At 32.9% G+C, this 71,923-nt stretch overlaps 6 protein-coding genes across 10 annotated transcripts; 1 reads left to right on the top strand and 5 right to left on the bottom strand.

Annotated features, from left to right (window-relative positions):
* Positions 1-15,948: 15,948 nt before the first annotated feature.
* LOC114757055 (serpin-ZX-like) lies at positions 15,949-19,826 on the bottom strand. The gene is made up of 2 exons (XM_028946050.1): positions 19,323-19,826; positions 15,949-16,596 (listed from the first exon to the last, which is right to left on the bottom strand). Exons 1-2 carry the CDS (start codon positions 19,824-19,826, stop codon positions 15,949-15,951), a joined length of 1,152 nt encoding a protein of 383 aa, XP_028801883.1.
* Positions 19,827-24,905: 5,079 nt separating this feature from the next.
* Positions 24,906-26,555, bottom strand: LOC114757053 (serpin-ZXA-like). Its single transcript, XM_028946049.1, has 3 exons — positions 26,383-26,555; positions 25,273-25,571; positions 24,906-25,162 (listed from the first exon to the last, which is right to left on the bottom strand). The coding sequence occupies exons 1-3, from the start codon at positions 26,553-26,555 to the stop codon at positions 24,906-24,908; spliced, it is 729 nt and encodes a 242-aa protein (XP_028801882.1).
* An 8,055-nt stretch (positions 26,556-34,610) lies between these two features.
* LOC114757041 (NLR family CARD domain-containing protein 3) lies at positions 34,611-41,303 on the bottom strand. 3 transcript variants are annotated; one of them, XM_028946035.1, is made up of 18 exons: positions 41,142-41,303; positions 40,794-41,061; positions 39,472-39,684; positions 39,015-39,073; positions 38,621-38,758; positions 37,974-38,048; positions 37,817-37,900; positions 37,654-37,715; positions 37,395-37,464; positions 36,998-37,073; positions 36,761-36,891; positions 35,994-36,053; positions 35,824-35,898; positions 35,632-35,736; positions 35,459-35,554; positions 35,270-35,350; positions 35,087-35,188; positions 34,611-35,003 (listed from the first exon to the last, which is right to left on the bottom strand). In XM_028946035.1, exons 1-18 carry the CDS (start codon positions 41,181-41,183, stop codon positions 34,935-34,937), a joined length of 1,806 nt encoding a protein of 601 aa, XP_028801868.1. In that variant the 5' UTR covers positions 41,184-41,303; the 3' UTR covers positions 34,611-34,934. The 3 variants fall into 3 exon arrangements, with proteins under 3 accessions (XP_028801868.1, XP_028801869.1, XP_028801870.1); XM_028946036.1 differs by having other exon boundaries at positions 39,472-39,582; XM_028946037.1 differs by lacking the exon at positions 41,142-41,303 and having other exon boundaries at positions 39,472-39,691; positions 40,794-40,873.
* Positions 41,304-45,703: 4,400 nt separating this feature from the next.
* LOC114757047 (IAA-amino acid hydrolase ILR1-like 4) lies at positions 45,704-48,931 on the bottom strand. Of its 2 annotated transcripts, XM_028946044.1 has the most exons (6): positions 48,533-48,931; positions 47,241-47,366; positions 46,850-47,164; positions 46,602-46,730; positions 45,939-46,321; positions 45,704-45,828 (listed from the first exon to the last, which is right to left on the bottom strand). In XM_028946044.1, coding segments are annotated over exons 1-6 (1,338 nt in total). In that variant the 5' UTR covers positions 48,917-48,931; the 3' UTR covers positions 45,704-45,827. The 2 variants fall into 2 exon arrangements, with proteins under 2 accessions (XP_028801877.1, XP_028801876.1); XM_028946043.1 differs by lacking the exon at positions 45,704-45,828 and having other exon boundaries at positions 45,910-46,321.
* Positions 48,932-55,156: 6,225 nt separating this feature from the next.
* On the top strand, positions 55,157-56,594 carry LOC114757133 (peroxidase 31-like). Its single transcript, XM_028946125.1, has one exon. The coding sequence runs from the start codon at positions 55,277-55,279 to the stop codon at positions 56,261-56,263; it is 987 nt and encodes a 328-aa protein (XP_028801958.1). The 5' UTR covers positions 55,157-55,276; the 3' UTR covers positions 56,264-56,594.
* A 1,166-nt stretch (positions 56,595-57,760) lies between these two features.
* LOC114757129 (chaperone protein dnaJ 16) lies at positions 57,761-61,952 on the bottom strand. Of its 2 annotated transcripts, XM_028946120.1 has the most exons (13): positions 61,558-61,642; positions 61,286-61,368; positions 60,634-60,757; positions 60,338-60,420; positions 60,072-60,183; positions 59,859-59,963; positions 59,491-59,541; positions 59,216-59,305; positions 59,015-59,123; positions 58,778-58,926; positions 58,649-58,702; positions 58,315-58,525; positions 57,761-58,179 (listed from the first exon to the last, which is right to left on the bottom strand). In XM_028946120.1, exons 3-12 carry the CDS (start codon positions 60,712-60,714, stop codon positions 58,316-58,318), a joined length of 1,044 nt encoding a protein of 347 aa, XP_028801953.1. In that variant the 5' UTR covers positions 60,715-60,757; positions 61,286-61,368; positions 61,558-61,642; the 3' UTR covers positions 57,761-58,179; position 58,315. The 2 variants fall into 2 exon arrangements, with proteins under 2 accessions (XP_028801953.1, XP_028801952.1); XM_028946119.1 differs by lacking the exon at positions 61,286-61,368 and having other exon boundaries at positions 61,558-61,952.
* Positions 61,953-71,923: the final 9,971 nt, after the last annotated feature.

The raw sequence follows: 71,923 nt of genomic DNA, 5'->3' as shown, positions 1-71,923 counted from the left end.
CACACCCGTAGTGGAGCCGAGGCAATTACGCAGCCCAATGACATATTTTGTCCTCTTCAACCGAGCAACATACTGTTCTTGTTTTATTTTTAGAATAGAGAAAATTTTTTTTTAATATTTATAAGGTACTGAGAATTTTTTTAAATATGGATATACAATTTCACTATTTATTTATCATTATGTCAACTTTATTTACATGAGGTACAATATATATTAAATAAAGATAAAATTATTAAATTATTAAATTTTAAATAAAAATTAATAAAATTTAAGATTTTCTTAGATTGTATAAAATACGTTGAAAATAATTTATTCAACATCTTATAAATTGAACCAAATAAAAATCCTTATGAACAGTGATGACTCTAGAGTCACTTTGGAGCGACTTTTTTGATGCAACTTGGGGCGAGGGCCCCCTTATTTTATACACATACATGTGTGTTCGTGTGTATTTTTTTGGCGAAAAAAACTCGATATATATTGATATAATGTTATTTCCTTGGTAACTGCGTATTATGTTCAGACTTCAGAGAGCCATTGCGGATTTATTTTTAATATATATAATCTGCGTGCAATTATTTTTGTTAAATCTTTTTAAATTATTATGCCACTGGTCTAACCAGTTAGACTATAAGAATTATATAACAGTTAGCTGTTTTGGTTCGACATTCGATATAAGTTGTTATAATATAAATTTTTAATATTACCTCTAATATTTAATAATTTAATTTGGTCCTAAATATAAAAACTCAACCAATTTTATACGAGAGTGATTCTAATATACATGATTTCCAAACTTGAATTAGTAGTTGAGTTGAGCCAAACCATCCAATCTGATTCTTTAATCACTTATATTTAACTTATTTACTGAAAATCACCCCAGGCTGACCCAATACACGCACATATAGATAAGAAATATAATCAACCTTGTTATTCAGAAACTATAGATAGAGAAGAAAGAAGATATTACAAAGCATGCATGGAAGCGCAGAGAGAGAGAGAAGAAGAAGAAGAATGATATATATATATATATATATATATATATAAAATATTAAGGGCACTTGGGCTTGTTGCCGTGAGTGAGCATATCAGTGTAACATCTGCCGCACATCTCTCTGTGGCCATAAGTGCCCGGAGGAACACACTTGCATCTGGCACAACACGTCCCACACGCTCTCAGACATACCTTTGGCCTCGAATGCATCTTACATCTCTCCCCGCACCGTACTCCACAATCTGCATCAATACCATTGTTCTTCATCATCATCAACCATATACCTATACATATATAGAAGAAGAAGAAGAAGAAGAAGCCATACTTATATATGGAAGAAGCCTTCTGTTGGGTCCTTTCACCACCTGCACCATTCAAGGCCATTAATTAATAAGGAAACATGTATACACATATATAGACACAGACAGATCTAGAGAGAGAGAGAGAGAGAGAGAGAAGCATCATCAAAACCAGAGAGTTATGATGAGAGGGTTGGTGGTGTTCTTCGTTATTGATCTTGACGACATCATCATCAGATGAAACCTGCACATCGATTAAACCAGAAGAAGAAGTGAAGAATACTTCAAAGGTTGATTTAGCAGTAGTATTTGGCTAAGGGGATAATGCATTCTCTATTACCTCAACTGCAAAACAAAAGAGCAATAGGAAAGTCATCAGAAGAACAAATCTTGAATAAGCCATCTCTCCTACTTCTACAACACTGTGTGCCACACTGCCACGGTTTTGTCTGTGTATATATAGCTGGTTGTCTTACTGTGCAATCTTATAGCTTTGAATTCATCCTTCAAAGATTTACATTTTTATTAAAATATAAGAACTAGCATTTTAAACGGAAAGAAACTAATCAAAATATATAATTTCAAAATTATAGAGAAAAAAATTGTTCAAACTATAATAGCAAATCATTATATTGTTAATTAAATTCTTATTACATATTACTCCCGGTTTTAATTATAAAATTTTATTTGTAGACTATAAATGAGGTCTTATAATTAAAAGCAGTAGTGTTATGATTAGAGGTAGTATCAAGAATATTTAATCATTAATTTTGACAATATAAGTTGTCTAGAGTGGAATAATGCAAATGTACACCAATTATTAATAATTAAATCCTTTTTTCCGACGATTAATAATTAACCTATCTAATCACTAGGGCCTGATCTTTATTAATTACCCCTGCTTCTCGTAGCTGTCTCGCACAAACATCACAGGTGGCCTTCTCAAAGCATGCATGAAATCCAGAGCCAACAAGTGCCCCTAACATGTCAAAACAAATTAATACACTTTCATTTCGTCTCCAAATTTTTTCATTCTATTCTACTCATCCGCATAAAGTCACACACACAACTAATCCATCAACAAAATTAGAAAACAATGATATATATATATATATATGTATAGGTTATTCGTATTTATGTTTTCTTAACTCTTACAAATGATTTTGCCAAAAAAAAAACTCTTGCACATGATTTTTGAATTTCTTAATTGTTTATTTGCATCCGGAGAAATTAGATTTTTTTTTTGTTAAACATAAGTATTTATTATTTATTAAAAACAATTTAATTAAATTTTAAATCTTAATTCATCATCAATTAATCTGCCAAATATTAGATGGTAATATATAGAATTAATGTGAGAAGACTGAGTAACAATGCATTGAAATGGTAAAGCATATATTCGTCACAGCAAAACTGACCCAAATAGTAATTGTCAGTGCTCAAGCTGCGGTCCATTTACATATTGCGATGTGGACATAACCGCAACCATCCATGTATTAATTAATTTGCGCGCGTGCATGTGACTATGCGAGTGTTTAATACTCATTGCGGATTAATCGGTTGTCAAGACTCCCTCCTCCGGATTAAATCATTAATTTTGTCTAAAATTATTGTTTTGATACTCAAGAGATAGATAACTAATTTATAAATATTAAAAAAATTAGTTAAATTAGTTATTTGTAATAAATTGAGGTTGTTTTAACTAAAATACTCTTATTAATCATATACATTGAAATAACCTCTTGATAGATAATCTTTAATATATGCAATTATCATAAAAATTACTTGGAGGCAAAATAGATAAATATGATAAATAAAATTAATTAGTATCTTATATTTAAGATATAATTAAATCTTTGATTAGTTTTTATATTAAGAACTAGAAGTAGTTCATAAAAAAAAAACTTTTAAATTTATCTTTAATGGAGTACTATGAATTATTTCCATCGTTCATGGTAAAAAACAGAGTTATTTCCTCTAATCCCAAGTCATTTCTAAAAGAATTTTTTTGTTTCATAGTATAAGTAACTTGAAGGGTAATTAATACTCTTTTTTTGGGGGTAAAATAAGGGACAACACGCCCAATCACTATTCCTTTATTATTCTAGGGAACAAATTCCCTTTAAAGTCATTATACAAATACAGTTCAATCTCAGGAGGTGGCTTGTCAAAAACATTCATCACCTGTGTCAATCCTAGACTATGATTTGCAAGAAAATCCGCACACATATTCCTTTTTCTGTAAACATGTACAAATCTAATATCAACAAAATTCCTCATCAACCTATTAATTGAGTTAAGCAGTGAAGAGATCGATACCTCTCCATTCCTAATGCCTTCAAGCTTTCTAATTGCGGTGCAAGAGTCACTTTCCACGACAAGTCTTCTGGTGTTCATGTCCTTTGCAACCTGTAATCCAGTAAGAATCCCCCACAGTTCCGCTTTTATGGCAGAACAAATTCCCAGTGTTCTTGCAAAGCCCTTAATCCATCTCCCATTCCAATCCCTTAACAGCCCTCCACATCCAATTATTTTTCATAAATATCTATTAATACTTTAACGATACTTAATATAAGGCCTAATTATTAAGTTAATTTTAATTATAAATGTAAGACTTATTTTTCATATTTATCAATTTTTTTTAAATTATTCATATTGATACTCTCTCAACCATAATTAAGTAGGAGATGAAGGGACTATGTTAAGAAAGATGATAAAAATGTTTTAGAAGAAATATGTTATATTTATCATAATTTTTTAACTTATCTAACTTTTTTAATATAATCAAATTAGTTAAATAAATCTTATATCAAGAATCAGAGAAATATTTATCTATTAATTTTGTGCTTGCAATCAATACTTGAGTACTTCCTCCTTGTTTTTTTTTGTCGTGGCCTTATAATCTATAACTGACATCCAAACGCCTCTCTTATGATTTTTTTTTTAAATGTGAAATTGTGAGTTGAATTCTTTCCATAAAAAACACACAGACGAAAAAAAACTAAAATTTATGTGCTTTTCTAATCTTATTTATAAATCACTTTTAACATATTTTTTATAGATAAGGAAAAATCTTAAACTTTATTAACTCTCATTTAAAATTCAATAACTTTTTAACTTTATCCCTATTTAATATATATTATACCTCACGTAAATAATGTTAATACAATAATAAATGAAGGATAAAATTATATAGTCATGCAAAAAAATTTTCTTAATACCTTATAAATAAAACAAAAAATATCTTCTTTCTCTGTCCTATAAATAAAACTAGGGAATTACTACGTAAGAATTATTTTTTTTGTTTAATTTCAAGTTTTGCTCACCATTTAATGGTACATTCTTTTAAATCTTAGCTATCTTCGTCTAATGCCCCCCATTAAATAGACATATTATTAAAAATAAATACTTTTCTGGTTTTAAATGTAAAACTCATTTGTTAGTTTAATTTATAATAAAAAAATGTGTTTTTATATTTAGGACAGTAAAGTAAAGAGTATTAATTATACTTGGAAATTTAAAACATTTTCTCTCTAAGTCAGGACAGATAAATAAATAACAACAGACAAAATGCCATTAATTAAAAAAAAAAGTGTATTCTTCTAAAAAATATATAAAAATTTGAAATGAAGGAGAACATTGAAGTTGGGATAGGGAAGGGCGCCCGATGGCTTATAAATAGGAACACGTTTCCCTACTCAGTGGGAGATGAGCACTGATATGGCTCGTCTCCCAGTGCACACCGTTTCATTAAGCAAAAAACATAACCTGTATATTCCAAAACCAAGTCGAATCTACTGTGCTCTTAGGCACACTTTTTTTTTTAATGACCATCAACAAAAAGCACTAAGCTACATCAAATATATAACAAGATTAACAACAAAATTAGGAGGAGAGTAAAGAAAGCTTATTCCCTCAGCAACATTCAGCGAGTTCTTGGCTAGCATGTCGGCCACCGTATTTGCATCCTGACCACACCAAGCTAAGTTTGCATCCCAATCCTTTCCAAGCCATCCTTGAATCTCAGCAAGAAGGTCCTTTTCCAAGTGTTCATCATGCCAACTAGTGTCAAGAATTTCCACAAGCTCTTGGCAATCAGTTTCAATGACGACCCATTTCCAATTCATATCCCAAGCTCTTTTGAGGCCCCAAAGCACAGCCCAAGCTTCCGCATGAAAACTATTACCCTTGTTGATATGAAACATAAAACCATGAAGCCAATGCCCTTCATGATCCCTAGCCACACCACCACATGCTGCCACCAAGTCCTCAAGGCCAACTACTCCATCCACATTGTATTTGACACATCCCACCCAAGGTGGTTGCCAACTACAAATCAATCGTGCTTGAGTACTAAGACTATTGACGCCCACATACAAACATCCAATAATGGCCTTTGACTAGGCAATAACAGAGAGACTTCCCTTTGATTTCCGATTAAAAACACCATCATTCCTATTCAACCAAATCTGCCAAGCTAAGACAACAAACCAAATGCACCAAGGAACTTCTAAGACTCTACGTTTTAGACCAATATTCCAGTTGATCCACTCTATGAAATCCACACTATCAAAAAACTTGACCTTAAGCTGATTAGGTACAAGTGCTTCCCAGCAAGCGTGTGCTATCGGACAATCACGCAACGCATGAAGTGCATATTCACATGTAGCCCCACAAACATTCCTAAATTGCACTGACAACTTAGGAACCTCCTAAATAATACTACGTTGCTACCTTAGGAATTTTACTTTGGATGTATTCTTTGCTTCTATTCTTTAATCTTGTTGAACATTATTTCAGTTGATAAAGGCTTACGGCTATGGTGCATAATTTTTTGTATCGATGTGGCGCCAAACTAGACTTCATGTCAACTCTGCTATAGTTAATTGCAAGAATTAGTTATTTTAGAAAATGAAGCATGCAAATTTAGTATAAAAACTAAAAATTTCTCCCCTGTGCGATGTGTTAGAATCAATCTCACCCAAGAGGGGGGGTGAATTATGTGAGTTAAAAAAAATTGCGAAATTAAAACGAGACAGTATGAAAACAGAGAGTTAGAGTTAGGAGAGATTTCACCGCAAAGGGAAGACACAAGATTTATACTGGTTCGGTCTTAACCACTTGACCTACGTCCAGTCCTCAGAACACCTCTGAGTATTTCACTATCTTCCAAGATCGATAGGGCTCTTGGTGCCTCGGTACAGTAATTGAATCGCTCAATCACTCCCCCTTACTCCCGTAAGGATACAAGCCCACTCAAGAGTCCATACTCTTGAGTATCACTCAATAGTAATTAATAAAGAATAGTTATCAACTCTCTTACAGAGTGAAATTAATGATGAACACTGACGTTCAGTAATATTGAAGAAAACAGAGTATTGAATGCTAGACTTAATAATCACAGATGGTAGTTCCGGTATTCAATCCTCTTCATTAATGCTTCTTCGCGCCTTTTATGGTTGAGATCGTTAAGTAGCCGTTAGACGGAAGAGCTTCTAGCCGTTGTGACCCCATTTGCGTGTTTCGCCAGTTTCAACGGTTCCGCCATTAATGCGTCTGAGCTTCTGACACTGTAGGTTGTAGTCTACGTAATCCCATTGAAGAGCCGTTGTATTCTTTCTTAGTAATCTGTATATTTTAAACTTTAAACAAGTAAGAGTCTTGCGGTGTAGGCTTTAATTATGACCAAGAAGAAAAACGAATTTATCATTCAATGATTCTGGACGAAATGATTTATCTGTAAAAAGAGCAGAAAGACATCCTGGACATGCTTTATCGAAGTGGTGATCGATTACTTGTTGATCGATCAGGTTATCGATAAATAGAGTGAAAGCTTTCTGAATCAGTTCAACAATATTATCGATCAAGTGTTGGATCATTGATTTTAAGAATCATCATAGTTGACGGAAATCGTTCCATGATCGAACAAGTGATCGAACACTTGTTGATCGAACAGATTATCGATAATTCAAGTGTTACATAAATGAAACTTCAGTCATTGATGATCGAACAAATTATCAATAAATAGATAAAGGATAAGGTTATCGATAAACAATGAGTAAGAATATATTCAGTGAAAAACACAGACTATCTGGAATTATCGAACAGGTGATCGATCAAAGAATATTCGATCAAGTGATCGATAAAATGAAAGACAGAGATTTAAACCTGTAAGGTGAAGAAACTGATTATCGATCATGTCATGTGAAAACATGAGTTTCAGGAAATCGGATGATCGATCATATTATAGATAAATCAATGATTGATTAGAAGATCGAAAAAGTGATTCAACATAAATTAATACTAATCCTGGTGCTCTTTATCGATCATGTTATATGAAAAGATACTATGCAGACAGGCTAAATTATCGATAATGTTATCGATAATTTGGTTGTAGAAAAACTAAGAAAGAGCAGATAGAACATTGATTATCGATCATCTGATCGATAACTTAGTGATCGATAAGTTTATCGATTCAGCAGCTATGATGAGTACCTGCATTCAGAGAGTTAGAACATAATGTTCGATCATGTGATCGATAAACAAGTGATCGAAAATATGATGGATAAATGATGACAGAATTAATGTGCAGAACGAGTAGAGTGTGTTACCTCTTATCGAAGTCGTTATTGATAACTGATTTATCAATCATGTAATCGATAAATGCATTTCAGATTTGGTTTTCTTTATCTGTTACTTGTTCGTTTATCTGATGTTATCGATCAAGTGATCGATAATTAACTGTAACCTTATGTAACTTCCATGTTAGCAATAATCGATCATTTTATCGATCAACAACTTATCGAATGGCTCTTCGATTAAAATACTCCCTCCGTTCCTTATTATAAGAGACATTTGATGCTCATGGCATGTTCCTATATATAAGAGACACTTAAAAGTTGTCTCTACTTTTTTGTGTTGATTTCCTATTTTACCCATATTTATTTTATCTCCAATTCACACTCTCTCTCCCTCCTACTTCTCTTTCTTTTAATAATTTAATTGTTCTCTCTCATGCTCTCTCTCCTTATTAATGAGGGCATTTTTGGGAAAAAAATTATACTTTTTACACATTGATTGTTCTTAACTAATTTTAACTGATTTTTTGATCAACGTAATTTAGTTATTTGTCTCTTATAATAAGGAACGGAAGGAGTAATTAATATAAAGCTGATTTATACTGAACAGTTATCTTATAGCTTATCGATAATCATTTGATCGATCAGATGATCGATCAACATACTTCACCCAATTAATCTAACTTTGTTATCATCAAAACCATAATCCTAACACGATGCACGAACTAGAATATTTAATTAATTTTTAAATTCTAATAAATTGTATTATGTAAGGTAGCTCAAAATTCACTTCTTTAGAAGTGTGATTTTTTTTTTATTCGTTCGAATGAGATTTGAATTAGAGATTCAGAAATTAGGATGAACATATAAAAATTTAAAATTATCTATTTATTTCTCCATTTAAGCTTGCAATTGACATATTATTTAATTATTATGCTTCTCATTTAATTCAATATATTCAAATCCCAATTAAGATATTATTCAAATTTAAAATTAATAATTAACTTCTTTATTTAAACCTTCAATTAAAATCTCATTTAATAATGATGCTCCTCATTTAATTCAATATATCCAAATCTCAATCAAAATATATATTATTCAAATCTCATCAATTGAATATATCCGGATGTCATAATATCATACCCGACCTGTTGTTAAACGAATTGGGTATTACAAGTTTTCAAAAATATAGTTGATTGATATGAAAAGTTTACATGAGTTACTTGCAAATTCTTTTTGGTTCATTGTTGCAAATTCTTTTTGGTGATACCATATTGCTATAAATTGAAAATACTATAGAACATAATAACTACTACCTCCAGTTCTTAATATAAGAATTGTCTAATTTGAGTAGATTAAGAAAGTTTGTTAAGTTAGTTGTTTTGTAATAAATAGGTATTATCATTTCTAAAATACCCTTACAATCAAGTGTATTAGTTTTAACATTTGATAAAATTTTTGACATGTACAATTACTACAAAAACTACTTAAAAAAAGAATAAATACTTGCTACATATTACAAGGAATGATATATATTCCATGTGAATTTTACATTCCACATCTTTACAAGACATTGTGATTTACCATAAATTGCTGCAGATTGACAAAAAAGATTGTATAATGAAGGATGGAAATTGATTTGCACATATATTTCAAATAGAGGATTGAAGCAAAGAAAACACCATCCTACAAAAGTTTGTTCTTTAAGCTTTGCAAAAAGCCAAAAAGAGCTCATTGAAGCAAAGTAGCCAAAACAAGCAAACAAGCAAACAAGCTATCTCCAAAATTTAGAACTCGTTATGATAAGCAATGTTAAGCTGTAAAGTAGCGAGAAAAAAGCTATAAAACAATCTCTAGAAGCCATAAAAAGTCCTGAGTGTGTTTTACTCTCCTGTATGAAAAAGAAAACATGTAACATGTCAAGTCAGTAAAGAAACTAAAATGTACAAAAATTGGTTATTTATCAAAAGCATGTAACATGTAACTGGTTATTCATATATAATTAAATATATGAATAAAAATTATAAATTATTTTGCTAATATATAAAAATTAAATTCAAATAAATAATAATATATTAAATTATATAATATATATTAAATTATGTATATAATATTTATATATATTTGTATTTGTTATTAGAAATATTATATATATTTATTTTTGTATAAAAATTTCACAGGTGCTTCTCAGCTCAATTGGCAAAGGCTTCAGCATGCGTGTAGGAGGTCCCAAGATCAAACCAACTCCTTCGCAAAATTGAGCCAATTTGTGATGTGGCGATGATGTGGACAAGGCAATAATGTGGCGGTTCACAGTGATGGACACGTGGCGATGGCATAGATGAAAAGATGACGTGGCAACATGGGAGAGAGAGACGGTTGATGAGGTGGTATCCGATGATGATGTGGAAGCTCACAGTGATGGACACGTGGTGGTGACGTGGCAACATGGGAGAGAGGGGATTGATGAGGTGGCGGCTGGTGATGACATAGAAGCTCACAGTGATGGACATGTGGCGATGACGTGGCAACATGGGAGAGAAAGGATTGATGAGGTGGTAGCCGGTGATGAGGTGGCGGTCACAAATATGACATGTGGCACAATTAATTATTGCCATGTGGTATTTTAAATTTACAAAATAAAAAAAAATTAGCGACGAAGTAGTGATGAAAATTTCCGTCACCAATCTGTGACGGAATTTTCCATCACAAATCTGTTGCTATTTTATGACAGAATTTTTGTGGGATCTCTGTCATTAATTAGTGACGGAAAATTTTCATCGCTAATCTGTCAGTAATCCGTCACTAATTAGTAATGGAATTTTGAATTCTGTTACTAATTATTTAGTGACAGTGGAATTTGTGAAGAAAAAATTCCGTCGTTAATTTTAATTAGTAATTGAAATTCTATCACTAAATTCCATCACTAATTTGATTTTTTTTTTAATAGTGGAACCATCTTTTTGACTCTTTGTTCCATTATACTTTCTAACTCCAAACCAAATTTTACTCCCATATTCATTCCAAAAGTTCTAGGCTTCATCTAGACTTTCAAACTCTTTCCCTATTTCGAGTTTAAATTCATCTTCCATTATATGGTTCCGATATACAATAAATATATCACAATTTAAAAAATTCCATCAATAGGAATTTGGAATTTTCTATGAACCCAAAATATACCAAAAAAAATGATCATTTTTCAAATACTATTCTTCGAACAAAAATAAAAATACGAGTTATAGCTTACTCACATAATAACATTAACAAGCTAAATCAGAAAACAAAACCATCTAAACCCACTTCAAATTTTCAGTTATATATAACAACAACAACAACAACAACAATAACAACAACAACAACAATAACTACCCGCATATGACCCCATTTTAATATATATGAAAATATATATTAATAAGATTGCTAGAGAACGCAAAAAAGATGAAAGATATGAAACCTTTGATGCCTTCTTCTTGCAAAGGTTTGAAATTCGATGCCTTCTTCAATCTGAAACTTTTTCTAAACTGAAATTCAGCTTTTTTCCAATTTTTCGGGGCGCCAAGTGTGTTAATTCTCTTTCTCTTGTGACGACTAGCACGACAAAATTGTTTTCCTACGAGCACAGCAGAAGTGACTTGGTTTTGGAGTGTAGAGGTCATACTTTTGCTTAATGAAACAGTGTGTATTGGGAGATGAGCCATCGGTGTCCATCTCCCGTTTTTAAATATTGGGTTGTGAAGCGCAATGAGAATCAAAGCATTAGTTTTTCTAATCCGAAAACAAATTTGATATACTCCATCCCTCTCGTCCAAAGTACTACAAGTTACTACTTAGAAATAATTCTTTATACTATAGAGTATATAATATTTATATGTCAATTTTTACCCTACAATTAATGTTCCAATGTAATTTTTTTAATATTTTTCTTTCTCTTTTAAAAACTTATTTAGTATGGGTAAAGTTAACAATTTCTTTCCATTTACAAAAACAGATTTAATGAATTAATCGCTTTTTTTTAATTCCGGTGAGGTGGTTGAAACTTGAAAGTGACCTATATTTTAGAGAGAGTAGTAAGTTGCTTTCAAAGTTTCAATCACTTGGATTTAAGAAAGAACAACTATAACTCCTGCCTGAAATTAAAATTTTTCAACTTTATCTTTATTCAAATTTGTCTCACTTCTTTTCTCTTTCTTAATATCCAATGTAAGTATATCATCAATAAGTAAGAGTAAAATTTAAAAATGATAATCAATAACTCTATGAATTACTTATATTATATTGTAGATCCAAGATTTCTTCTAAAAGGTACCTATATTTTGGCCACGAGGGAGTTCATCGCTAAAAGAAATTTATTTTCCTTTTTCTTTTTTCTTTTTTTCCCTTCTTCTCCATGAGTAGAACAAAACAGTGACACCTTCATCGAGAATGTGCACTGAAAAATTGGACTTGAATTAAATAATCTTTTATTATTTTACAATAAGCACAGAATTAAAGCTCATCGCTTCTCATTATCTGGATCTAAAGAACCAGTCAAGATATAAGTAAAGATATAATATATTGCCGATATCATTATACCAACTGAAATATTGCATAAAAAACAAGAAAAAAGAATCCGAATTCTTTAATTCGGAATGAAAGGGTTAACTTTGACCGTTAAGAGTGGGTAACCCGTTCCCTGTGTCTTTGTTTCTATTGAAGAGTTCTTGAAGAGCGAACAACTAGAGCTATTACTCACTACATCAAAAAATTTCTATTAATGAAAGATGTAAATCCATTGGAAAATCAAAAATACGTATGCCAGATGAAATGGTTGTTGCTAAGGTAGTTTGGAATTTTGGGATTTGTTTGAAATATTCAATAACTTGATTTCTAATAATGAGGTTAATCTTTTATTTGTTACTTTGTGCGCCTTCCTGTTATTTGGTGGTTCAGTTGCTAAGTCTGCCCAATTCCCCCTTCATGTATGGTTACTGGATGCTATGGAAGGGCCTACCCCTATTTCCGCTCTTTTCCACGCTGCTACTATAATAAACATTAACAAATGAACGTAGGTATGAGATGATGAGAAATTCTTCTAAAACACGCTCTATATTCTGGATCGAATGGAGTATAGTACAAATAAGAAGCGAATGGAAGTTGATAAGAATGGTGTGAATCGTTGGGAGCAGGACAGCTTTAGTACGTAATGGATACAAATAAGACCAAGCCATGCAAGTAAGAAGAAAGACGGTGCGTGTCTATTTATATTTATATATATATATATATATATTATCTCCTATCTATAATACAAGAGCTAATTTGACATTTAATTTAATTTTAAATATAAGATTTTAATTTATTTTGTTTATCATATTTATCTATTTTTTTTCAAAGTAATCTCTACAATAGTTGCACATATTAAATGTTTCATTAAATAGTAATTTTAGTTAATACACATAATTAGTAAATATATTTTAAAGAAAACAAAACATATTTATTACAAATAATTAACTTTATTAATTTTCTCAAATTAGTGCAACTAAATCTCATAATAAGAACCAAAGGTACATAGTATACATTACCTCCAATTCTTAATATAAAAAGCTAAATAATTAATTTGAAAAAATTAAGAAAATTAATTAACTTAGTTATTTGTCATAAATAAGTGTTGGTCTTCCTAAAATATCCTCTTTCATCATATGCATTGGACGATTGAAAGTATGTCTTTCCTTAAACCCTTATAATTATAATAGGCATATTTTGAGAAAAGATGGGAAACAAATTGAATTGAGGTTTTAATGTTTTATATTTAAAAGTAAATCTAACCCCAACTAATTTTTATATTAAAGATAAGAGGTAGTATGCATATATATTTATGTTTTGGGAGTAGTTGTCGTCGTGGAAGGCTAGACACGAAAGCATTTGAATTGCAGGATGAGCAAACACGTCGTCGTTTACGTGTGTGAAAGGATGAGCTTTCAACTGATGGATATTAGTGCTCATATGGCGTCAGAGATCCTCTGGACATTGTTGCTCTCCGTTACATCACCATCTTCGTCTTCTTTCCTCTCCATTTGTTCAGCTTCAAATGCAATGCCGCTTTACTATTTTCAATCCTCCAAAATGAAAATGGTTTTACTTTATAATGTGAGCACCAGAGAGAGATCAATATATATGATGGTGGCGTTTTCATTTTTCAAGCCTTGAGCTTTCAATTCCTTTTCTATCTTTTTTCCTAAGCTATTCTTGTAGTTAGATTCTTATTGTATAATGTACCGTATATGCCGATAATACTCCAATGTGTGAATAATTAAAGGGGATGCATTTTAGAAAAATTAATTAGCACATATTTTTTTTATGAGTAACAAACTTATGTTGTTTTCTTTTCTTTTTTTAACCAAAGACAAAATAATATTAAAATAAAGCAACGTTTACAGAGTATATACTGAAAGCAAACCAACAAAAAAACGCATTAAATTTAAAAAAACAGTTTTTAGAAATAACATTAAACGCATTAAAATTAAAAAAACAGTTTTTAGAAATAACATTAAACTTATAATGAGAATAGTCATAAAGAAAAGCAAGAATTTTCTGCCATCTTGTTTTCTTAATTATGTATATAGAAGTTCTTAGAAGTTCAAAATTTTAGAGGAAATAGTGCCCAAGTTGTTAGTATTTAAATTTGTAACCCCAATCCCCCGAGGGGGGTCCCACATAGATGGTTCCTTGAGGAGGCTCATGAGCCATGAGGGGATATTTTTCTGAACCATTAGGCTCTGTTTGCTAGAAGGTATGGGGGGATCATAAAGAGTGTTTGGTACAATGAGTTGGTTGACTTAGGATTGGTACAACCAAAGGTGCATAATAGATAGATCGGACTAGACCAAAGTTCAACTCAAAGTCTGGTCTATATTTGATCAGGTTAAGATTTAACAATCCGTAGTTTGGTCTAATCCAGAGATGGTGCGAGATCGGGCTAAATTGGACTTGGTTCACTGGATTACCAGGACTGCTCTAGGTAGTCTAGGACTTTAATTTTCTTTTTTTTTTTTTTTTCTTTTTAGGAATCAAGATTTAATACAAATAAATACAATTAGGGCAAAAAAGCCTATAATCATATAAAAATCATCCCAAAACATAAAGGTTTAATCATAAATCCGTAACAATTTCTAACAATATTAAATAACAATTAAAAAAAATTTTAAATTACAAATTACAAAATTTTTTTGTTTAAAAAAATCACCTAGATTAGATTGGACTAATGTAGGTGGTCTGATTACTTAGTTTCGAATCCAATCCAACCCGACTAGCTAGTTTAGTTTAGTCAAGTCCATTTTCATTATATTGTTTATTTGGACTGGACCAGACCAGACTATTTTGGATTGGATTGGATGGGATTACTGACGTTATAGGGAGACAATATTAAATATTTAATTCTGAGTTTAAAACTTCTTAGACCAAAATGCCCTCCCTCCTTAACAAGAGTCATTCTTCCTCTCCAGCTCCTGCCATGTCCTCCATCTCTTGTCGCCTTCTCCCCTGTGTCGCCCGTCATCCCTTTCCTCGGTGTCTGTGATGCATGACTGGGGCTACGACAGTACGTGATTTTCTTTCTTTTCGTTTTTCGTTTTTTGTTTTTTCAATTAAGAAGTGTAGGAGATTAGAGTCTTTACAAATTATAATTAGATATATTAAATAAAACCCTGATTTAGGAGGCAGTAGAATCGGGGTCAACCTAATAACGATTCAGGACACCGATATAATGATGACTATATAAATAATGTGTTCAAAAACGAAATGTTGATTGGAAAACAACATTCAAAGAACCATACATAATATTTGAACAAACAAGACCAATAAAAGTATACTACCTCCAGTTTTTAATATAAGAATTATTTGACTGATTTGAAAAAAATTAAAAAAATTACTAAATTACTTGATTATAGTCTATGTTACATGATCTCTCTAAAATACTTATATATCACTAGGATATATATCAATTTAAGAGTAAGACAAATTAATTTAAAGTAAAATAATTAATCAACTGGGTCTTATATTTAAAGATTGATGGGGTAAGTTGGTAACTCTATAAACAAATTAATTAGCTTGCAAGAGGATTGAGAACCTGCCCAACAAACAACACTGCTCCACTTTTATCTTCCCTGATTAGAAATAGAAAAGGACGGTCAGCTACAAAGTCTATTTCAGGTGGAGGACCCGCCATGACGCCATCGTTATAGGTTGCTACAGCGGCTTTTGTACCTTCTTCGTCGACTTCAATGAATGCCTTTTGAAATATGTTTGAAATATATAACATCTCATTACCACCAAGGAAATCTGCCATTTCTGTCAATTCTCCTCCTCCAGAGAATGGCAATGTTAGCCCTAGTTCCTTCAACAGATTGGAAGCCATCAGCTCGTAAGAAACCTTAAATTTTGGGATCCTCAAGTCACCTACTCCTGCGTTAGTCTTAGGAAGGTGTTGTTTCAAGAAGTTAGACTGAGAACCAACCTTCTCGACCAATGAAGGAAATCCATCATTTGAGTCTGGAAGAAAGATATACATTGTGAAATGACGCTTATAAGGGAGACCAAGGACTTTGAAACCATCACACACCCTAATAAGGTATTCCTCTTTCTTCGTGTTGGTCATGAAAGGGGCTTTCACTGAGTTCCCACATAAAAGATGAAATTCATAGTCTCTAGTTTCTGATGAATCAAACTTCTCCAACCATACCCCTTTGAAGCACTACAAAAAAACAGACTTTAGGCGACGACTTTCGGCGGCGACAAAAAAAGTCGCCGCTGAAGGTCCACTTTCAGCGGCGACACCAAAAAGTCGCCGCTGAAACTAAGACTTTCAGCGGCGACAAAAGTGTCGCCGCTGAAAGTGGACCTTCAGCGGCGACTTTTTTGTCGCCGCCGAAAGTGGACTTTCAGCGGCGACATTTTTAGTCGCCGCTGAAAGTTCGCCATTGAAACCAAGACTTTCAGCGGCGACAAAAGTGTCGCCGCCGAAAGTGGACCTTCAGCGGCGACTTTTTTTGTCGCCGCCGAAAGTGCACCTTCAGCGGCGACTTTTTTAGTCGCCGCTGAAAGTTCGCCATTGAAACCAAGACTTTTAGCGGCGACTTTTTTTGTCGCCGCCGAAAGGGGACCTTCAGCGGCGACTTTTTTGTCGCCGCCGAAAGTGGACCTTCAGCGACGACTTTTTTTGTCGCCGCCGAAAGTGCACCTTCAGCGGCGACTTTTTTAGTCGCCGCTGAAAGTTCGCCATTGAAACCAAGACTTTCAGCGGCGACTTTTTTTGTCGCCGCCGAAAGTGGACTTTCAGCGGCGACTTTTTAGTCGCCGCTGAAAGTTCGCCATTGAAACCAAGACTTTCAGCGGCGACTTTTTTTGTCGCCGCCGAAAGTGGACTTTCAGCGGCGACTTTTTAGTCGCCGCTGAAAGTGGACCTTCAGCGGCGACTTTTTTTGTCGCCGCTGAAAGTATAATATAATAGTATATATTTTATTTTACAATATTAATAAACAAATTCAATCTGGCTCAGCGGCAAGAAGGTTGGACACGAAAAGAGGCGGTCACGAGTTCGAACCTGGAAGAAGACACATTTAAGGTGAAAATATTTGGACGATGACGTGGCGAGGAGGAGTGATGTGGCAATGACGTGGAGGTGGCTAGTGATGATGTGGCGGTCGGCGGTGATGATGTGGCCGCCGATGGCGATGACGTGGAGGTCGACGGTGATGACGTGGCGGTCGGAGATGATGACGTGGCACCGACGGCGATGACGTGGCATTGGTAAAGCTAATTCTTTTTAGGCATTACTTTCGGCGGCGACAAAAAAGTCGCCGCAGAAAACACTTTCGGCGGCGACATTTGTCGCCGCCAAAAAGTCTTTCAGCGGCGACAAGAGTGTCGCCGCCGAAAGTGTTTTCTGCGGCGACTTTTTTGTCGCCGCTGAAAGACTTTTTGGCGGCGACAAATGTCGCCGCTGAAAGTGTTTTCGGCGGCGACATTAGTCGCCGCCGAAACTTCTAAAAGTCGCCGCTGAAAGTATCTTTTAGCGGCGACCTTTTTAGTCGCCACTGAAAGTTTTCAGCCACAGCTGCTACGGCAACGACTTTTCAGCGGCGACTTGTCGCCGCAAAAAACTTTTGGCGGCGACTTTTGTACTTTCAGCGGCGACAAAAGTCGCCGCTGAAAGTCAATTTTTTGTAGTGAAGTATAGTGCATTTACAAAGACAATTCTATCTAAGTTGCCAAGAGACGTCTCATGAACAAGATCTTTAATAAGGCCACCTGTGTTCTTTTCCACCCATGAATTAATTTGTTGGCTCACTTGAGCAGCCTGCGTAAATTTAAACGTAATCTCATTAGTTCATTGTTCCTTAATCACTTCAAGATAATACTTCATCCCTCTCAATATGGAAAGAAAAAAAAAAAAACACACACACACACACACAAATCAATTGGAGATATCATAATTCATGTATTTTGTTAAAATTATTTTCCTTTTCATTTTTTTACGTGGCCCCGATTCAATGTCACAATATTTTAAACCTCAACTAACTTTGATTTTTATTGGGGATATTTTTGAAAATAAGTATCAATCATACCTAGAAATTATATATTATCAAGAGTTATATTTAGGGATGACGAAAATAAAAAAAGGACTCATAGGAAACAAGTTCAACTCTTAATTTCGTTCCTTATGTTAGATGGTTAATAATTCTTCAATCATCTAGGGAATTTAACCAAGCGGATGCACATATGAAATCAATTATTTTGCCATGCTTCAAAAGCATTAGGGGCTTGCCAAGGGATAAGAGGAGTCGCCTTCTCTCAGATTATAAGAAAAATTGACACTCTAGCTAATAGCTTCTTAAGAAAGAACGAATCATACAGGTTGAAGCATATAAGTAAAATAGGTCACATACATGATGTATCAGTTACAAGAAATCTATATTAATTCTTTACTCCCTTTCTGTAAGAACCACAGAAATTATTTTTTTCAGGGGAAAAACCATGGAGAGAAAGGAGAGTGGATAGCTTGAAAATCTCGACTAGTCAATAGAACCTGACAATGTTACAAGTATGGTAGCAATTAATAATTATGCCGAAACAAGGCACAAGGTTGAGATGAACTTCTCTCAGGTACTATGAGTCATGATTTATCTCATGATTCAAAAGCTACAAAGTGTTTTAAAAGTAATGCAAATAATCTTAATTTTAAATTTATTTTCCCCAAAAAAAAGCAATACCATATATTTTTGGTTTGTCATATATATTGAAATGTATGGTTACCCTACATTTTTCATGAAATCACATGATGAGCAAACTAATTTTTTTTGTAGGACAAATTTTCACTCATCGTAAATGAGCTTAATTAGAATCAGACAAGTCATCGAAAAGATTTGAAATTGTATCTTATTGATTAATAGTGAAAATAATGAACCGTGAGACTCTAACCTTGTTTTGAAAGTCCACTTGAGACAGATTAGCCCTATAATGAGATTCAACACTCTGTTTAAACGAAGGCTTCAGAATTAGAGATTGATCGAACCAGAGGCCATTGGCACAACTCAAGCAAACGCCACCGCCGGAACCACCGTCGGCGAAGACAACATCGGAGAGCTGAGAGGCGAAGGAAGTGAGATCACCGACGGAGGTGGCCTTGAGGAAGGAGAGAAGCTGACGGAGGGTGGCGCCCTTGGATCCGGCAGCGACGACACCGAGCAACACCTGGATGCACAATGGTGAAACGACAACGTTTTTGTTCGCTTCTTTCAAGAATAGATGCTTTGCGAAGCTTAACGAAACCTCAGTTTGCTTCACCATTGCTTTCTGAAATTGCGGATTTGCTACGCAGTGAATAGCCGAAACTGGGGAGAAGGAGAAGAAAAGAACAGTACTTCTTTTCAGGCATTTCGCTGTTTGGTTGATGGAAACCCGAGAAACAAGATTCCGCCACATAATGGAGAGGATGATCGAAGAGCAAAACGAGAGAGAAGAGAGAATGGCAAATTGGATATATACATATACACACACATATATATAGTTGGTTATGATATAAGCTAACGTTTTATGAATTAGATATGATATGTTGTAGGGTTAAAATCATAATCTTTCCGTTGATTTTAAAATCAAAATGAGTACGTAGTAATATTTATAATCAATCAAATATTAAATGAATCAATCAGAATCATATGGTCACCTATTTTTTGTGTGTGTGGGTGGGTGGATTAATGTTTTACGCAATAGCTTCATTTTACTAATAGTACAACATGTAGATATCAGTCAATTCTCATTATTTAAATCTAAATTTCAATACTCTTTGTGCTATCTAGTTTTTGTTTTTAATTGGGTTAGTACAGATGATCTTGTGATTTAAAATTATCGACAAAATCTAGAAAGATATTCACATTAATTATTGAATTCGTAATCGCGTCGTCCTTGCCAATTCATTCATTCATTCATCGCATTGCATTGCATTTATTGATATTTTAAACTTACAAAATGATTTTGTTATATTTAAATTGTTAAAAAATTTTAATTAAAGTCAATCACAATAAATTTGATAATCTTAGTATTATTCAATATTCGTTAGAAAATATTACAGCAATCAATTTCTTTAAAATTAATTTCCAAAATAAATTTGCTTCTTAACTGTCATTATAGCCAGCCGTGTTAAGCAAATTGGATAGGCAATTACCCCATCGGAGCAACAATTCAGAGTTCATATAGATCAGAGCGGGATTAAACTGTAGTTAAGTTGGTCATGGATAAATTAATAGTAGCATATATGATCGAAAAAATAATTATTAATAAAAAATTATTAATTAAATCCAAAATATTATATATATATATATTTAAAAAAATGTAATATACTAAAGTGTATAATATGCGCATAATGGGATGCACTCAAACGGTAAAATTGATTAAAACCTTTTAAAAAAATTTTAAAAAGTATGTGGCTGATTCTATCGGTTTTGAACCATCTAAAGCCGATTTAACCAGTTTTTAACCAACTCTGCGAACCTCCAATTTCTTGTGATGTTTGGATCGGACGCTAAACTAGTTCTCGATATAATCGGTCAAATTAGCCAGTCTAATCCAATTCTCTGAACATTGAACATTGGTCTTTTTTTTCTTTTTCTTTTTTTTTTTCAGGTGACCCATCCAGTATCCTAAGAATCTTTCAGGTATATCAACAGCTCAGACTAATTTGGATTCACTAATTGTAGATATCTCAAAGGTTGGAATAGTTGGTTAGGAGATTTAGTGCTTTCTATACCTAAGCGGGAATCGAACCCCCAACCTTAATTAAGGAAAAATGAGCCCTTACTACTTAACCACACGTCCTTAGTTTGAATATTGTTATTAGTATTACATAAACATTGATTACAGTGGTATAATTCATGCTACAAAAGCATTGGTTATTAGTCATGTTATTAGAGTAGTATAATTCCCTAGCAAAGTCTTTCCCCCGCAAGACGAAAATTAATGATGAAATTTTTTGTTACCACCGAGAATACATGGGCAGGTGGTGGTTGCCACCGATGGTGAGGCGGATGTGACCAGCAGGGGCGTGTGGTGAGTGGTGGCTATTGCTAGGGGTCAACAAGGCACATGGGTGGTCGTCGTTGGCGAGGGCACGTGGCAGCGATGGTTGTCGCTGGCTCGCCTATGGCCGGTGGTGGTTGTGAACGATAGAGATGCCTGGCAGTTAGTGGGCGAGTGGATGGAAGAGAAAATATTTCCCAATTTTCAAAAAAAAACAAAATAAAAAGAAGAAAACATTTAAAATTATTTTGGTTTTTTAATTTTTAAAACACATGTTATCATTCTTTTATTTTTTTATAACTAAAAATAAATTACTAAAAAAAGTTCTTTTTATTTTTTTAAATAAAAAAACGGTTTTCAAAACAAGAAAATAAACTGGCCCTACAATTTCACCTACTAAATTTGGATACTCATTTATAGTGATGTAATCTTCCACCTAATATCTATAGGATACTGAAAAAGAAAATAATTTCTTCCACTAAAAAAAAAAAAGAAACCTTATTATCATTTATTTTTATTGTAATTTGTTATAGACTTTATTTCTTATATTGAAATTTTTATTGGCAATATTTTTAACTACACGCGAGCATTCTTTAAGTAAGTTGTTTTTCTCTATGATAGCACCTATGATTGGGTTATCTTCTGTTTTATCACGGATAGCATTATCATCAAGTAAGTTAGCATTGAGCTCTTTTTTTTTTTTTTTAACCATAGTTAAGTTTTGAAAAATTATTTCTTAAAACTGCTTTTAAAATGGTTAAATTATTGGTAGTGCTGGGAGGGTGATTTCATTTAGGAGGGTAATTGTTATTATTAATTATATAAAAAAGATCTTCACTCATGTCATTTCCAAATTTATGAAGCTTATTCTTTTTGTCTATTGTAAAAGAAATAGAACATAAAAATATGTTTTTTTAATATACTTTTTAACTGAAAACACAAAAATCATCAAATACTTACTGAGTGGACTAAATATTCTCATAATTAAAATAATTCATATCCGTTCAAGAGTAAAATCTTATAGCTCAATAAGGTCTTGAATCATAAGTGCAAAATAATGTTTTCCAAATTTTGATATGTTTTTATATACTTTTTGTTATCAAATTTTATTTTTAATATCATAATAAGGCTCTATTTTGGTGAAAAATATATAATTTCTCAATTAATTAAGTTTATATTTTTTCCATTTTTATTGAAAATTTTATATGGTTTACTTTAACAGATACGTACATGGATTATTCTTGATTTCCATTTTATTCTTCATGCAATGTCCCCCACGTACAATAATATATACGGTTTCCTTCAATTACATAAGTTTTTGAGAAGTTAACTTTTCAAGAAATTAATATATACGGTGTTAGGTTGATTTTGTATTACGTTATTATTTTTATCTAAAAGACAAAAATGTTAAAAAAGAAGAACTTAGGTTCTACGTACTAAAAACAAAAATTTACTAATGCAGTTGTTGTAACATTCAAAAATTAATTTATCATTGTTTAATATGGATTTATTATTTGTCTTATTGAAGGCATAGGGGTACTTCAAAATGGAAAAAATAATAAATTCTTGTATTTTTGCCAATTAGAGGGTGTTCAGACAAATCTGAAAACAGAAGGAGAAGGAGGTGGTAATTCTCTTAGAGTTTGAGCTTCTAAACATCTTGGTAAGCAAGGTTCCCTAACTTGAAAAATTTAATCTTGGGATTGAAATGAGGAAGGTAGGACATTTCTTATGAACCAAACAGTACTTGCCTTCATGAAATATTGAAGAAAAATGTTTGCACTATACTTAAAGATAAATGCATTGACATTTAGAAATGATCATAATAATGTCTATATCAGAGGACCAATTAATTCTAGGTTTAAATTAAATCAGTACCTTGAGGTCCATAATCTCAAAAAAGATGAGAAAATCCTGATATGAAAAAATGAACAATGTATTTGGTTATAAACATAGGAGTTGGTTATATGTCTTGGTATTAAATACTCCTCCTATACTCCTCCTATCCTTAATGCAGAATATAATTAACTAATTTGAGTAAATTAAAAATATTAGTTAAATTAGTTAATATGATATATGTTCTTTCTAAAATATCCTAAACATTTTTTTAATTCCCTCCTTCTCTCTCATACTTGATTATTACCGGAAGAATATCAATAGAGTTAATTTGAAAAAAAATTCACAAACATGTGAAATAGGTCTTATATATAGGACCAACATCAACTCTCCAATTAAATCCTACATTAAGGGCCAAAAGAGTATAATATTTTTAAGGACAATACTTATATCAAGTTGTTTATACCCATTTTATTAAGTTCTCCATTCAGGACATGACCATTTGTTTTATTTTTGAAATATTAACATCTGATAGTATTTAATTATAAATACACATAAAACAAAAAAGGACACATGGTCCCATGTGATTGGAAAACTTGACATGATGGATATAAGAAATTTGACTTAAGTTTTTTCTTCTTCTATTTTTAATCCACTTTATCTCTCATATTTATAATTTTTCTCCAAATTATTCATAGCACATGCAAAGAGAGATTCTACTTATGTGAGTATTTTCTTTTTTTTTCTTTTTTTGATAAGAACGTGTGTATTTTCTAATACATAATATTAGAAGGAGTATTTGAGAAAACCAACGCATATTTTTTTTTAAAAAAATCTAATTTAACTAATTTTTTAATATATATAATTAAATTAATCATCTAAATCCTACGCTTAAGATTGAAGGGAGTATCAAATGAGGAAAAAAAAAGCACGCTAAAAGATATACACATAGGCAGCATGAACACCCATATAATGATGACTAGATAAATGATGTATGATTAGAATGAATAGTTTAGAAAACCAGCACACATTTTTTAAATAAATAACTAATTTAATGAATTTTTTTAAATGTCTGTAAATTAATCATCGGAGTATTAAGTAAGGAAAAACACGTTAAAAAATATACACACAGATAGCATGAACAACCATACAATGATTGACTAGATATAAATGATGTGTTCAAAAAATCCATATGTTAAATGTTGATTGAAAATCAATGTCAAGAAGAACAATATACAAGTTTTTGTCCTTCCTATGAGCAAGAAGTAGAGTTAGACGAATATGTAGAGTTTGCAATAACACACATGAGCCATATATAGTACTCCTCCGGTCCTTATTATAAGACCCAATTTGACTTTTTATTTGGTCCTAATTATAAGACCCAATCCTTTTCTCTATTATATTTATGTATTTTTTTCCAGATAATCCTTCTAATAATGATAGTTTTAGCCAATATACTTAATTAGCAAGGATATTTTAGGAATAACAACACTTGTTTATTATAAATAACCAACTTAACTTACTTCCTTAATCTCTTCAAATAAGTCAATTGGGTCTTATAATTAGGACCGGAGGAGTAATATATAACTCTTAAATTCGAGATTAGCCTGCAAGAGGATTTAGCTGCTGCCCAGCAAACAACACTACTCCACTTCAATATTCCCTAATTAGAAACAGAAAAGGATGGTCAGCTACAAAGTCTATTTCAGGTGGAGGCTTGAAATTTGGTGGACAAGCGGCCAATAATGTCATGGCAATGGCTGCTGCAGATTCTGTTCCTTCTTCATTTAGTTCAATGACTTGCTTTTGAATTATGTTTGAAACAAATAGCGGTTCACCATCAATAGAATTTGTCATTTCTGTCAATTCTCCTTTGATTTGTCTGAGAATGGCAGTGTTAGCCCTAGTTCCTTCAACAGATTAGAAGCCATGATCACATAAGAAATCGTAAATTTTGGGATCCTGAAGTTGCCCACTCGAGTTTTAGGACGGTGTTGTTCCAAAAAATTAGATTGAGAACCAACCTTCTCAACCAGCGAGGGAAGCCCATCCTTTGAATCTGGAAGAAAGATATACATTGTGAAACAATGCTCTTCCGGTAGGTCATAAGGGACACCAAGGACTTTGAAACCATCACAAACCCTAATAAGATGTTTCTTCTTGCTGCTCGTGAAAGGTGCTTTCACTGAGTTTCTACCACTTCGAAGATAAAATTCATAGTCTTTGGTTTCTGATGAATCAAACTTCTCTAACCATGCTCCTTTGAAGTGTAGTGCATTTACAAAGACGACAAGTCTATCTAAGTTACCAAGAGACCCTCTAGCGAAATAAGGTTTTTAGCAAGGCCACGTGTATTCTTTTCCACCCATGAATTAATTTGTTCGGGCACTTCATCAGCCTGTATAAATTATAACCATCACTTCATTAGTTAATTGTTTATTTCATCATAATACTTTAATTTGCTTCCTCCGTGCAAATATTGGCAAAAAATACGTATAAACTAAGAACTAAGAAGGTATTAAAATCAATGTGTTGTGTAAAAATTATTTTTTTCCTTTTTACTAATGTCACAATATTTTAAACCCCAACTACATATATATCTGTAATATTTTAATTGGTTTTTTTTAAATACGCATCAATCAATTATATACTTAGAAAATTATATCAAGACTCATTTAGTGAATAAAATACTCATATTTTGAAAGAAAATTACACTAGCTAGCTCATATATAAGCTTCTCAGGAAAGAGAAAATGAAGCATCGTCCGACTTTACATTTAGAATTCACATAGATTGATCACACATTTAAGACAGTATAATTAAATAGGTCACATACAAGATGATGCATCAATTATGAGAAAACTATATCATTTTAACCAAGAGAAGATATTCAGATTCAAGAGGGCCTACAATACAAATATATACTTGAAGGAGACAAGTTTAGGGGTAATAATTTTCACCTCACATCATCATCAAAATTAAAGTTTCGCTTCTAGTAAATTAAATAAGCCTAGAATCCAATCAAATTGCTACGCAAGTTATCGACGATATTCGAAATTGAAATCACATCCACACATGTATGATTATTGATTAATAGTGCAATTAAATAAAGAATCATGAGATTATTCTACCTTTTTTCTGAAATCCACTTGAGCCAGAGTGGCCTTATAAAGTCCACATTACGTTCAAACGAAGGCTTAAGAATTAGGGATTGATCGAGCCACAAGGCATTGGCAAAACTCAGGCAATGGCCACCGCCGGCGAAGGAAACGTCGAACAGCCAAGTGGCGACGAGGCCGAGCATCACCTGGATTGATAATAGTGAAACGACAACGTCTTTTTTTTGGCTTCCTTCAAGAATATATGCTTTGCAAAGCTCAATGAGACGTCGGATTGTTTGGCCGCCATTGCTTTCCGAGAGGCCATGGGGTTGGAAAGCTCTTCAAATTGCGGATTTGCCAAGCAGGAAGGAGTAGTTTGGTTTAGAGAAACTGAGGAGAATGAGAAGGAAAGAACAGTACTCGCTTTCCGGCATTGAGCTGTTTGGTTGATGGAGAGCTAGTTCCGACGAGAAACGAGATTCCGCCACATGACGGAGAGCAAAGTTCAGGCGACGACGGAAAAGGTGGGAGAAAGTGGAGAAAACGAGGGAAGAGCAAGAGAGAGGACAATAATTCCAAAATGAAGAGAGCTATACAGCGAATCCATTATATAGTTATTAGGATATAATATATTATTATAATAATAATGATCTTTTATATATTAATTTCAAAATCAAATCAATACGGTAGTATTTTTTTAGTATTTACAATCAATTGCAATCTTCTAATTATTTATAGTCATCAATCCAATATTAAGTGGATCACTTAGAATCAAATATATGGTTATGGGGTAGCGTGGGTAGGGGTTAATGTTTTGAGTTTTGACAATTAGCTCGATTTTATTAATACGACATTGCATGTCAAGTATCACCCTCTGCGATCTCATTATTGAAATCTAAATTTCAACACTCTTCGCTAGTTTTTCATTTGGTCAGTAAAAAGCGATGTTAAAATTTTAAATTATTGAAAAATTCGAGAAAGATATTCACATTAATTATTGAAATTTGTAATTGCTTCTATGCCAATTCCATTCGTTGTATATATTGGTTTTTAAAATTACAAAATGGTTTAATTAGATTTAGATTGCTAACGAATTTTAATTAAAAGTCAACTGCAATGAATTTGATAATCCTAACAAGAGTTAGTAGTATCTCCTCTCTTTAATATAAGAGTTCATTTGATTTTTATTTTGGTCATAAATATAAGACCCAATCTATTTTGTCTCTTATATTTATCCATATTTTTCAATATAGTCCTTGTAATAATAGTAGTTCTAGTCAATACACTTAATTAGTAAGTATATTTTAGGAATGACATCACCTATTTATTACAAATAACTAACTTAACTAGTTTTCTTAATCTACTCAAATTAGTCAACTAGCTCTTATATTAAAAACTGAAGGTAGTATTGGACTACTTCCATTGTCAGTATGCTAGTTTTATCAAATCTAAAGACGTTGCTGGTAGGTGATTTGTAAATACTTCTATAAGTATTTTGTGAGCTTGAAAGCATGTTATGGTCGTAGTAAATCCTTGGAGCTTAACTCACCGAACTTTTATGTTACCGAACACAAAAAGGGACTGGCCTGGGTGGTTTGACTGGTCAAACTCCAGTCCCAAACGGGTCAAAGCAGCTAAGACTAGTGAAATATATTCAATCGTTGAGTATAAATTTGGAAATTCTTTTATTCACCCAATCATTAAATATATACAATACTAAAGAAAAAAACCAATCAGAAGACAAATAACTTTGCTGTGTATTTTTATATATTACTTTAACTATTTATACTTTTCGAAATTCTTTTATTCACCCAATTCATCCCTCTTAAAAAAAACTATTACTGTATTATTCAATCGTTGAGTATAAATTTGGTACGTATGCCAAGGATATGGATAAATATTATCTGAGCTATTTTATTTTTCATATATATTTCTTTAATTATATTAATTTAATTCAAACCAAACCTTACAGGCTTACACTGATGATTAAGCCGGTTCAATGCCGAATGTGACACTAAGAACATTGGCTTATGCAATAATAGAGAAAAGAGGGGGGAGGGCTACTTTGAGGCATGAGTTTCGACAGATTTACAATTTTTCTCTAAATTAAAGTATTCTTATGAATTGCATAGGTAAAGGGAGTTTCTATGGCCATGTGATTGGTTTCCAATGCAAATAATTAGAAAAAGTATTTTAGACTATGACAAAACTTATGTCAAGTTTATACATAGGTTAATTTGCAAGTATATGTACATATTTTAACAATTACCAATGGTAAAATAACAGACATCCATATTTCATAAGTGAATTTATAAGTACATATACACAATTTAACAACTGATAATAGTAAAATAATGTGTCCACATAAAAATGTACAAATTTTAAATTACATTAGAATAGTTTGTACAAAAATTTATAATTGTTTATATGTAAAATTACAATTACACATACACATTTTAATGACTAACAATAGTCAAATAATAACTACAATTAGAGAACTTGAACAATTGGATGTCAAAAACTTGGCCTAAGGTTTATTCTTTAGGTAAAACGAATGCACATTTTTTTTATAAACTAATTTAACTAATTTTTTTTAAAATGTTTGTAAACTACTAATCTAATTTTATTATAATAAAGTATTACCTAGGAAAAGCCAATGTGGTTGTGAAAGGTAGTGCAGATAATATTATTAATGATTAAAGAGTAGGAACTTCTAGAAGGTGTTAGAGACTAGGGTCCTATTTGCCAGGTGTAGTTGACAGTAGAAGGATTCGGAATGCTAAAAACAGGCATTGATATATTAATCCTCCACACCTGTGCTTATGACATTTTCCTTTTAGGTACTTTTTTGATTAGTTGAATCTAGGGAATATTTTCATTTATAGGATTAGTCTTTCCTAATCCTTCTACTTAGCATATGGGGCATTTCTTTTGCTCCAATTGCCTTTCAATAAATTGTTTTGTATAATATGTAACTATGAATGGTTGACTCTTTGATAATTTTGTGTTGTACATTTTGGTTAAGGTATGATTTTAAATTGATTAGTATGATAAATAATTAGTTTTGAGATGACAAAATGCTACGGTGCAAGAATTAGTATTGAATGGTTGAAGTTCAACTAAGTTGTGCTAAAACTATGACCTGTGACATTTTGAGCAAATGGATGAGTTGGAATCTCAAACTTAATAGTCAAATAGACCTCATTTTTATCTTTAAAATGAGTAGTAATTCATTCAAATTAAAGTTTTGTGTAATATGCTATGCCTTTCCAAAATTAGGCATAAATTCTAGAAAATTAAAAAAATAACCAAATGAACAGTACATCTTTGCGTTGAATCTGGGCACTCATGAGGGGTATCACAACATGGAAATATTTTTTTCCCTTAAAGATCTCTTTGAAAGCTTCAAATAGAACTTGGAATCACTTCATTTTGATTTTTTTTAGAATTAATTATAATTTTTCAAGGTTGGTGAGCATCAAATAAGAAAGGAAAATGTGTGATATGTGTGTATCCCCTCTTTAACTACTTGTCATGCCACTGAAGTAGTTACTTCCACTTACTACTAACTAACCGCTTATCAACCAATAACTAATAGGCATGGGCAGCATGAACACCCATATAATGATGATTGCATATAAATGATGGTGTTCAAAAGTCCATCTGATAAATGTTGATTTACTATAAGTAGGAAGCCGAGTTAGAATATAGGCTCCATTTGGCACAAAGCACTAAGAGGATTATATTGGGATATTGGCATTGACATTGGTATGAATCATTTTAACATGTTTGGTATGAGGCACTAAATAATACTTGGGATTGTGCAATATCAGATGAGATTAAACAATATCGCCCCACTGTGGTATTTGGGAATTCATGGTATTTAACATTATTTTGACCAAATTATTCCTATAATATTTCACAAGCCCCTATTTTTATTGCTATAACGGTATATGAAACTTTGTATAGTTTATGACTAATTATAAAATAAAATTAATATAAACATTCCTCCCATATATTATCTTGTGCCAAATGTAATTTCAAAGCTCCATTCCCACCCTCTTTCTCAATCCCAATCCATTAAAATCCAGTGCTGCAAGGTCTATTTCAGGGGGAGAACACGCCATCTCACTAATGGCACAGGCTACTGCGGCAACTTTTGCGCCTTCTTCATCTACTTCAATGAATGCCTTTCTGAAAAGTTTTTGAAACACGTCACTAGAATTCCATTTCTGTCAATTCTCCTACGAATGGCAATGTTAGCCCTAGTTCCTCCAACAGATTAGAAACCATGACCTCGTTAGATTAAATTGTTCATAAATTTTAATTAAAGTCAACAACAACAGTAAGCCTTAACTCATCAAGTGGGGGCGGCTTCATGAATTGCACTACGACATTATGCTCTATTAACAACCAAGTCTTTAGATATCTTATTGACCAGGAGATCTTGTTCAATGACCTCATTAAGCGTTCTCCTCGATTTGCCTGTGTTCTTTTTCATAGGACTCCAAACTATCTGATCTACCCTTCTCACCAGCGTCTCCAATGGCCTTCTCTACACATGCCCAAGCCACCTCAAGTAATGTTCAACCATTTTCTCTTCGATAGGGGGTCACACCTACTCGTGTTCTGATATTTTCATTTTGAACCTTATCTTTTTCTACATGACTATATATCCATCTCAACATTCTCATTTCTACTACTCTAACTTTATGCTCTTGTTTTTCCTTTATTGCCCAATATTCACTACCATACAATACAACTAGTCTTATAGCAGTCCAATAGAATTTTCGCTTAAGTTTCTCAGGTACCTTCTTATCGCAAATAACTCCAATAGCGTTCATCTACTTTAACCAACCATCTTGTATTTTATGAGAAATGTCTCTGTCAATTTCACAATCCTCATGTATAATGGATCCTAGATATTTGAAATTTGACATTTGAGGAATGATTTGATCTCCCATCTTCACTTCCAAATTACCATTGCCTTGCCTCTCTCCAAAATTACAATGCATATATTCTATTTTGCTCTTACTCAAGCAAAAACCTTTCGATTCTAAAGTCCTTTTCCATAACTCCAATCTAGAGTTAATCTCTTCTCTAGATTCGGCCATGAGGATGATATCATCTGTGAAAAACATGTACTTAGGGATTTTTTCTTAAATAAGCTCAGTAAGAACATCTAGAACAATATTAAATAAGTAAGAACTCAAAAAAGATCCTTGATGTAGGCCAATCTTAATGGGAAAGTCTTTTGTCTTACCTCCAAGCGTTCTTACACTGGTAGTTCCCCCCATACTTATCTTATATAGCTTTGATATATGCAACCCGTACATCTTTCTTTTCCAAAACCTTCCAAAGTACTTCTCTTGGCATACAATCATAAGTTTTTTTCAAATCAATAAAAATCATATATAAATCCCTTCTTTTACTCCTATATCTTTCCATTAACCCCCTTAGTAAATAAATCACTTCTGTTATAGATCTTCCCGATATAAGTCCAAATTGGTTCTTAGAAATAGAAGTCTCCAACCTCAGCCTATGTTCAATCACTTTTTTCCCACAATCATAAGCTTTTTCCAAGTCAATAAAAATCATATGCAAATCCCTTCTTTTACTCCTATATCTTTCCATTAACCCCCTTAGTTAAACAGCTTGCATAATTTTAAATATCTCTTTTATTCTTATAAACAGAAACTAAAGTGCTTTTCCTCCATTCATCCGCCATATTCTTAGATTGTAAAATTTCATTAAAAAGCTTAGTTAGCCACAATTCACCCTCCTCGCCTAAACATTTTCAAATTTCAATAGGAATACAATCAGATCCAACGACTTTACTATTGTCCATTTTCTTAAGAGCTAACTTAACCTCTCTTATCCAGATCCTACAGTAAAAAGCCAAATTCTGATCTTCATTAATTGGCAAGTCCTTCAAGTTCTGAGTTGCACATTTGCTTCCCTTATTAAACAGCTTGTAAAAGTAAGTCTCCCATCTATCCTTAATATTTCCGTTAGTAACTAGAACTTTACCTTCTTCGTCCTTTATGCACCTCACTTGGTCCAAATTAAATCTCCTTTTTTCCTCTCCTTTTACTTTGCAATCTTGTAAATATTTCTCTCCTCCTGCCTTTGTTCCTAACTCTTTATAAAACTTTTCATATGCTTTAGAACATACTTCACTCACTACTTTCTTCGTCTTATTTTTAGCCAAGCAATACTTTTCCCATTTTTTTGTATTATTGCATAAATGTATGGCCTTAAAACAATATCTTTTTTGTCTAACTTTCTCTTATACATTCTTATCCCACCACCAAGTCTCCTCATGTCTCTGACCATGACCTTTGGATTCTCCCAAAGTTGCTTCAGCAACTATACAAACCCTTGTAGCCATCTCCTCCCACATAATGTTAGCATGTCCCTGCAACTCCCAAATTCTTTTCTCTGAAAGGGTTGTCTTGAAAAACTCCTGCTTCTTACCCTTTAATAACCACTACCTGACCTTGGGTTTAACCACTTGATGATACTTTTATCTGATACTCTTAAAACGTATACCAAGGATAAGTACCTTATATTAGGTAGTCACCCCATCCCCAAGAATGACTTTACAATTAGTATAGAGTCTTTTGTTTAGATTCTTAACCAGAAAGAAATTAATCTGTGATCTTGAGCTCCACTCTTGTACTTAATTAAATGCTCCTCTCACTTCTTAAAATAATTATTGACAATCTTGAGATTGTGTGCAAGAGGAAAGTCAAGAATAGATTGTTCTCCATTATTAAACTCCCCAAAACCAAAATCACCATGAGTCCCAGCAAATTATCCTCCTTCCTTACCAACATGTTCATTAAGGTCCCTACCAGTAAAAATCTTTTCTTCAAGTGGTATGCTTTAAACCAATCCTTCTATATCTTCCCCAAACTTAGCTTTAAGATGTGCCTCTGTCCCAACCTAAGGTGTATAGGCACTAATGATATTGATATTATCCTTTCTAACAATTAATCTTAAAGATATTATTCTATCCTCAAATCTTTTAACCTCCACCACATTCTTCTTCCATGATCCATCAATGATGATACCAATACCATTCTTTGTACTCACTTTCCCTATGTATCAAAGTTCATACCCTCCAAATTCTTTGGAAACTCCTCTAACCCACATAGTTTCTTAGAGGCATAAGATGTTAATTCTTCTGTCTCTCATAACTCCTACTACATCTATAGATTTCTCATTCAAAATCCCAGTATTCCAAGTGCCAAATCTAACCTTGCTCTCATGAACTAACTTTTTTAGCCGCCTTCGACCAAAAGAGTACAGTAGCCGTTGCTCATTTAACATTACATCCAGCAACGATGCAATGACTCTAACTTACTTCTCACTATACTCGAGCCATATAGCATGTTATTTCGGGATCCATGTTCATAGAATTTGATAAAGTTTTACATTGGTTGTCCAGAGCCTTACACAACCCTCCTTTATTTGGGCTTTGGACCGACTATACTACATAGGCAAAGTTATAAATTTTAATTAAAGTGAATCACAATAAATTTGATAATCCTAATAATATTTAGTATTGATTTTAAAACATTGCAGATACTAATTCCTTTAAAATTAATTATCAAAATAAATTTGTTGCTTCTTGATGGTCACCATGCTAGTGTTATCAAAATTAGATCGGACCAACTCGTTTGTTTGGTCAGATTAGAAACCCACCATTTGTCCAATCCAAAAACGGGTCAAAATTGGTAGAAAAACAGTGAAAACTAGCTAGAATCAATAAAACTGACAAAACAGAAGAAGCCAGAATCAATTAAAAAAACAAGAAGCTTGTTAGGGCATAATACATTTAAGAGGGATGAATTGGGTGAATAAAAGAACTTCCATAAGTATAAACAGTTAAAGTAATATATGAAAATATACAGCAAAGTTATTTGTCTTCTGATTGGTTTTTTTCTTTAGTATCGTATATATTTAATGATTTATTGGTGGCTCTAGTTAATTATGGACGTGCTACTTTGGTTGGACAATTAATTTAATAAATTTGATGATTCTGGCGATTTGTTATAGTCAACAGATACTATTATGTTAATATTCAACAACTGAGTATTATTTGAATTATATTAATTTAATTGAAACCGGTATGACTATTAAGCCTTGAACTAGTACCTTTAGCCAATTCAATGCCCAGTCTGATTATGAAAACATTGGATTATGCAATAATAGAGAGAAGAGATAAAACTATCTTTGAGAAGAGAAGGGCAGGTTCATGAATAAAATAACCACTTTATTGCATTATATTTTTGGGTCCACTGTCAACGTCTTCAATGACATACATAGCACAGAATATGCAATGCTCGTATCTTGTTCTAACTTCCAAGCTTTAAATTCTACACAAAATCTAATCTTCAAAAAGAACTCTCTGAAACGCTAATTCAAATGTTTTCCCCTCAATCTATGGTCAGAATTCAAAATTGATGAAAAGGAGTCCTTGCCAGAAGGCCCCACAAAACCAAAATTTTTGCTCGTGTACCAACAGTACTTCCTCAAATGGAAACACAAAATATATTAACAGCAAACTATGAATTCTATAGAAAAATGTTGATTTCCTTTTCAGTCATCTCATAAACATGGTCTCTCGCATCAGCTAGCGCACTCTGCATGATGCAAAGTCTATATTCAGATCCATTTAACTGAACAAAAGAGAAACTGGGGAGAAATGAGAGGCACCAGGGATTACCTGCCCAAATTTTGTAAGGAAGTTACTGGCAATGTTTAGGGATGTGACGGCTATATCATCATTAGCCTTTAGTGCCTGGGCAATTGCAAAAGCTCCATCATCCTGTGGATCAAATAAAGAAGACGTTATGGGATAACTTAGGTTTAAGAACGAATAATAAAATGCATATATAGACAGTTATACCCTTATTTCGTTGAATCCTAAATCTATTGAGGTCAAAGCTTCATTGACCACTTTCAAGCTGCGAGCCAAACAGGCAGCACCCTACAATAGTTGGGTTGTAATGCAGAGAGGCAAGAAAACATAAGATTGAGCAATAAAATCTTTAATTCCAACCAAAAAAGGGGGGGGGGTCAGGGTACTGAGACAAGCCTCATCTCTCAGTCCATTAGCCCGCAAGTCCAGAACAGATATTGTAGTATTATATTTCAATGCATCCGCAACGAACTCTGCTCCCTTTGCTCCTATCTGTGAAGAAGTTCCATATAAAAAGGTAAATAGATTGACAAAGGAATATACAATAATTTTCAAGTTAAATAGGTTACCTGGCACCAACCAAGCTTAAGGGTTTTGATACTTCCGTGAAACTTTAGAACTTCAGCTAAGGCCTGGGCCCCATCTGGACCAATGGGATTATAACTAAGTTCTAGCTGAGAAAAGGAGATAAACTTTGCGTTAGATGTAAAATAATGAAGACAAACTACTAAGACAAAAGACAAGGAAATCTGCGGGCTTACAGTGGTAATGACTGAATTATCTTTCAAAACTTGAGCTATGGCATTAACTCCTGCAGCATGAATGTTATTTCCTCCCTGTAATTATAGTAAGGCTAAAGTCACGTTAGTGACGCTTTTCTCATTTCCCTTGAGTTGGGAGGGGCAAATAAACGCAACTTAGCTTCTCTCACCAGATCTAATGTTGTTATGGACCGATTCTCCTTTAAAGCGTCTGCAATTTTTTCAGCTCCCTGACAATTTCTCATCCGTTGATTCGAAGTTCAGAGCATGTAACTCAACTCAAACATAAATTATCAAATCCAAAATTGCTCTTTATAAAATAGAAACACGACTTTGTACTTTCCCGTTCCTTATAGCATTATCTGTCCAAAAATGCTCTACAGGTTTTTCCCCTTTAAAGAGCTAGAGATGGTTAGAAGGTAAGTGTTAAGAAGAAAATTGCATTTTCATCAGAGCACTTTTGATGAAAACAAGTATTGTCGTCTAAGAAATTTAGATTCAGCAGATTTATGTCCCTATTATCAGAGGTATAACATGGCAAACAGATATTTAGGAAGCAGAAAGAAGGAACTGAAGTTTATTTGCCTCTGTAGTGTGTGCCCGCTTCTTATCACAATATAGATACCAGCATCAACTACCCATCCATCAAAACTTCAGTTTATACAAACTGGTTTAAATATTATGGTATGACACTATCAAATCAATTCAAATTGGTAAAAAGACAATCTTACATGTCTACAATGAATCTCCATTTCCCATAACATAATATCATTTGCTAAGCATCTTAATGCAGCTTGTTTCTGGCAGGAACCCACTATATTTAACACTATTTTATAAAATTAATGACTCATCACATTCAATACAACTATAAAAGGCTCTTGCTCTTTCTAATATATTCAGCAACATGAATTACAAGACAACTGAGAGATGTGAATACCTCATCACCAATGTCATTCATGTAAAGATTCAACCATAAAAGGCTCTTGCTCTTTCTAATATACTCAGCAACATGGAACGCGCCTTTAGCACTTAATGAGTTGTTGCCAATGTCTAGAACCGCAAGTTTCCCTAGACAACAAATGTCATTGACAGATTATTTGCAAGATAATAAAGTGAACTAATTGAAGCATGAAGGATACACAACCTACATCAATAGCTAGTACAACACAACTACCTTTATGCAAAGACAATCCTGACATCAAGGCACGGGTTCCTTCATCTAGAATAGAATTTCCATGCAAATGAAGTTCCTGGCAACATTTGCCTCAGAGTCAATCATGCATGTCTTAAATAAACTACATGGCAAACATGTGGCGTAAGTAGATGCCACAATAATCAGTGATAAGAATGTAGGAATATCCTTTTGGGAAGATGGAAACTCATATTTCTTTAGTACCCATTAAAAATTTGGATGCTATGCTGTGATAATTGTTTGAATTTGGAAAATAAATAGGGTAACCGAATATAGTCGCCTATATGATTATTCCAAAATTCACACTTATCATTTTGCAAGGGGAAAAAGTCAATAAGGTTGAGTATTTCATCAAAAAGAAAACAGATGAGGAAAGTACCCTTAAAGACTTGTTGCTTTCAAGTGCTTTAGCCAATGCATTAGCCCCCAGTGCACCACCATAATTCCCACTAGAGCAGCAATAATGGCAGAAGGATTCACAAAAGGGGAAAAGAATATATGAAAGACAACAAGATATCCCTTAATGAAACAACTCAAGGTAAAAGGATAAAGCAATATGATAATTGAATAAACATAATTCTATCATTTGTCATATTCAACAAGCTATAGGGAAGTCTAACAGGATAATTTTCACTCACTTGAGATGTATGTTCCTTATGCTGTTATTCTCGAGAAGTGCGCCAGCTATACTTGTAAATCCCTACCTCCATTTCCAATAACAAATTATATAAGAATTTGCCACCTTGATTTGGCTAAGGTCATACCTACAGCCCAAAAAAACAGATAAAGTAAATTGCATACAGAATATTCAATCATATTGTTGTTAAGTTCAAGAACCCGTAAAGTTGAATTCTTCTTCAACATTTCTGCGAGAGCTTTTGCACCCTGCGAACATAGGAGGATTAATTAAGGCAACAAGAATGGTCATCTCCTACAAATTATTTATCATGAAACTTACCTCATCACCTAAGTCAGTACTGTTCAACTGAAGCTTTTCAATACTGGAGTTGTCCACCAATATGTCACATAAGCACTGTAAACATGGATGTCCATGCTAAATTAAACCAGACTGTGTCGCAAAAGTCATTACAAGATTTTTATCATTTTTCTTTCAGGCTTGGAAGGAAGGACATTAATGAAAGTTATTAAACACATTTCCATTCCTTTTCTTATTCACATTTCTTTTCCTAATCCATTTCCCTTAAGAGGTATTTCATCATACCAAACAGGATATTACAGCGATTGAGTCTGTAATATTTATTCGTCCATTTTGAGAGAACTTCTTGTCCATAGGTCTGTTCCGTTTTGTTCTTTTCTTCTCTTCAGTAAATTCGTTTCACTTAGGCCTAATGATTTAGTTACGTCAAAATGAATACAACAGAAAACAAATAACATAATTTCTACTAAATGAGCCATAAGCAACAGTGAACACACATTTTAAAAGGATTAACTCTGAAATAACATACATTAAAGTGCTCACTTCATAGCAGTACAATAATTATCTCAGCGGTCAGACTAGCAAAAGAATTAAAATTAGATCCATAATGTATTTATAGCTAACTGATGATTATTGATTTAGTACACACTGAAATGCTTAGGCCTAACCTTAGCTCCTTCATCTCCAACAGGATTTCCAGAAAGATCAAGAGTCTTTAATGTGAAATTTGATTGAAGAACACCATCAAAAGCTTTCATTCCAGCTGCAGTTATACCATTTGCAGCAAAACTCACCTCCTCCACAATCTATGTACAAAAGAAAACTAAAATCAACACTTAGCACATGGCCCAAAGCACACTGATATATAGGAATTCAACACAATTTTCGGTGCATTAATAGCTTATTGAAGACCAAGAACAGAGTTGACTTCTTAAATTACTACACACAAAAGATCAAAAAGAAATTTTAGAAAACTAAAATATTTGCTTTTTTTTCTTTTGGCTTTTCATGTATACAGGGTAGAAAAAAGAAAGCAATGACAAATAACAAAATTTTTCTCACCCGGTTAAATGCCAAACTCTCAGCAAGAAAGAATATTCCTTCATCCCCGAAGTTGCGTCCTGCCAAAATTCATTAATGATGAATAACTTTTTTGTTTTTATTTATGAGTCTCTTTCAAATTACCCAAGATCATATGCTAGTATTGTCACATAGAATCAAGTATGAACCAGAATAAAGCATGAAATCAATGAATGGCAACAGTAGGGAAAGTAACTATAAAGAGAGCAAAATCAGGTGAAAGATTACATGAAAACATGTTCATTATCAAGGAAATCCAAAGCCAATTAGAATAGCATGTGAACAGAATGTATTCCTAAAAGCAAATCCTTAGGCCAAAAAAAGTGCTGACAAAAATGTTATCCAAAACATTCTCTATATAGAATGAAAAAACTTCATTTACTATGAGGTACATCATATAGCCATTACACTGCTTTCTATGACATTCTAGCATGCATACCTGACATATCAATGCTAGGAAATGACTTCAGTTCTCGAGCAAACTCATTGAGCTTCTGTTTAGATTCCCTTTCAATCTTTGCCCCAAGTTTAGACAACAAATTTGTCCCAGCTGCAACAGACCATTTCATGCCTTGTGAAGAAGATTGGCTTTCTGCAGATAAAGGCTTTCGTTGCTTTGGAACAAGAAGCTTTTCTACTATTTTCCATACAACTGTAGGCTGAAGATATATTAGTACGGTCATTATGTAATATAGCAAAATATTTATACTTGATTACTTGCAATTACAATAAAAGAGAACCTACAAAATGTAAATATGGAATTAGGAATAAAATAGCAGATTCTAGTTTGATTATATGGCAGCAACCCCCAAAAAAGTTGCTAGCAAAAGCAACCACAGGGGTATTAAGATAACCTAGATGGTCGGGTCCATTCATTGCCTGGAACCTAATCTAGCAAGTAGCTCTACTCATGGCTTGTAAACAGTATCTTTCTATTAGATTCATTAGATATATGGATCAGTTCCAGCTTTCTAGCATGTAACTATACAGAAGCATGCTTGATGTTTTTGTAAGAATCCATTTTGTGTTTTTGATCATGAATAGTTTTGCAATTCGAGATATCGTGCTTATGTTGGGCGTCATGTTTTATACTTCTGTTCCATTATTTTTTATGTCTTTTTTAATTTAATATTTGTAGGGCTTACAGGTATGTTCAAATCAGCTAATGACTTGTGCAACGTTTAAACTTTGCTTATTTATTTTCACATATCACCATGACCATTCGTGCATGGGATAGAATTTTAGTTTGGCATGAATAACTTCACCCTTGAGCAACAAATTGCTACCTCATCAAAATAGAATCTTTTCATCAAAAGCTCTTAGGTGTAGTTTTAATTACGACGTAATAGATAACACCTAACACCAGGTGTCAGCACTTCATCCCACAAGCAACACATATGACTGTCTGGCACAAGCTAGTGACACCAAAATTACCAGAAGTCACCGTTTAAGTGATCAAAGTTGGTCCTCATGCAAATCGTATTAAAACAGTAAGGAGGGAGGGAGGGACATAAAAAGGCAGCCAGCTCCATCCAAAACTAAACACACATAAATGTTAAGACGACATTGTGCATTGTGAAGCTCAGGTTTTTCTTACGCAATAAGAAACTGTATTAATTCTTAAAACATCATAGTAGCCAATGGCAATCCGAACTTAAACAATTATAAATATAATTGGGTGATAAAGCATCATACATGTCAATTCAGCTCAAAGTTCAAAGGCAGAAACTTCAAAACACGTAAATAAAAAAGCGCCCATACCGAAAGTGGCGGCAACGAAAACTCCAGCAGGCACAACAACGGAGGCAATCTGCTTCACCGGGCCACTGGATAAAGGTCCTTCAGCCTGAGACTGTCGGTAAACTCTCCGAGCGCCAGTAGACCGACTCTGAGTACCACGGACGCCGGAAGCAGCCCTAACCACCAAAATTCTGAACCCGCCACGCTTTCTTGCCGAGTAAAGACTTGGAAGACGCACAAATTGCCCACAAACTCCCAAGCATTGCCGCCTCTGGATATGCAAGGGCGCCTGCAGATGAATATGGAGATAGTTAGGATTTTCTAGGACAAGCAGAAGCAGAAAAAGAAGAAGAAGCGGGAAAAGATTACCTGTGGATGAGAGCAGAGAGAAAGGGTGGACGCCAAGCCCATAGGTTCTAGAGGCGCATATATATAAGAGAGTTGACTTAATGATTTTTCTTTGTTGTGCTAGACCGAAGAGGAGGCGAAGGAGTAGGAAATTGGAGTGGATGGTACAGAGCTGGGGGGTTTATAGGTGTACCCGGAGCTTCAAAGTCCCCTGAAACGCTGAAACTGATGAGTTTGAGGAAGAAGACAGTACCGTCAAGGATAGCTGTGTTGCGAGCGTCGATGGGCCTTATTTGGGCCAATTTAAGGGCCCCGAGCTTTATTCTCTTTGGGCTCATTTTAGGCCCAAAAGAATTCACATCATGTCATTGGATATCCGTTGGGCAGATGATCTCTCCGTTTTTGGGAGTCAATATTTAATTACACCAACGAGGTTGTATCCGGTGGAAAAAAAGACTAGTTTTTCATAAAGTGGTGAATCAAGATTTAATTTTTGCTGATATAAGTATTCATATTTAATGTCCATTTGTATCTCAAATAAAATTGCTTTCAATAGAAGGATACCTATACGTAGCAAAGAAATCATGCCTGTAAAACCGTTCAAAATTACAAGCAACGAGGAACTTGGAAAGATTATGGACCAAAATTTGGGAATGGCGTAAAATCAAGTGTTTCATTTATAAGGCTTCCTTAAATTGTCTCCAAAAGTAGGGGTCGACGTAACACAGTGAATCATAGTTCAAATTCCAAGAGATATCTACATTTAATATTCGACAATATCTTAAAAAATTATTTCAAATAGAATAATACATGTATCTAACCAAAAAAAAAATATTACAGTTGAGAATATGGATTAGAACCAAAATAAATTCATCTATTAAAGTGGTATGGGTATATATAGAGAAGGCCATTGGAGGCACTAGTGAAAAGGATAAATCAAATAATTTGGAGTCATTTAAAAAAGGGCAGAGAAAGACAGAGGAGAATATTCAACGAGGTCATTAAATAAGACCTTTTGGTTAACAAACTCTCTAAAAATTTGGTTGTTGATAGAGCATAATAACATTGTGTTATCCATGTTGTTAACCCCACCTAGTAAGATAAGATTTGTTGTTGTTGTTATATTAGCTGATATATTTAGGATAAGAAGCTAAAAGAATCATCCATCTTCTACCAGTCATTCACCCTAGGCCCTTCTTAACATTTTTCTACATTTCCTAGCTTTACTCTATTATTCAACAATACCCATTCTCCCTAGATTAGATTGAGTGCTTTGTTGACATTGTCATCTCCTTTGGACAATGTGTGTAAATTGTATCATTAGGTGTATCCCCCTTTTGGATCTGCTCATCATTGCCACCCTTCAAAAGCAATTGAGGCATTAGTGGTTACATTTACATCAATAGTATTCTCCACTTCATTTAAAGATTGGTGTAATAACTTCCTCTTCATGGGTTGAATCATCGCCATCACCTTCCTTTTTCTTTTTTCCCTCATCAACTGGGTTTTTGACTTCCCAAACTCGATGAGTTCTATTGATTATTTTAGATGGGCAATAATAGAGAGATATAAATAATTAAAACATTTTTAATATATTAAAGTTTATGAATCCATAAGAATTATTTAATAATAATAAGTTTATTTTATTAGTTTTTGTAAATTACATATATAAATCCCTTTCAAATGTTTAAGAAAAATCAACATCACCATCAATCATCAATTATAAAGTTTATAAGCAGCCACACTATTCATAAATTATAGACAATCCAACTATGTAATTTCAATTTTTTTTCTTGTTATATAAATATTTCAGATGAATGGGGTCTTGAGGACTCATCATATTAAACCTCACAACTTTAAAAAGACAATTTAAAGATAATTATAGATTACCCACTAACAAGATACTTATATCATATCAATAACATTTTAAGCATTTTTCTTTAATGTGTTACTTTTTCAACAACTCATCTTCTTGTGATATGTGTGTTTGAGTCTTTCTTAACATGTTTTGTTGAGCTCCATGCAACATTTTTTGTTTTTTTTACATATTTCAATATTGAAAAAATGCGTAGAATTCAAAACTTTCTAGTTATTCAATATATAATCAATTGCATAGTTATACTAATTCACACACTTCCGAAGCAATCTTTTGTCCAGACAAGTGACATTTAAAACTAGGAAGCACCGAAGCACATCATAGAGATGACAGCAAATGAACAAAGCATTTATTCTTCGTTCAAACCATAATCATATTGTTGCTACACAAAACTACATTCTTATTCTTTGTCATATAAAACAACAAAAGTACAAAACAATCATAGGAGTTATGTCCAAAGCCTTCATATGCTCACCCCAGAAGCTGCCATCTGGACCTGCATTTCTTTCTAAGCCCTGCTTGAGGAAAATACAACATCATCCTCCATTCTATATAAACCCCCACACAAAACACACTGATTCAGATCAAAACCGAACCTTGAAACGTCATCGTCTATAGAGATATGGCTGCAAGAATGAGGTTCACCATTTTAGCTGCTTGCTTTGTTGTTACGATTGTAGCTGTGGCTGCTCAATATGGTGGTGATTCAGGCCATGGTAATGCATCCCCACCTTCTGGCTCTCCCAGAAGCTTAATCTACCCTGCAATGATCATAGGGTTTCTTCCTTTCATGCTTGATTTTCTTGCATTGAAACAGAGGATCTAGCCGATGTTTCTCCCTTCCTTGATGAGTTTACATGAGCTGAGAATGTGATGTTTTCTGTATGTTTTGTGATCCTTCCTCTATTGCTATATTTTGTGTATGCTGGTCGTACAAATTTATCTCAAATAAATTCCATGTGGACTTCAGGGTTGTTTATGTAATATAAATTCCATCATGCTACTTATTACTGGTTATCAAATCAAATACGAATTGTGATTCAAAAACCTATTTTTCATATCTTAAATCGAAACGTATCGTGAATCGTAAGATTTATGAATAATTATTAAAGATGACGTATAAGTAATTTTATATAAGAGAACATCAAAAGTTTGTAGATAGTAGATTCTATACATCTCTCAGAAAATTAAAAAAAAAAAGAAGCTAATACATATCAAATTTTAATGATAAATAGTCCCAAAAATCAATTAGAGAATAAAAAATTAAGGTTTTGATTGGTACTTAACAAGCCAAAAATGATAAGTGCATTAGGGAGTATTTATACGGCATATTACCTCCTAAAAATAACAAGAAAAAAAATCAGAAAAATAAAAATAAAAAAAGGTTTTTTAACGTGTCAGGTCATATAGTCAAATCCAACACGACTTAATACTGTCTAAATCGCATGATTCTAATATGAACCGCACGATTTAAGCCACAGAAAGATACAATGAGAGATTAGAATATCTCATTGTAATTTTGTCTTGAATCGCATGATTGAAATCGCAAATCATGAGATTCTAACTACACTTTCTATTACCTGCTATTTGATGTAATAGTTTTTGTGAAGTTAATCAGATTTGTTTACGACGGGAAGACAAATTACATCTATCCACTTGAACAGTGCACCTCATTCATCATGACGTTGCAATACATTAGACGACATGTCTAATTTTCTATGATAAAGCTAAGTAATTTGTACTTGTGTACTTGTCTGCTAAATACGATAGTTCCATCTCAAAAGGTGCATTTAGAAACCTTTTCCCTTTACTTTTGTGACAAGTGAAACAGAGTGCGCTTGCTCTCCATTACTTTACGTTCCGGAATGCCAGTTACTGATATTTATACTGTCTGCTATCTGATGCAGTACTTTCTGTAAAGTTAACCAAATTTGACAATGGGAAGACAAATTACATTTATTCACACGGATAGTACAGCTGATTCATTATGTTATTGGAACATACAACCTCCCGTTCTTAATGAAAGAGTTGAGAGGTTGTCCTTACCTGTGTTTGGTATGAGGAAATTGGAAAGAAAAAGAGGAGAGAAAAAATTTTAACGAATTCGATTTTAAAAATTAGAAAAGTATGGGTTATAAAATTTTGATAACAGAAAATATAAAATAAAGAGCAAGCAAAGTTAATTTAAAGTTTTTAAGCCCTCTTCTCCAATTTTTTAAATTGAGCTTATTAATATTTTTCCTCCCCTCTCCTTCCTTCCATTTTCCTTATACCAAATAGACCCTTAATGTAAAGGTTCCCATCCTTAATGTAAAAACTTATTGAAAGTTAAATTTGATCCTAAATATAATATTTCAATTCATTTTATCTTTCAAATTTATATATTTTTTTTAAATTATCCATGTTAAGTGCATACATCAAGAGATTTTCTACCAAGGAATAGTTCCAATACACATGATTGAAGAAATTAGTTTAAAAAAACCAAAACATATTTATTACAAATAAACAATTTAACTATTTTTTTTATAACCACAAATTAGTTATATAACTCTTATATTATATTAAAGATCGGAGATACTATAAGAAAACATACCTAATTTTCTAAATAATTTGTACTTGGTTACTCGATAGGATAGTTCCATTTCAAAAGGGGCATTTAAAAACATTTTCCTTTAATTTTGGGACAAGTGAAAGTGTGAAACAGAGTGCGCGTGCTCTCCATTACTTGTGGGGTATGTGTGGGTGTGAGTGAGTCTATCAATCAATTTCAACAAGGATGGCTGTTTCTGTAAAGGAATGTGTGTGGGGTCGCGCTCGCATGTGATTAGCACTCTGCAACACCCCAAGAATGTTAAATGAGTGACTACTATAAATGAATTTCAAACAAAGAATGAAACAAGACTAGTACAAAAATTTTGAGAGAAAATGTAAGATTGAACTACCACTGAGAATGAGGCTCTGTATTTGAATATGAAGGATAAGAAAAAGCAAATGCTGCATAAATTGCAGCCCCAATTGGAAAAACTTCCTCATCAACAACAAAGTAAGGGTTATGAGGAGAGTATATGGTTCCAGTCTTGTCATTTCTCATTCCCACAAGCAAGAGAGTCCCGGGCACTTTTTCCAAGAAAAATGCAAAATCTTCACTCCCTGTGAATTTAGGAGCTAATATTGTGTTTTCTTTCCCAACAATCTCACTTGAGACTTGCCTCACTATTTCGTATACTCTCTCATCGTTCGTAGTTGGAGGGATCGTCGGATGCTCGTTCCCATCAAAATTAACCTCTGCGTTGCACCTATGTACTGCCGCTTGTCCTTTAATAACCTGCGAAAACAAGTCACACATATGTAAAGTCATTTATGAGTAAGCTCTAGTATCTTCACAGTCAACCTGATGGTTGAGACAATCATGACTACATAATTAAACATATCATACGTGTTTCTTCTCAGTGGGACTTAACTGTGATCACACGTCTATTTTTAATAGACTTGAGTTATGACATCAAATTAGATTATATTGAGCCTTTTAATCAGGAGCAATATGAAATGCAAGAATTTGTGTGATTGTGTAGCCTATAAATATGCAATATCAGGAGAAGGATTACCTCTTCTATTCTTTTCCTTACTGAATAAAAGCTCTTCTTGCTGTGTGCTCTGAAGGTACCAGCAAAGGTGGTGGATTCAGGGATGAGATTGTGGGCAGATCCTGCATCAATAGAGGCCACAGAAACCACCTGCAAAACAAATTTCTCTGTTGAAATCACAAGTAGATGCATTTATCTGAACTATGAGTAAAACTATGAATAGGTTCAATTTCATCATGCAAAGCTTTTCCTTTAGAATTTGACTCAACCTGGGAATCTAAAGGATCCGCCTCCCTTGAAACAATATTCTGCAAGCTAATGACTGATGTTGAAGCAGCCAAAACTGGATCAATAGAATACTGGGGAAAACCTGCATGCCCTCCTTTCCCGGTGATCTTTGCTTTGAAGCCTCCACATCCGGCCAGAAAATCGCCTGGCCTTGATGCAACAACACCTAGGGGATACTCTATCACCAAGTGCAACCCGAACATAGCTTCTACTTTGTCAAGCACATTTTCTTGGATCATGTCTTTTGCACCTGCGCCTCTTTCCTCAGCAGGTTGGAATACGAGAACTACAGTGGCCTGCATGTAAAGCAGAAATTTTCAAGGCCAAATAGCTAAGAATTCTAAGCATCATTTTTCCCCAATTATACTTTACCTTTAACTTATCCCGCAGTTTTTGTAGTATCTTCGCAGTCCCTAGGAGCATGGCCACATGGGCATCGTGGGCGCAGGCATGCATTTTTCCATCCACTTTGCTTTTATGTTCCCAATCAACCAGCTCCTGCATAGGGTCACAGTAAAACATAGGATTTATTTATCAATAGCACGCACATAGTATGTGATTAAAACAATTCATTATACTATGCTTTCATCTTTAGGCTTGAAAAATATATTTGGATCATAAAGGAGAAAAGAGCTCCCATCACAGTTATTTCTCTGCTAACATATTCATCAAGTCAAATGAATAGAAAGGATTGCTTTGAAATAGGCTTGTGAATTCCACCATATATAGCCGAAACTATGAGGACAAGGTTCCATAATTTATCTCATTTGATCTTAAATGTGCTAATAAAAATAAGGTCAGGTGAAAGTTGTCAAGATTTTGTTGTCTTAACAGTTAAAGTATACACAGCATATTTTCATAATCCAGCAATACCTTATTGACTCTTTAAAGTTCTCATACACTTAACCAAAAAGAAAAAAGAATTAAAAAAAGTTCAAATACATACCATGCTTTCACCGAAGATTTAGATAACAAACATGTAAAAGTTACCTGAAAGTCTTTTAAAAGATAAATTTTGGATTACAGGTCCAACTGAAAAACTAGTTGGGAATGGGAAGAAAGAAGGGGTGAGGATGAACAGAGCATCTCCTTTAACAGGGTGCATTAATGGTACAGAGAGCTTCTATTTTTGTCGTTATAGTTTTCAAAGAGAAGAACTGACCCACAATTTGTGGATCTCTAGTTTATTTCAGTCCCAAAAGCTTTTCATCAAACAGTTTATGCAATTGACGTACCCATGGCAGAACATCACTCCAACAAACAGGAACACGCACACATGATCGCATCTACATCAATCCTTCTCCAACTATTATCATGTTGCATCAAAATTTTTAGGTTGCCAAAAGAGGGGAACCGAAAAAAGAGCTAAGAAAAGAGCAGGAGACAAGAATAGAAACACGGAGACTTGTGCAGCTGATCTGACCGGGCAAATCATCCATGCAGAGTCCAATTGAATAGCACAGTAACTAGTCTGATGGGGTTCCTAAAGCTTTTTATTACAGCCTATGTGATTAACAATTGCATGCAGAACTTAGCTTTCAACTAGGACGAGCATGCACGAATAAACACATCCACATCAATCTTTGTAGTCTGTTACTGTATTATGAAAAAATCTGAATTCCCAGAAGGGAGAAAAAAAAAACAGACTGTTTCTTGAAGGTGACCTGAATAGGCAAAGCATCCATGTCTGCTCTGAGAGCGACGAAAGGGGGAGACCCAGACCCAATCTGAGCCACGACGCCGGTCCGAGCCACAGGCCACCGGTAAGCCACGCCCATCTTGTCAAGCTCGCGTCTAATGACAGCGCTGGTTCTGAATTCTTCATATGCAAGCTCTGGGTGCTCGTGGATTTCCCTCCTGATCTTCTTCATCCAATTCAAGTTGATGGGGTCATAGGCCATCTCGACAATCTTCTGTTTCAAGGAAACACTTTGATTTGAGCATTTCTTATGGGTAGGAATGTGAAAGATGAAAGAGAAGGAGGAAGGTGAGAAGCTGATGAAGATAAAGAGTAGAAGAAAATGTCTGAGATGAAGAAGAAGTTCCATGGCATGGGACCAAGTGGTAGATATGAAGTCGAAATTGCCAAGGGGATTGTTTAAATACCGCAACTGCCTGACATGGCCGGGTCCAGTCGCACACAAATTTATTCCGTCCTGGACTGATTCAAACATATTAAGACAAGAAGATTAGCGGTTAATAGTAAGTTTTTAATAATTTACTTCTTTTACCCTGTATATTCTCTTTTTTGCTAAATTATACCCATCTGGTACTTAATGTAAGACCTAATTAATTACTGTAATTTGGATATATTAAGAGTATTAATTAAATCAGTTAATATGATGTGTTTTTCTAAAATATCTTAATTATTTTTCTTAATTTCTTTCCTCCCTCCTACTTGATTATTGTTAAGAGAATATCAAAAAAGTTAATTTAGAAAAAATTGATAAATATGTGAAATAAATCTTATATATAAAACCAATATCATCTATCAAATTATGTCATATATTAAGAATTGAGAGAATGTAAAATTTCTTCAAATAACCACCTTACTTTTAAAAAAAAAAAAAAGTCCCCCCCTAAAATGGAAAAATGGTAATAACATCAAGTACATAATCCTATAGTCTTATTTATAGGGTAGGAAGAAAAATTTTTCATATAAATATATAATTTTACTCTTGATGTATATTAAATAGGAATAACATTAAAAAGTTACTAAATTTTAAATTAAAATTAATAAAATTTAAAGTTTGTGATAATTTATATGAAATATGTTAGAAACAACTGATAAAATGAGATGAGTATTTCCGGAAGTTAGGTATGAGTATGATACACAGAATGCTGTGTGTAAAAAAAAATAAAAACATGTTTTTTTAAGTGAAAACAATAAAAACATTATTGTTAAGTAATATTAGAAAAAATATTATTTTGAAAATAATCTCATTTTTTAATTGATTTATCTTTTCTCTTGTAATAACGTGATTTAATTTTTTTTGTCCCATGAGCTCACGGGCTGCTTTTGTCTCTCACATCATGGTGTGAGAATCAAACTCTAGGAAAAACTTTGAAAATAGGCCCCATTTATTTGGATAAGGTTATCTAGTCCACGCGTTTATTAATTTAAGTGAAAATTCACATTTAATTTCAACCTCATAAACTTGTACAGCAATAATATTGATTGGATGAGAATTCTCAAACTTTGTTTTTTAATTAAGTACGGATATTTTTTTATTAGTGACATCCTCGTGACGCTATCAAATTTTAAATACAATTATTTTTCTCAATAAGAATTTAAATTTTAGTTGGTTTGTGAGAAATTAGCTTCGTCAATTAGATTCTGTTGTTATTAGTGGGATGTCAATTCTATATTTATATTGAACCAGCATCAATTTTTCGGTTCTAGTTACCCATGGTAAAAAATTTTGAAGTTTTTCCAAATATATGTGTGATTGAATCGTAAGTTTTTTTTGCCTAAACATAAGTAATTTTTTTATTGTCCAGTAATTTTAATTAGAAACAATTTTTTTCGAAATACTATCTGAAATTTATAAATTCTCCTTAATTTTCCAATCACAATCCCCATCCCCACTCAAAATGTGGGAACATTTTGGCCAACAATCTTGTTTGATCATGTTTATTTATACCGGAAAAAAAAAACCAAAATGTATAAAATTTAAAAAAGCACATTAATTTAATAAAATAATATTATTACTTCATTATATTTATATCATTCATATAAATCATTTCTAATTATTTTTTTAATATACAGACATTCTCTTGTTAGAATTTAGTAGCAGTCATATTCAAAATATTAAATATTGACATCTCTTTTAATGAAGTCTTAATCTCATTAATTTATTGTATTATCAGAAATTAATCCTTTTTGTTAGACTCAATACTTACATCATAATATATGTATTGAATAAATTTAATCGTAAATACTCAAATTAGTTAATTGGGTCATACTTTAAGAATTGTAGGAGTATATATTTTTCATGCAAAAATACTCAATCTTTAATGTAAAACCTAGTTAACTAATTTTAAATGATTAAGGACACTAGTTAAATTAGTTGATACAATATTTTTTTCTAAAATACTCTAATCAACTTTTTTAATTTCCTTCCTCCCTCTTCTACTTAATTATTATTGGGAGAATATGGATAAGTTTAATTTAGAAAAAATTAATAAATGTATAAAATAGGTCTTATGTATAAGACTAAAATCAACTGTCAAATTATATCTTATATTAAAGACCAGAAAAGTATTATGATAAAAGTTAGCTAAATAATATATAATAATTATTTTTATTTGTTTATTCATTAATTAATCAGGCAGAAGAAGACTCTCAGCACGCTAGAATTAAACGTCAAAACCTAACACATATTTAAAAAAAAAAATCATTTTTCCGTACCCCTTCAATTCAAAATTCAAAATGGTCGAACACTAACCGTGAACGTGAAGTACTGAAGTTAGACTACTGTGTTTGGACTTTTAGACCGGGGGCGGGATCAGAAAGCAATGTTACTTTAAGGGCTGCCCCCGAAAAAAATCAAGTTGCTGTAGACACGTGACTAATAAATAAAAGTCACGTTGTGGAAAAAATGTGGAAGACAAGGCCAAAATCATATTGATCACTCGCATTAATGATGAAATGAATGGGACAGCCAGCAATCGCAGCAGCAAATCACGTGTCCATAATAGATCAGCTTTCACGCAGTCAAAAGTCAATACTCCTCCGGTCTTTATTATAAAACCCCATTTGACTTTTTATTTGGTTAATTAAAGTAATTTTTGTCTCTTATATTTATGCATTTTTTCCAAATAATCCTTCTAATAATGATAGTTTTAAATATACTTATTAGCAAGGATATTTTAGGAAAAACACTTATTTATTATAAATAACCAATTTAACTTACTTCCTTAATCTCCTCAAATAAGTCAATTGGATCTTATAATTAGGACCGAAGAGTATATTAATTATGTTACGAATATGACCATTCGCTCTCTCTCTCTCGTCAATGACCATTTGATTCATGTGGATTTAATCTCATCCGCCCATTTTGCCTGTCCCTATTTAACATATTTTGCATACTAAAAAGGAGCCTCAATTGTTAACACGATTTTTCGGCCAAAAAAAAAAAATTGTTAACACGATTTCACATAAACAAACTTTTTGTTTTCACACATAGGTATTTGTTTTAGGAGCAATTTTACTCGAGATATTATCAGATGGTAAATATAGACATTTTTACCAGCGGGAATTAATATAACTGCCCCAAGTTCTTTTACCTTGATTAATAGAAAAACATCCGGGGTTAACGAAACTAATTTTGCTAATCTAGCATTAACATTGCTAACTTTGCTGGCATCATGTCTCGATGAAGAAGAAAAAATAGTTGACCTGGTAAAAGTAATTTTACTCCTAATTTTTTCTAATGATGTAATTTTATTCATGATTTCTTTTATGCAATATCAGCAGTAAAATTATGTAAAAAAATTAGGAATAAAATTATACTAAAAAAAATATTAGTAGTAAAATTGTACGAGAAAGAAATTTATCTGATTTTTTTAAAAAAAAATCGTTAACACGATTGAATTAATCACCGTAACTTCTGACAAAAAGTTAACTTGTAGGTGTTTGGACCAAAGGAAAAAAAAAAAAACTTGAAGGTGTGAGAGAATTGTTGCCATCGATTTACCTTTCCTCTTTTCAAAGAGTTTTTTTTTTTTGGGGGGGTAATATCAAAGACGATGTTTTCTTTAAGCTTTGAGTTACTTGAGTCAGTGTTTAATAATCATTTTGGAAAAAAATACAAAACAAAAGTATTTAGAGATAAGTCAAAGAAATCATACTTCAATATTGATTGAAAAAAAATAATGAACAAGAGTCAGAAACGTTTTTTTTTTTGGGTAATATTTCAAATGGAAACACCAAATTTCAAAAATCGTATCTATTTTGATTGCAAACAAGGCTGGGATCAATCACATAGCCTTCCAAGCATTGGCCTTAATTACCTATTCAACAAAACCATGGCTTGCAAGTACATGAAGTTTTTCCTACAGAAAGAAGACGATGACAATAAAAAGGAAGTGATGAAGAGGAAGCCATGACAATGTAAAAGAGAGTGTTTGAAGGCTTGTGACAAGCAAGTGAAAGTAAATTTATTTTAAATTTTTCGTAACAAATATTTGGCAGTTGTTATATTTAATCATCAAATTTATTTACTTAATATTTAACAATTTTGTAAATAATTGTCAAATAAGTGCATTCCCAACTCCTGCCTTGGTTTATATGACGTTTCTTTTTAATTCATTGGTCAAATTTTAAGCGTCAAATAAAGTTATTTCTATAATACTATATGTGGGCTTAGTGATAGAACTTGTGTTTTGGGCCTCAAGGTAACCATGCCCACTTGATGATGTATGGTTGATTTAATTTGGGATCCTAAATCAAGGCCTTTATTTAATTCTCTTTTTTAAATATTAAAAAACAATCTTTCCCAACTATGGTAGATGCTCTTTACCACAGTAGGGTTTTTTTTTTGGTCAAAACCACAGTAGGGTTATTTAAAAGCTGTGTTTTTAGTTTCTTTTACTTTCTCCGATCCTTATTATAAAAACACACTAATTAATTCATATATACCAATAAAATTCAATTGATTTTTAATATTATCCTCATAAATTATACTAAATTCCAACATCATATTAATTTTTATTGTCTCACTACCCTCATTAAATTCCCTTTTATCATGATAATCAGTCACCTTTTTACTTTGAGAATGCAAAATATTTTATTTTCTATATAACTATGGTAGATCTTTAATAATGGATTTCTCTATTTTCTACCATGGTTGATGTTTTATAATTAGTTTAAAACTTTTTGACTATAGAAAAATTTGTATGTTACTTTGAATCTTTATTACTCATCTGCTCCTTAATATAGGACCCAATTGTTAAGTTAGTTTTAATTCTAAATATAAGACCAATTTCTCATATTTATCAATTTTCTTTAAATTACTCTTATGAATACTCCCTCAACCATAATCAAGTAGAAGAGGGAGATGGGATATTAGGAAAGATGATCATGGTGTTTTAGGAAAAACGTGTCACATTTCTTATAATTAACTAACTTACCTAACTTCTTTAATTTAATCAAATTAGTTAAATGGATCTTATATTAAAGATTGAAAGAGTATTATGATACGGTGTTAAATCGTGGTTTAAACATCGTATTATATAGAAATGCCTTCAAAGTGGCAAACTATGTGCCTATTTGGGAAGGTGATAGATAATCAATTATGTAGCAAAATTTTGATTTTGGCAATTCTCACATAAACATCCATATTTTAATTGAGTTAATTATAAAACTATCAACTAAACACACATGTTTTGATTAAAATCAATTATGAAATTCTCAACCAAACACCCATAATAGTTTCTTTGGGGTGACCTTTGGGTCTTGGTGGGTCAATTGGACTTAGTTTGGAGTTTTCCCTTGAGCTGCATTGGCCCCGGTGGCTATGTTTGGATACAACTTTGGGCCAAATCAATCTCTGATTTTCAATAAAAATCATGTGGATGAACTTGTCATTGTCTTGTTTTCATTAAAATAAACAATTAAACTAATAGGGTTGGGCCTAGCAAAAAGATGAATCAAAATTCAAATTTCTACTGAGAAAAGTATTCACATTTAGTACCCGATAGTGTCTTGAATATGATTACCTCTAATAGGAGGATACTTATGCTTTGACACACAAAAAAAAAGATTTAATTGGAATTGTTAATCGCTCAGAACGTGATGAACTAAAATTTGAATTTTTATTATGAGAAGTGCTCACATTTAACGTCATTATCTGAAGAGAATTACCTCCGATAGAATGATACATGTGAATAAAAAAAATAAAAACATAAATCTAAATGTTTTGTCTGTATTTTCTAGTTAGCATAATTGATGTTTCTAATTATAGGAGAAACTTTTGATTATATTTTAAAATTAAATAAATTTGATAGACTAAAATAAAATCTAGTGTAAATTTAAGGACCATAAGTGTGCACTTCACAAATAAATAAATAAATAAAATATTCAAAAATCTGCAACCAGGAGAATTCAGCATCGCACAATTATGTCTAAAAATAAGGACTACCTTCCTGTGAATTCTCTCTTCCATTATGGGTCCACCATCAAATTCTCCCTTCACATTTCATCAACTAGTTCACAAACCAGGCTCACCATTTTGGTTCATTCTCGGATCAGAGAGGGTTGAGAATTCGTTTCTTCCCCCATGAATTTGAAGTGTTCTTGAAAAATTAGCATTTGGAATTTGTTTTCCTTCTCACCTCAGAAATTGACCATTTTCCGCAGCATTCTTCAGTTAAAAGTCCAAACTTCTGATTTTTAGCTTTTTATCATGACTTTTCGCTTCCTCTTGTTCCTTCCCTGCTGCCTTGCATTTCTTCCATTGATTCAATCCGAGCTCGACGTTAACTACTACCAGAAGACGTGCCCGAAATTCAAAGAAACAGTCCAGAAGATAGTAATAGACAAGCAGCAAACGTCACCGACCACGGCTGCCGCCGCCCTCCGCCTATTCTTCCACGACTGCATGGTGGGAGGCTGTGACGCTTCCGTTCTCGTCTCCAGCAACGCCTTCAACACCGCCGAGCGCGACGCGGACATCAACCTCTCCCTCCCTGGAGATGGCTTCGACGTGGTCGCGCGCGCCAAGAACGTCCTCGAGCTGGAATGCCCGGGCGTCGTCTCCTGCGCTGACATCCTCGCGGAGACGGCGCGTGACCTCGTCGTCATCGTCGGCGGGCCCTTCTACGAAGTCCGATTAGGCCGAAGAGACGGACTCGAATCAAAAGCAAAAAACGCAGAAGGAAAATACCCAAAACCAACAATGACATTAACTGAAATCATCTCAATCTTCCAATCGAAGGGATTCTCTATACAAGAAATGGTCGCATTAACGGGTGCCCACACCATAGGATTCTCTCATTGCAGCCAATTCAGCTACCGGATTTTCAACTTCAGCAAGACCTCACCCAGCGATCCGGCGATGAACAGAAAATACGTAGAAGGATTGAAGAAACTGTGCGCGAATGCAAGCAAAGATCCAGGAATGAGCGCCTTCAACGACGTGATGACGCCGGGGAAGTTCGACAACATGTATTTCCGGAATCTGCAGAGAGGATTAGGGTTGCTGGCGACGGATACGGCATTGTGGCTGGACAAGAGGACGAAATCGTTCGTGGATCAGTACGCAGCCGATCAGAACAAGTTCTTCCAAGATTTCGCTAATGCGATGATCAAGGTTAGCAATCTGGACATCAAGACGGGGAATCAAGGAGAGATTCGTCACAGATGCGATACTTTCAATTCGCTGCAACCTTGAGATCGAGTGAGTTGTTCACACTGATCAAAACAGAGAAACGTGAGATTCAAATGTAAATTATAGAGTAGGTTCCTGTTCCACTGATGCATTGAAGCCAGAAAAAGCAAAAAAGCATGAAGATTAAAATGAGAGGGTGACAAATTCAGATGGTTGTGTTGACTGTTGAAAGGCGGAGACCTTCGAGGGAAAAGTAGAGTCCCTTTGTTATAAATCAGTAACGTACCGATGAACTTGGATTCCTAGCTTTGGAATTTAAATGGCGTGAAAAGGATAGCGCTTCCATTAAACTTCATATGAGATTTTAATTTCATTTCTTGATTTCATAAAGTAATTTTTTTAATCCTCTAATTTAACAAATAATAATTTTTTGCACCAATTATTATTTATTTATAAAACTAAATGTATAATATATTAATATTTAAAATTTTAATATCTACATTTTATCATTAGAAGATTGAAAAATATTTTACAACATTAAGAAACCAATATCAATAATATTCCTGTGGTCCAGTCCTATTTATATAATATTTTTAACATATTTCACACTAGAACAGTCAAAACAGGCAAGTCCATCAAGTCAGCCCATTTAAATCCTTTTAAATGAAGGATTGGGTTTGTATTTTAAGAAATTTAAAAGAAAATTGGACTTAAAAAGATTAGCTTTTTATGACTCAAAAATAAAAGGCCAGTCTTTTTAACCCTGCTTTTTTTTTTTTAATTATCAAGATAGTATATAATTATGTATACATCTTTTATGGATAAGTCTAAACTAAAAAATTATTTAAAAGAACCAATACTCAAGCCAGATAATTAAAAAGAATTAGATGTCTTGAATTGGTAGAAGGATAATTAAAATCAATTTTTAATTCTTTTAAGAATAACAACTGATATTCTTAGCATTTTGATCACCACAGTAACAAGTGAATATTTCTTTACCGTCGGTGCACGTCTTATTAACAAAGTATGCAAATTCTTTTATTCTAACAAATGTTAAAACTCTCATTTGTATTTGTAACTACTGCATAGTTTTATTTTAGATAAGAATTATGAAAACAAAAACTTTGATATTTTAATCACTAAAAAGAGTCCACTTGTAACAAAGAGCAATAAAATATTATTGAATTTGATAATGATAATCAAGATGAAGATAATAATCATGCTAATGTTGTTAATATTTAGCTGCTTGCTTTGTATCTTTCGATTTTTTCTATTTTGTAATTTAAAAGAATTTTTGACTCAAAAAGTTCTCCCTGTGCCTTACATGATAAAACTTTTTTCATTCGTACGGTATAAAATCACTTAAAAGAAACTCATCCAAATACCCCAATTGGTTAGTGTGTTCAACTCAAGGAACAGTCAGGCACATAATACACTGCAACCACTTGTAAAATTAAGACACACCATCCACAAACTCATGGAATTTCCGTTTGCAGCATATCGTTATTCCCAGAGGCAATTGGCTCTCACTCTCCCTCTCCCTATTAAATACATGAATAGGAGAAAATAACAATAGAGGATCAATCCAACAAAGTTTTTAAGTTAACAAATGTCAAATACCGAAATTGACAGTGACAAATATCTTGCCCATTTACATGCTAGCTACCTTGACCTACCATTCAGTAAGAACATACCTGGCCCTAACCAGTAACCACCACCCTTGACTTCTACCCAAAATTACAACCCGTGTAATGAGTTGATCCAGCTTCATCAATAAATCAAACAATTTACAAGTATACATTCTGAAGATGAGCTAAAATAAGACAAATTAAAATAAGGAGGGGGAAAAGAATTTTACAAAAACAATGAGGAGTTGTCATCCTTGACGTGGTTGTATGACAGACAAATCCACGGGGCCAACTTCCAACAACATGGTCTTGTCAAATTGGCAAAGGCTTCTTTCTTCACTAGAACAAGTGCTAAACAAACAAAAGAGTGCAAAGCTCTTAATATTTGTCTTTCCACGGTTCACAAAATAACAAACAATTCTGCAGCAATCCTCTATTTGATCAAAACGAACGAGATAAAGGAACTTGTCAACACCCAATTCTCACCTCAGCAAGCCTTTCTCTTGTCAACTCTTAGGTGGATGTTATACCATTTCTTCTTTGATCGGCCTCTTGTGAATCTTCTCTCCCTTGGTTGGCTCTCTTCTGTCGCCTCCTTGGAAGAACTTTTACTCCTACTCTTACTTGTACTACGTTTTAATGGAGTGATAGTATATGATGCATGTATCACATTTCTTTGCTTCAGTAGTTCATCAATCTGCGCAATTATGCCAAAGAATAAACAGAAAAGGTTCAGTGATAGCTGTAACTGGGAGAAAAGAAAGCAGCAAAATCTGTCATGAGTTTACTAGAAACCCTAAACTTGACAGTAAATACTCACCGCTTGCATTTCTTGTGCATATCTGTTTGTCATCTCTGTAAATTGTGCCAGAACCTATCAATACAAAAAGTGAGATTTGGTGAAAAGAAACGTAATTAGAGCCTCATGTGCTTAAATCAAAGTTCTGACCTCTCGATATTCACTCTCAAATTTAGATAGTTCTGCTCGTTTAGATAAGATTTGAGCTTCCACATTCCTAAGGCTCTCTTTTTCTTGACTGAAAGTTGCAGCACATAGAGCTTCTATGGTATAGCTTGCACTTTTGAAGAAATTGTCACCTAAAAAGTTGAACAGCATCTAACAGTTTATATAATGCACAATCACAATAAAAAAAATGAAGCACTGAGCATATGAATGCATATTTACCATAAACAGCAAATACATGGGTACCGGCCTTCAATTCTGTCAATTCACATGGTTGGAACCCATCCAGTTTTCTGAAAAATGATGTATCAGGGTCCTTGGCAGCAGCTATCTGTATAGAAATAATCCAAAAAATAAATATTAAGGAAATGTAAAAGATGAAGATTAAATTAGGAGTTATATTGCTTGATACTGGCAACTCACTGAGTTTGCTGTTTGATCAAGCCGATAAACAGGAAAACCAAGAAAATACATTCCAGCAGAGGTAACCTTTCCTGTTTTTGCACTATCTTCCTACAGTGACAATAACTTCAAATGTCATTAGGATATTTGGAAGTTTGAAGACACAAACCCAAAGAATGGTAAGAGAACCACTAAAAAAATAAGAATCCACCGGAGGTACTTGACTCCAGCAGGCAGAAGAATCTCTCTCTCTCTCTCTCTCTCTCACACACACAAATAGGAGACAGCTGAAATACCTGGAGTGCAAGACTCAATCCACCATTCTCTTCTTGGTCAAAATATAATAACTGTGAAATGAAAACTCTCGTGAGTAGAGATCAATAACATATGGAATGGATGCTGAAATTAAGAATACATTTTCACATTCGATTAAAATTTGACCAACAATGCCAAAAATTTATTTTCAGAAATGTAAACATCTGGATTTTCCAAACAGAGAAAAGAAAGGAAAAGGCGACGCTAAAAGTTCAATAAATCAATTGCCGAAAAATAAAAGCAATCATCTTATGAAGGAAATCATATATTTCTAGGGATTTCAGTCGAACAATCAATGCACCTATACCAAAAACAAAGCCTTTATGGTCAAAGATATTCAGATTTTAACCTTAAATTTGCTTTTGTCAGATGATTGCACCCGACAAATAAAACCAGCCTGTGTGTCCTCTTCTGTAATTGTAACTGAATAGAAGTGAGCACATTGCTTCTCAACCTGACAGATGATGGCCAACAAATACAAAAATGAATACGTAACAGAAGCCAATGCATATGAAAATTGATATAAAAGAAGGGTCCATTATTGGTATAGAAAACAGCTAACCCTTCTAGATAAAGGATGCCCTAAGGGAAGTGGACGAATAGTCACCACACCATTAAGTGCCTCCTCCAAAACAGTTGCTGATACAGTTGTCTTAATTGGCACACCAAGTTTACTGTGATATAAAAAAAAAAAAAAAAAGGAATGAACAAAAGAGAAAACCAACAGGGAAGGAAAGAATTTCCATAAAGAAAAATATTATTTATCTTCTAAGCGCCCAACAAGAGAAAAAGACAGTAAAAGTAAATAGCAGAGCAACAAGTTCTTACCTAAAAAGTGCAGCAAACATTGTATTCACAGCACCTAAACTTGAAAGATCCAACTCCAATTCTTGGCTATCTGATTCAACGGCCTACATGGAACCAAGAGATGATTACATGGCAGGGATTCCAAGTCAAGATCTTGAGATAATGTAAAAGTTGACGCTTAAAATGTTGGAATTTGCAAGTGATGGCCTAGTCTTAGAGTCAAATATATATGAAAAAAATAAATTAGGAGCGAATCATTGGCTCATAACTCTCCTGGAGAGTTAATTATCCATAATAATAAACAAAAAATGCATCACCTCAAAACCAGCCGAGTCATATTGACGCCGTTTGTCAGGATCTGACAAGATATTGTACGAAAAGGTGACCTCTTTAAACATATCAGCCGCTTTAGGATCGTTAGCATTCTTGTCAGGATGATATCTGGAATGAAACAAAGATAGCAATTTTTTTGATAAACCGCCTTGATTCAGAAGATAAAGAGCACAGTGAGACTTCGAGTAACCGAATTTATTCTAGTTATATTCCACTTAAGCATTAAGTGCTCATGCTAGATGAAGGAAACCAATCTGACTGAAAAGCTCACGCTATTCATCTGAAGGGAACGATGCATAAATAAACAATAAAGTATCAACAATTGCGTTGCCAAGTTCTACTATGACCATTACCCGCTCCTTTTTCTTTTGGATTGAAACAAAGAATATCATCCTAATTTTATTCCAAAATATAGTAATGTTTGGGAAGACCGATTTAAACTTTCCATTGGCTTCAGCACCTAAATACTCGTCTTTATATTGCGAGCCTAATCAATGTAAAGAAATTGTCGTTGCTCAATCATCAATTCTTTAAGTTAACAAGAAGAACCAACTACTGACAGGATTATGACATAAGCCACCCTGAATCCAGCTCAACATTTAACCCAGAAACTCGTTAACCAATCGAAAAAGTTACCGATAATCTGGGACTTCCGGAAACTTTTTTCTGTTTTGGCTCCAAGGCTGATTCCCCCTCAAATTCTTCCAGTCTACCCAGTCCTAGCAGGCATCTTGGCAAGTTAACCAAAGCTTCCAACGTAAACATCCCGAAAGTTAAATAACTAAAAATTCAAAACTCCCCCAACTACCAACAGCAAGGAAATTATTCAAATTTTCCACAACAAACTTCACCAGACGAAAAAACTATAAAAGCTACAGGTCGCTCAAAAACAAACAACATAGACATACTTGAGCGCCATTTTTCGGTAAGCTGTTTTGATTTCCTGATCTGTCGAGTTGGGTGAGACGCCAAGGACCTCATAGGGATCTCGACGAGGCTGCTTCACAGCATCATGCTTCTCCGATTTCGATCTAGTCGCCGGCATTCTAAGTCAACAACTATTCTTACAAAAACCCTAGAATTTCCCCTTCTCCAAGACCCAAAAGCATCACAACAAGAATTCAAAAATTAGAAACAGGAATTCTCCCTGATTTGGCCACTTCTTCTGTGGAACTCACCGACAGAACCAAAGCTTCAAAGAGCATTGGAAATCTCTCTGTCGATGAGAACCAGATCACCTTAGAGCACCGGAGCAGCAACAAGAGACGGAGACAGAGATAGTGACCAGAAGACACAAGAAAACAGAGAAGGCATTAGGTGCTCCTTTTCTCAATTTAATATTTTTCTCCGGCAAATTCGATTCGGGTTATTGGACGCCCGGTGCGTAGTACGCACCCCGCAACGGAAACCTCGAAGTTCATTTTCTTTTGGGTAAAAAAAAAAAATTACATATGATTTGAATCACGCAATCTTTTGATTCTTTCCATTTATTTTGGAAAATTTATATTTAATAAATTATATAAGAAAATAATAAAATGAAAATATTTATTACTTATTTACTATTCATAATGTCATATTTTAGTTCGTTGCTATATTTTTGGGATAAGCGTTTTAAAATTTAAATGTTTTTACATATACTCCATCCATATTTTTACTAATATACTATAAACAGTAAAAAAAATTACCATTGTCATAAAAAAAATTACCAAAACCCTGCATAGTAAAAGTTATTTATCAAAATACTGTACTTAAATTTAAGACGGTGAGAAACTAGTTTATCCTGAAATAAATTTTACCTTTGCCCTCACATTATCCTATCACTGTTGACAATTACTTTTTTTTTTTTAATTGAATTGAAATGTAAACTTGTTCAAACCAATTCTTCTCTCCCCTCTCTGCAACAACTGAAATCAAATTCAATACTTGCACATTCTGCCCAACAAAAGTTTCTTAAAAATGGATAATTTTATTTTGGTTATGATATATAATTTTTATTCAGATATGATATGAAATATATATATATATATATATATATATATATATATTATGAATGGATATGATATGGGACGACAGGATTTCAATCTCAAACAACGGGACCAAAACCTGTTGCCTTACCATTTGGCCACTAAGTGTCACCGGTGATAGGATGATGCGACAAGGGACAAAGGTAAAATTCACGATTTTAAATACAATATTCTAATATGATTTCTGATTCTTAATATAAAAATTAGTTTACTAATTTAAATAAATTAAAAAAATTAGTTAAGTTATTTATTTGTAATAAATATTTGTTATCTTCTCTAGAATATCTTTACTAATTAAGTATATTAGTTAGTACTCCTATTATATTATAATGACTATCTTAAAAAAAATAGATAAATCTTAAAGACAAAGTGAATTAGAGTCTTATATTTAGAATCAAAATAGAAATCGAACAGTTCTTATATCAAAAACACAAGGTAAGAAATAATTTTCACTATGTAGAGTTTTGCTAATAATTTTTACTATTTACACTATATTAGTATAAAAGCCTACTGGGTCCGATCCTATGAATTAGTTACACTGACCTTTTTTTTGGGTAAAAAGAATTAGTTACACTGACTTTCTTTTTGGTAAAATGGATTAGTTACACTGACTTTGTTAACATCTATATATTAACAGTGTATTAATGATCCTATATTTGGTGAAAAAAATATTAGTGGTCCTATATATTAATAACTTTGTGTTAAAATATTAATATCAACTGTCAAATAATCTTCCAACAAAAATTTGTTATCATCTTCTACTGACTTAGTTTTTTTGAAACTTATGCTAAATAGGGATAAAAATTTTTAAAAATTATTTTTTTTATATTTTAGTTTTGCCCACGTAATTTTTAGACTATTTTAATGGTTACACAAGAGGACTTATTTTACTAAAATAAAAAAGACTATACTTATGTTTTTTTTTTTACACTAAGAACATTCTCTTCCAACCACCAAACTTTTGTAGTCTCTTAGGACACAAAAGACAAAGAATATACCCATCTCAATTAAATTTATTTCATACATAAGAGATAAAGATCGAATTCACAGCCGGTTGTTCAAGGGGAAAAAAAACATTAATATTTATGTAAACTTGAGTTGATATGATATATTCATTTTTAATCTAGAGGATGAATAGTCTATATTGAAATTGATTGGTAAATAAAATGTCATTTACGATATTGATTTAATTAATTACATTTTGTATCACACCCTATTTCTCTTGAAAATACTTTACTTTTAAGAAATCTAAACTGGCCACGTAGGAGAGGAACTTTTCACGAAGAATAACCAGTCATAGAGTTGTGACTATTAAAAGCATATTGGATCTTGGTCTCATCATGAAGATGGCTTCATTTTGGAAAAGTCACTAGATCCTCTAATTGAGAAAGTACTAACTCTTTTTTTTTCCCCATCCAATAGTAAGTCTTTTAATACAAGGTAGTTATAATTTTAATTTAACCTTAAATATGATATTTTAATTCATTTTATCTATTATATTTATCTATTTTTTAAAAGGTAATCTTTATAGTAATTGCATGTGTCAAAAAGGTTTTCATATATTAAAGGATAATTTCAATGCATATGATTAATAAAGATAGTTTATGAAAGACAATACTTATTTATTATAAATAATTGACTTAATATATTTTCTTAATATCTTCAAATTAGTTATTTAGCTTAGAGATTCCTAAAACAAGTTATCCTTATTTTCTCATGCAGTTATAATAATTTAAATCCAACTCTTATATCTCTAATTTATTTACTTGTGATATTCACGACACTTTCATATTTGCCCAGGATCATCTGAATGAGAAAGATCGATCATATTTAACCAACCCTTACATTTAAAATTGTGGAATAGTATTGCATATGGCAAGTATTCTCCCATTAGTAAGCAGCGTTAAATATGAGGTAAGCTTTTTTTAACATTACTTCCTCTCATTTGCGGTGAGAATATAATCTATATAGTGTCATAATTTTGTTCTTTTTATAATGATTTTAAAACGAAAAAAGTGATTGATGCTCTAATTATGTAAATTTTTTTCAAAAAAAGACAATATATCAATCAATCATCAACTTCATACTTATAAAACCTTGAAATACCCGGTTGGCTTAAATATGAACCAAGTCAAATTAAGAATAGTTTCAAGACCATTGAGGTGGCCACTTATTGCTAGAGGTGTTCAATACCGACCCACCTCGGTCAACTCATTCCAGTCCTAGTCTTATTGGGACGGGACGGGCCTTTCTCGAAATTTTTTGGGACGGGATGAAAAAAGAAACTGGGATGGGACGGGACACAGTTTGTCCCATCCCAATCCCCTTTTTTTTAATTTTTTATCATATTATATAATATCATTTTTTTTATTTTTTTTAAAGATTCGAATCTATTGTATGGAATTATAGACCCATTTATTTAGAGTTTTTATATTTGTTTATGATTTAAAAATATTGATTATTAGAATCTCAAACAAGTTTTTATTGTGTTTAAAGTTTTTATTAGAGTTTTTAATGATTAGCTTTATTTAAGGGTGCCTAAAGAAATTAAAAAAGAAAATAAAAAGATGTTTTTATAAGGGTTAAGTCCAAAAAACTACAACTAGAAAAAAATCAGATCTTATTGTGCCCAACAACTAAAAAATAAAAATAAAAAAACAAATTGGGTCGTCCTAGTACTGTCCCGTCCCAATCGAGATTGGGATAATATTGGGACGGGATGGGACACGGGACAACAAAGTTGTTCTGTTACTGTTCATTGGGATAGAACCGGGACGGGCCTATCTCCGTCTCGATTCATCCTATGAACAGCCTTATTTATTGCAAGAGCAAGAATGGCTAAAAAAAAAGTTCTCAATTCATAAATTAAAGGAGCATATGAGATTAAAAAAAAAAAAAAAAGGCCCACCAATTCATAATGGATTATTGGAAGGGAAAGGGAGTTGAGAGGAAAAATTGTTGAAAAAGGTGGATCAGCGAACAAAGGAAGGAGATAAAACTATAGATGAAAAGAAGAAAGGCAGTAGAAACAAAAATGAAGAAGAAGGTGTCTAGTGGGAGCAGAGAAGGCAATAGGAAAAGAAAAGAAGAGATCAGGCAGTGGATCCAAAAAAGAAAAAAGATAAGGAAGAAGGCAGCAAGTGAAGCGGTAAAGAAAATAAAAGATGAACGAACACTAGAAAACTCCGGTAAAGCGCTAAAACAAGAGCCAAAAAGAGAGACGAAGAGCTCTCCATCAATAGCCCTAGCTAGGAGAGGGCTTGAAACAAACTTCTTAACAGGCCTAATTATATGAACTGAAATTCCAATAATACTATGAAAATTTTACTTGATAAAGCGATCAATTATATTAAATGTAAAAATACAATCACATAAAGATAGTCGCGTATAAGACAATAACACATATCAAACACCAACTTATAGAAAAATTCACGGAATAGAATATATAAGCTTCCGACATAACTATTACCACTACCCTAACCAACAACTAAACTAAATTAATGATCTTAATAACTTAGATAGATAAAAGGGTTAAGATGCATCACGGACCCCAAATATTTTTTAAGTGTATCTATTATTATAAAGTATTTTGTAATGTATCCAGCACTCTGAAATATTTTTTTAGACTCATCCTGCATCGTTAAGTATTTTTTGGTACATCCAGAACCTCAAAATATTTTTTTTTGTACGTCTGGTATTTAAAAATATTTTTTGGTATATCAAGTACCAAGGCAAAAAATATACTTCAGTGTGCTGGATGCACATAAAAAATATTTTAGAGTAGTGAATGTATCTGAGAAAATATTTCAGAATGTTAGATGTATTTTAACCCTAGAGACAAAAGATACAATAACCTATTTTCATCTGTCCGAAAGAAATTTTTTGTCTTCTTTTTATAAGACCATTTGATAGTTTTAATGAGCATTAAATATTTTTCATGCATAGTATTAAATATTTTTTTCATACATACTCATATTTAATAATGATAGTGAGAAAGTATGAAAATTAATATGACGTTAGAATTTCATATAATTAATAAGGATGATATTAAAAATCAATTGAATTTTATAACAAACTTAATTATTTTTGGCTATTTTTATTGATACGTATGAATTGGTTAAAAATTCTTATAACAAAAGTGGCGAGAGTTTTAATTTACTCATGTACCATCAACTTGCCTAGAGTTTTTTTTTTTTCCCCCCGAAGAAAACAAAAAAGAGAACAAAGTCTCAGCATCACCAACTAGGGATGCATTATTGATTCCCCGGGGGGGGGGGGGGTTGGGGGGTGCGCAATGCGCACATAAAGGATGGGAACGGAGGAAGATTTGAAATGAAAGTTGGGAGCACTTGAAATCAGAGCTGGAATGAGAAGGAGGAATGATGATGAGGTAATTAATTAAATGCTGAAAAGCTAAGCAATTGATGGTTCCAATCAACCAGGTGATAATCATAAATGGGAAAAAATATTTGAAAATTGACATCTTTCTAATTTATTCCAAAAAAAAAATCCTAAGTGAAGTTATTTAATTGTGTTTTTCAGCTTACGCATTATGATGTAATTTTTTTGTATAATAATGTGCAATATCGTATGCAAAATATTAATACACACACATATTGTTAAATAACGATAATGATTCTTTATTGAATATTTAAATGATTCTCATTTCGTTGGTAGTTCCCTTTGTTAAAGTTTTTATCAAAAATAAAATTAGCTATTACTTACAGACTATTAAAACTATGGGAAAAAGACAGTAAAATATTCTCAAAATTACTAAATGATAAATTAAGGTAGGTAAATTTCAAAATCTCAATTCAGACCTCAGGTATCATTTTGGAATTTTCAAATCTTGTAAAATTACACAAATACCCTTTACTTTTTTTTAAAACCTGCCACATCAGCAATTTCGGCCACTGAAGCTTCGACGCCCACGACCACCCACCGGAGCTCAGGCGACCGGTTACCGGAGTTCCGGTGACCGGTTGTCGGAGTTCCGATGACTACTCTTTCTTATATATTAACTACTCTTTTTTAGCTATTGACTACATTTATTTTTGAACTTTGATGACATGTTACCGGAACTCCGGTGACTGGTCAGGGGTGCTCTAGTGACTACTCTTTCTTATTTATTGACTACTCTTTTTTAGCTATTAACTACATTTATTTTTAAATTCTGATGACTACTCTTGCTTATGTATTCATTACTCTTTTTTAGGTATTAACTACATTTATTTTTAAATTTTGATGACTACTCTTGCTAAACTATTGACTACTCCAGTAATGCGATTTACTACTCTTGTATAGTCAATAGCTATATAAAAATATTCATTGGAACTTTGAAAACAAAAGTTGTCAATAGTTAAAACAAAGTAGTCAACAGCTATATGGAAGTAGTCACCGACAGTAAGGACAATGTTGTCATTTTACAATATTTGAAAATTCCAAAATGGTACCTGGTGTCTGAATTAGGATTTTGAAATTTACCTATCTTAATTTGTCATTTAGTAATTTTGAGGGTATTTTGTTGTCTTTTACCCTAAAACTATTCTCAATAAAAATAATTAGCTAGAGAAGTTTAGTTACTTAGTTAGAAAGTTTTATTGTTATTTAGAGACACTAAATGAAAGAAATTAACAATTTAGACAAAGGAAGAATTATTATGAGATCTTAAGAAAAGAATTAAATTATCAAAACATTTCAATAACATGTGAACAACATATACCAGTCGTCACCTCCTACATTTAAACATTTAAACTTGTCATTATATCTTCCTTAATTGTCAGCAAACTTTAGAATAATTAAATCCTTTTCTTGAGACTTGATTACAATTCTTTTTTAAATAAAACATGTTATATTATGAAAAATGTTGAAAATCAATAAAGATAAGGGGATCATTAACTCGTAAAATTCTAACAAAATGAGGTGGTTTTTAAAAGTGTGGACATGATTTGATATTTAGTGACTGAAATTAAAAATTTGAAAAAAGATATAGTTCTTAAATTGGCAAACATGTGTTCTGAGTATCATATTTTGATTTGTTTAATGTTCTTATTACTTTCAATTGGTCCGTTGGCAAGAAAAATTACTTTTGATTGGCATTTGCATATTAATTAATTGTCCGATTAAAAATCTTTTTGTTAATTTAAAAGCCTTTTTAATTAAAATTACAATAAATCATAAAAATTTTCCTTAACACAATCACCAAAAGTTCACGAAGAATACATTTATCATTCTATCACGAACTAAAGGAAAATGAAGAAAATTCAAAATTACTGAACCGACATAATTATAATTTTGGTTGACCCCAAAGATAAAACAATGAATCAAAGTCACAACTTTGTAAGGTAACGTACATAATTAAAATTTGTATGGTTTAGCCGAAAAGGCCAAATTAATTTATTATGAGTACAAAAATGAGATCTATCCCATGCAAATGAAAAAAGGCCACACTTTAAAAGCATTACCTTTGGTAGGGTTGAGGACATGACAACTTAAAAAGTTTATTAAATGTTTTAGTGTTTACAGGGAAACAAATAATTGCCCCATTTATAGCTCCCCCATTCAATTATTGTCCCACATCAAAAAGTGGAGTATCAATTTTTATTGATTATTTGATCTTGACTATAGTTCTAATTAAAGCAATTAAGTAATGGTAATTAGGTGGCAGAGTATGTTCTGCTTGCGAGTTATGAAGTTATCCAATAATAAGTACTCCCACCACGCTTTAAACTATTCATCAAAATAAAAAAAATGATAATTACCCCATAAATATGTCTCAAGTTTAATTTTTCTCAATTTTTTAATATTAAATGAGGTTTTGTTTTAAAAAATTATTTCTTTTTATTATAGATCTAATTACTACCCAATAAAAAGGATTTTTTTAAAGCTAAAACCACCAAATATAAAAAAGAAAATTTGGTTAAATATACATATTTGAGAAGTTTATTAACTAGAGGGACTCGGTTCAACTTATCTTTTTTTTGGTTGTTCACAACTTATTTTCAATTATATATAAAAGGTCTTGAACATATATGAAATTTGCAAATAACTAAAAATATGATATACGCAAATGAAAGGGAGTTGTATCTATTTAAAAAATTTAGATCCTTTTAGTCAATAGGATTTCCAAATAAATATCAACGAGTTGTTAGTTGATGTGACAACAACTTCACTCTTATAAGGATGACAATATATATTCAAATTCCAAGAAGCACATTTATTGAGAGGACTATTATTTAACAGTTTCAAGTCTGAACAGAATTAGTTTCAAGTTTAATGTAACTTGGGATACCCTTGTTTCACGTAAAAAATTCTAAATGGACATTTTTAACTACCAAGATACTACATTGTCGAATATTTACACTTTAAAAGAAGTCGTTTTCTATTACATCGACTCTCGAAATTTCCGAACACAAGTATGTGTAAATGTCAAGTCATGAATGGTACGCTTCAACTTAAAATATATATGAAATGTGTAATTTAAAAAAGATACAAACTTTCTTATGGAATGGTGTCCTTCATTATTGACTATAAACAAAAGTGTTTGGGAAGGAAGAGAGAAGAGGAGACAAATATAGTTTTCAAAAGAAGCTAAATGAAGTGCAAATAAGTAATATGTACTCACCCCATAATGTTTTGCCTTAAAGAATTGAAAGAAAACAACTCAGCACCTAAACATAGCATTCATGATGTTTGGTAGCATCACACAAAAATAAAATAGCTAAGAAATGTTTGGTGGCATTTTTGTCTTTTTATGTGCAACAATAATATCAGGGAAGTTATTTTTAATTCATTTTTATTTGTTTATCAAGCAATAAATTAATGAAACTTTTTAATCAACTTGCTGATCATCATATACTTAATTTTCTTCGGTGTTTAGCTGATAAGGGTGGAACAACTTAATTGACTTGTTGTTGTTGAGGTGAGGAGGAGAACTCATACATGTTATCCAAAGTACAAACTCAAAACTGATCCAATCCACTTTCAATAAAATATGATTTTCTTCAGTTCCCCCCCCCCCTCATTCTGTTAAATAATAAAATTATTGGATAATCATTAAATGTGTGAAATCTATATTAGGACCACAAAATGACATCTTTTCACCATGGCCTTCTAAAGACTTCTCCAAATTTGTCAAATGATCTCATTGTCTTTTATGTTTTTTTTTTTTAAAAAAAGTTCTTCAATTACTGGCCGTTGGAGCTCCCGTGACTCCGGTTAGAAGAATTATTTTGAAAAGGGTGCCTTGGAGATGAATAAGTGATAACTTTTTTTTTTTTTTGTCAAAGCATAGATATCTCTTTATTGGAGACAATCATATTCGAGACATTATCAGATACTAAATGTGGGCGCCTCTTTCAAAGGGATTCGAATTTTGGTTCGTCATGTTGTGAGAGACTAGTCCCTTCTACTAGATCTAATTCTCGTTAGTAATAAGTGATAACTACTACTGGAAGTAGCTTGTGATTCTATGCTTGGGCCAAATTTTTCTTGGGCTCCAAATGGTAACTTTTGGCCCAAAGGAAGAAAGGAAGTTTAAAATCTTGGTCTCTCCAGGAAGCCCAGTTGATTGGGCCTAAAGATGAACTTCAATCCTAAAATACAGTCACATCCCAAGAAGCCACACTACCCGGTACTAATACTCTGCATCCCCGGAAAACTACCCAAAAGGCACCTAATATCTTATCCAAGTAGCCTGGTAAAATCAACTTCAACTTATTTGAAGTTTTTAAAATTTGCATATCTATATGTTTCAGTTTTAAAAAAAGAAGAAGAAGAATCAATGTTTTGAAAATTGGACAAATCATTGAATCAATCTAACACATCTTCACCTTTTTTCTTCCTCATCTTAAGTATTATTAGAAACACTGAAGCACTAAGATGTGAGAACCTCTTCTAAAAAAATGAATTTTTGATTCACCTGTGAGTAATCAACCCTTTTAGTTAAATCTAACTCAATTAGTTTCATCTCAATACTGTTCATGGCTTTTTTTGGGTACAAATTTTTCATGATTTTTATTGCTATTAAAGAGACACTCGTAGTCATAATACCAACGCTAAACCTAATGGGCCAATGAGTGTAGGTAAGGCCCAAAAAGGATGGGTGATCAACCCCTTAGTGGGCTTACCAACTAGAGTTGGGTTTAGGGTGAGAAGCTATTTTTCTATAATGTGATGAATCATTATTTGAATCTTTACTAAAAGAAGTACTCATATCTAGTACCTTATAGTATTTCAAACAGAATTACCT

This window comes from Neltuma alba, unplaced genomic scaffold, assembly GCF_004799145.2.
Source record: "Neltuma alba isolate B1F8T4 unplaced genomic scaffold, ASM479914v2 tig00010560_pilon, whole genome shotgun sequence".
Classification (NCBI taxonomy): domain Eukaryota; kingdom Viridiplantae; phylum Streptophyta; class Magnoliopsida; order Fabales; family Fabaceae; genus Neltuma; species Neltuma alba.
The sequence above is the reverse complement of the archived record's forward strand: the minus strand, read 5'-3'. Positions and strand labels throughout refer to the sequence as shown.

Coding starts and splice junctions, on each gene's coding strand:
- LOC114757055 (XM_028946050.1), bottom strand. CDS start 19,826: ATGTGGCGGAATCTTGTTTCTCGGGTTTCCATCAACCAAACAGCGAAA. Junction 16,597..19,322: donor AAGTGGACTTTCAAAACAAG/GTTAGAGTCTCA, acceptor GTTTTTTTGTAG/TGCTTCAAAGGGGTATGGTT.
- LOC114757053 (XM_028946049.1), bottom strand. CDS start 26,555: ATGCTCGGCCTCGTCGCCACTTGGCTGTTCGACGTTTCCTTCGCCGGC. Junction 25,572..26,382: donor AAGTGGATTTCAGAAAAAAG/GTAGAATAATCT, acceptor TTATTTCGCTAG/AGGGTCTCTTGGTAACTTAG. Junction 25,163..25,272: donor CTCGCTGGTTGAGAAGGTTG/GTTCTCAATCTA, acceptor AATCTGTTGAAG/GAACTAGGGCTAACACTGCC.
- LOC114757041 (XM_028946035.1), bottom strand. CDS start 41,183: ATGGGCTTGGCGTCCACCCTTTCTCTCTGCTCTCATCCACAG. Junction 39,074..39,471: donor TCCTAGCATTGATATGTCAG/GTATGCATGCTA, acceptor GAATTTTGGCAG/GACGCAACTTCGGGGATGAA. Junction 35,555..35,631: donor TTAAGCTTGGTTGGTGCCAG/GTAACCTATTTA, acceptor ACTTCTTCACAG/ATAGGAGCAAAGGGAGCAGA.
- LOC114757047 (XM_028946043.1), bottom strand. CDS start 48,916: ATGGAACTTCTTCTTCATCTCAGACATTTTCTTCTACTCTTTATCTTC. Junction 47,367..48,532: donor TGGATGCTTTGCCTATTCAG/GTCACCTTCAAG, acceptor GACCCTATGCAG/GAGCTGGTTGATTGGGAACA. Junction 46,731..46,849: donor CGGATCCTTTAGATTCCCAG/GTTGAGTCAAAT, acceptor TTTGTTTTGCAG/GTGGTTTCTGTGGCCTCTAT.
- LOC114757133 (XM_028946125.1), top strand. CDS start 55,277: ATGACTTTTCGCTTCCTCTTGTTCCTTCCCTGCTGCCTTGCATTTCTT.
- LOC114757129 (XM_028946119.1), bottom strand. CDS start 61,694: ATGCCGGCGACTAGATCGAAATCGGAGAAGCATGATGCTGTGAAGCAG. Junction 59,542..59,858: donor CTGACAAAAGCAAATTTAAG/GTTAAAATCTGA, acceptor TTCATTTCACAG/TTATTATATTTTGACCAAGA. Junction 58,703..58,777: donor TTGAGAGTGAATATCGAGAG/GTCAGAACTTTG, acceptor TTGTATTGATAG/GTTCTGGCACAATTTACAGA.